This window comes from Oryza brachyantha, chromosome 8, assembly GCF_000231095.2.
Source record: "Oryza brachyantha chromosome 8, ObraRS2, whole genome shotgun sequence".
Lineage (NCBI taxonomy): Eukaryota > Viridiplantae > Streptophyta > Magnoliopsida > Poales > Poaceae > Oryza > Oryza brachyantha.
Window position 1 is genome coordinate 14,502,214 of NC_023170.2, and position 70,578 is coordinate 14,572,791.

At 41.0% G+C, this 70,578-nt stretch overlaps 9 protein-coding genes across 10 annotated transcripts in view; 6 read left to right on the plus strand and 3 right to left on the minus strand.

Moving 5' to 3' along the window:
• Positions 1-501: 501 nt before the first annotated feature.
• On the plus strand, positions 502-9,082 carry LOC102710229 (protein transport protein SEC23). Its single transcript, XM_006659432.3, has 14 exons — positions 502-644; positions 922-1,515; positions 1,606-1,821; positions 1,951-2,124; positions 2,973-3,134; positions 3,656-3,798; positions 4,289-4,364; positions 5,262-5,437; positions 5,527-5,608; positions 5,867-5,944; positions 6,856-7,017; positions 7,111-7,374; positions 7,943-8,047; positions 8,533-9,082. Exons 2-14 carry the CDS (start codon positions 1,006-1,008, stop codon positions 8,674-8,676), a joined length of 2,292 nt encoding a protein of 763 aa, XP_006659495.1. The 5' UTR covers positions 502-644; positions 922-1,005; the 3' UTR covers positions 8,677-9,082.
• Positions 9,083-10,171: 1,089 nt separating this feature from the next.
• LOC121055182 (probable carboxylesterase 13) lies at positions 10,172-11,415 on the minus strand. Its single transcript, XM_040527065.1, has one exon. It carries the CDS (start codon positions 11,329-11,331, stop codon positions 10,204-10,206), a length of 1,128 nt encoding a protein of 375 aa, XP_040382999.1. The 5' UTR covers positions 11,332-11,415; the 3' UTR covers positions 10,172-10,203.
• Positions 11,416-16,649: 5,234 nt separating this feature from the next.
• On the minus strand, positions 16,650-18,761 carry LOC121055121 (tuliposide A-converting enzyme 1, chloroplastic-like). Its single transcript, XM_040526559.1, has one exon. The coding sequence runs from the start codon at positions 18,668-18,670 to the stop codon at positions 17,669-17,671; it is 1,002 nt and encodes a 333-aa protein (XP_040382493.1). The 5' UTR covers positions 18,671-18,761; the 3' UTR covers positions 16,650-17,668.
• A 7,135-nt stretch (positions 18,762-25,896) lies between these two features.
• LOC102721762 (2-hydroxyisoflavanone dehydratase-like) lies at positions 25,897-27,279 on the plus strand. The gene has a single exon (XM_040527033.1). The coding sequence runs from the start codon at positions 26,000-26,002 to the stop codon at positions 26,993-26,995; it is 996 nt and encodes a 331-aa protein (XP_040382967.1). The 5' UTR covers positions 25,897-25,999; the 3' UTR covers positions 26,996-27,279.
• A 343-nt stretch (positions 27,280-27,622) lies between these two features.
• Positions 27,623-28,997, plus strand: LOC102722042 (probable carboxylesterase 2). Its single transcript, XM_040526870.1, has one exon. It carries the CDS (start codon positions 27,753-27,755, stop codon positions 28,737-28,739), a length of 987 nt encoding a protein of 328 aa, XP_040382804.1. The 5' UTR covers positions 27,623-27,752; the 3' UTR covers positions 28,740-28,997.
• Positions 28,998-35,583: 6,586 nt separating this feature from the next.
• LOC107304740 lies at positions 35,584-35,964 on the plus strand. Its single transcript, XM_040526593.1, has one exon. It carries the CDS (start codon positions 35,584-35,586, stop codon positions 35,962-35,964), a length of 381 nt encoding a protein of 126 aa, XP_040382527.1.
• Positions 35,965-52,619: 16,655 nt separating this feature from the next.
• Positions 52,620-57,339, plus strand: LOC102722325. The gene is made up of 10 exons (XM_006660148.3): positions 52,620-53,092; positions 53,644-53,772; positions 53,918-54,034; positions 54,144-54,521; positions 54,602-54,930; positions 55,081-55,180; positions 55,615-55,674; positions 55,832-55,915; positions 56,033-56,170; positions 57,028-57,339. The coding sequence occupies exons 1-10, from the start codon at positions 52,991-52,993 to the stop codon at positions 57,319-57,321; spliced, it is 1,731 nt and encodes a 576-aa protein (XP_006660211.2). The 5' UTR covers positions 52,620-52,990; the 3' UTR covers positions 57,322-57,339.
• A 5,288-nt stretch (positions 57,340-62,627) lies between these two features.
• On the plus strand, positions 62,628-67,628 carry LOC102710517 (uncharacterized oxidoreductase YoxD). Of its 2 annotated transcripts, none has more exons than XM_015840303.2 (5): positions 62,628-62,991; positions 63,081-63,361; positions 63,482-63,575; positions 63,706-63,817; positions 64,467-64,656. In XM_015840303.2, the coding sequence occupies exons 1-5, from the start codon at positions 62,853-62,855 to the stop codon at positions 64,570-64,572; spliced, it is 732 nt and encodes a 243-aa protein (XP_015695789.1). In that variant the 5' UTR covers positions 62,628-62,852; the 3' UTR covers positions 64,573-64,656. The 2 variants fall into 2 exon arrangements, with proteins under 2 accessions (XP_015695789.1, XP_006659496.1); XM_006659433.3 differs by lacking the exon at positions 64,467-64,656 and adding an exon at positions 66,979-67,628 and having other exon boundaries at positions 62,640-62,991.
• An 848-nt stretch (positions 67,629-68,476) lies between these two features.
• The window catches only part of LOC102722606 (phosphoglycerate mutase-like protein 4), a 4,829-nt gene continuing 2,727 nt past the window's right edge, over positions 68,477-70,578 (minus strand). Inside the window, exons 5-6 of the mRNA XM_006660149.3 lie at positions 70,539-70,578; positions 68,477-68,824 (exon numbers count right to left, since the gene is read on the minus strand). The exon at positions 70,539-70,578 is cut by the window's right edge and continues 36 nt beyond it. Of these exons, the coding sequence (XP_006660212.1) occupies positions 68,598-68,824; positions 70,539-70,578 (267 nt within the window). The 3' untranslated portion in view covers positions 68,477-68,597. The remainder of the gene's footprint in view (positions 68,825-70,538) is intronic.

The following is a 70,578-nucleotide window of genomic DNA, read 5'->3' on the forward strand; positions in this document are numbered from 1 at the left end:
AGTGCCTTGGTAAATAAAAGATTTATTGCATTTTGGATTATCTTAATATATTCATATTCTTTTAATATTCTTTAATGAACGTTCTATCCATATTCTTTAACAAAAAAATTATGGGGTGGTGTACGATGAAAGAGATAATAGCTAAAATACTATTGTTAATATTTCTCTCGTAAATTTTTGTCAACACGGCATTGGTTAACGTCATGCATGGCGAGTTAAATATGAAACTAATATTCGGTGAAATCACATCTCAGCACAAATCTATTGGTATAATTTTTATACAATAATAAACTTTTAATTTTATAATTAATTGTTGTTAAATATCTTTAAAGTTCAACTTATATCCAAAATAAAAAAATATAAAAGGCTAGTACTATCTATCATAATGTTAATTTCCCCTTATTTTTCATCATTATAATCACACTGAACTTTCCAACCACCCGAAAAGACCAAACTGCCCCCCAGTTCTACTGAACGTAACCAGATCACCCTAGTATCTTTCTCTTCTCCCGTACGCGGCAGGGACAGCCGGCCGGCGAGCTCTCCCTTGCGGCGGCGCAGGACGGGCGCCTCCTCCCCTCTCCTCCCGCCGCCCGCGCCCGATCTCCAGCGAGCGGGGGCGCTGCCGTCCTTCATCCTCACCAGTGAGCATCCATCCATATCATCGGTCTCTATCCACGCACTTTATTCTCTCCTGGAATCTGCATCAGTGAACCCTAGACAGGTCCTCTTCTGGATCTGGCTTAATTTTCCTTAATAATAACCTTAGGGGAGACTAATAGCAGTTTTTTTTTTTTGCCAAAAAGTTTTGAGGGGTTTGGGGGTTCAACTGAAGCCCCATGTTGCGCAATAGATCCGCCCCCTGGTTTTTTGCTGAAGAAGAACGCTGCTAATCTGTTAATGGTTGTTGCATATTTGCAGGGCACGCACCTGATACAATTGCCGAACAGCGGGTGTACTGAAGACAGTAAATTTAGAGGCTCAGGGTAACCTGGTTTCAGAGAAATGGCTGAGTTCCTGGAGCTCGAGGCCCAGGATGGGATAAGGATGCCCTGGAATGTTATTCCGGGAACTAAGCAGGATGCTGCTAACTGTGTTGTTCCTGTTTCCGCCATATATACTCCTCTCAAACCAAATCCTGTGATCCCGGTTCTTCCTTACGGCCCCCTCCGTTGCCGCATGTGCCGTTCGATCCTCAACCCATTCTGCGTTGTTGACTATGTTGCAAAGATTTGGGTCTGTCCATTCTGTTTTCAGCGCAACCATTTCCCCCAACACTACTCGTCTATTTCGGAAAGCAATCTCCCCGCGGAACTGTTTCCACAATATACCACTGTTGAGTTCATGTCCACTACCGAAACAGGTCCTGTAGTACCACCGGTCTTCCTCTTTGTGGTCGATACCTGCATGATTGAGGAGGAAATTGGCTATTTGAAGTCTGCTTTAGCGCAAGCAATTGAGCTCTTGCCAGACCAATCTCTTGTTGGATTCATTACTTTTGGGACATATGTGCAGGTTATAATATTATCAGCATCCTTTCATTAATGATTTACTGCTTAATGTACTGGTACTAATTGATATATGAATGTATTTTATTCCATGTAGGTGCATGAGTTGGGTTTTGGTTTGTTGCCGAAATCATATGTCTTCAAGGGGATGAAAGAAGTTACAAAGGACCAAATTCTTGAGCAAATGTGCTTCTTTGCAGGGAAAACAAAACCCACAACAGGTGTTATTGCTGGCTCAAGGGATGGCCTTTCAGCAGAGAGCATTGCTAGGTTCCTGTTACCTGCTTCTGACTGCGAGTTTGTGTTGAATTCAGTAAGAACTCCAGTTACATAGTTACATAGAAGCATGATAACCTGTCCAGGATAAAGCTTTAGATCTTATAATACACTAGCATTTCTTTTCGCCATTGCAATTATTGATATTTGTTCCCCTTTGTTGTAGATTATAGAAGAACTGCAAAAGGATCCTTGGCCAGTTTCAGCTGATCAGCGTGCATCGAGATGTACTGGAACTGCATTAAGTGTTGCAGCTAGTCTATTGGGAGTTTGTGTCCCAGGATCAGGTGCTAGAATTATGGCGTTCATTGGCGGTCCATCTACAGAGGGGCCTGGTTCTGTAAGTCAAAGTTCTCTAATGAATTTGTATCATCTTTTCATGTTTAAGGACAGACCAATGGCCTTGTAGTGAAACTGAGGATACTCATTCATACCCACCCAGTTTCAATCTCTAGGATCACCATCTTGTGTCTTATTTAGTTGGAGCAATCGTGCATGCATGCATGTTCAGCTGAAAAGCATATGATTGTGCTCTGTGGGGCACTGGAACCAACCACCTGTTATAGGCAAGGTTTCATTGGGATAAAAACTGCGAGGATAGCCAGGTGGCATTGGATTGATTGGGATGAGAGGAGACTCTAGATTAGGGTGGGGAATTGGAGGGAAATTAGACTAATCCTGATTCATTGCTTAATGGAAATGGATACATTCCCATCCTTATATAGATGGCAATACTTAACCCCTAAGAAAGGACCTAATGTAATCCTATCTTTGACTCTAACCAACAGTACAGGAACCTGTGCTACAGTACCCCCGAGGGTACTGCTTGCGTGCCTTGCACTGGGTTGGTCATGGGCCTCGGCCTCTAGGTCCAATGGCCATAACACCAACTACTTGATTTGAGTTCCTATTTAAATTATCTCATAACATTTCATTTTTTACCAGGTGTCATTTTATCTCTCTTTTGTTTGTGCTCATTGTAAGTCATGGCCTCTGATTGAGTAATACACTGTCAGGGAATAATAATATACAAATTTGTGCACATAATGCTCCATCCTGTATATTGATTATCACTAATAGTTTTCTTGTCTCAAATGTCCTGACTCTTGCTTTTTTTGTATGAAACTACATCAGATGTTCTTATACATTTTCTTCAATATGCCTGATGATGTTCTTTGTATATTTCAGATTGTATCTAAGGCCTTGTCAGAGCCAATTCGTTCACATAAAGACCTTGATAAAGGTTCTGCTCCACTTTATAACAAAGCCGTTAAGTTCTACGAGGAGATCTCTAAGCAGCTTGTACATCAAGGCCATGTGCTTGATTTATTTGCATGTGCACTTGACCAGGTTTACTACTTTTCTCACTGTTTATCCACCCTTTCACTGTAAAGGATCACACATTAACCTATTGAATGAAGTATTGTTTTATTTAGTCATTTTAGTCTCTGTTAACTTGTTAACACAGGAGTTGAACAACTTTTACTATCTTATTGTTCATGGACGGTTGCCACATAAGTACTTTTGCTATACTAAATTACGTAAACAAAAAACACTTTTTCATGCATCTTATTTATTTAATCTCCCCACAGCTTTGTAAGATGCTTGTTCTCGGTGCATTGGAATTTAGGAGCTATGAGCTATGTTCATGATGGCTGATTAGGGATCATCTTATACAAACTGTCTAACAATTTTGTGCGCACTGTCAAATAAATAAAAGCAGAAATATTAATACACAACCTACTGGTGTTAACCAGTTAGCATATCATGATACATCACAACGATGCTGATTTAGTTGAATTGTTCCTATGTGTTTGCATGGTTGTTTGGTTTGAATTAACAGTTTATTGTCATACATTCTCTTTTGCCAGGTTGGTGTTGCTGAGATGAAGGTTGCAGTAGAGCGGACTGGGGGGATAGTTGTGCTTGCAGAAAGTTTTGGCCATTCTGTTTTTAAAGAGTCGCTTCAACGCATTTTTCAGTCAAGCGACAATGATCTTGGCTTATCATTCAAGTAAATATTTCTTAGCCCACTTGGTTCAGCTGGATTTTCAGTTTTTCACCTGCTTACATTTTTTGGTTTACCAACCCCCCCCCCCCCCCCCCCCCCCCCCCCCAACCCCCCAAAAAAAAGGGTGAGGTACCCTGAGTCCATTCTGTTTTTCTTTTTATGTGCAAGTGAAACACCTCTCTCACTCACTGAATCACTTGTGATGCATGCGTACCAGAGAAGCTACAGATCATTTTGATTTCTCTAGTGCAAGTTATGGTTTATTTTGCACTCAGATGAATTTACTTGCTGAGTTTATTTGAGACAAATAAATCCTTGTGCGCTGCTAATTATTGTTCAATTCATAGCCAAACCATCAAAATCTGTTCGTCATATGTGAAAACGGGGTTTCAATGACAGAGAATTATTGTGACATACTGACATCTAATAAACTGCAGCAGCATAACTTTGTTTTTTGAGTTTTCTGATTCCTGTATGTGAACTATTTTTGCAGTGGTATATTTGAAATTAACTGCTCAAAGGATGTCAAAATTCAAGGCATTATTGGACCTTGCACTTCCCTGGAGAAGGTACACTATGTACTTAGTTACATGACTTAAACAATTTAGAATGATGACTGTAGATTTTGAGTAAATTACACGATCGGTCTAAACTTGTCCGAGATGTCAGCTTGGTCTATGAACTTGGAAAACACGTATCTAGGTCCATAATCCTGATTTAATATTTTAATGTACTATTTGAGGTCCAAAGTGCAGCCGGCTGGGCTGGAGCATTGATGTGGCCATTCACCTTGACGAGACCTTTCCCTCTGCAAATCAATGTAGTGATAGGAGTATAGGACAGCAATTGTGAACGTGCACACACATCCCGAAGACGACTGCAGCAGGGATGCACCATGCTGGTGTCCCACGGCCGCAGCACACTGCCATCAAATCTACCATCGCTGTTACCAGCGAGTTTGGTGTGTTCATGCTGATTGGCTTCTTCAGTGCCATCTACTCTCTTGGCCTGGTCACCTACGTTGTTGCTGTGCCAGCTGGCCTTTTCATCCCCGTGATCCTCTATGGCGTGTTGTTCGGCCGGCTGCTCCAGCGCACTCACTGGCCTCGATATGGGCCTCTTCATCAACATATGCTGCTGCGCACGGGCCACAATGATTTCCCAGTGAGGATAAGCTGTTCGCACCAGCGTTGGAGCTATGTGGCCCTGTGGCGCAAACTGATTGGTTTTACTGTAGTAGAGGGCGCTACATGAAACCATTCCGCCATGGTGGATAGCTGCATCAGCTCTCCTGCCCTGTCCGCTGCACTTTGGACCTCACATGGTACAATAAACCAAGCTTATGGACTAAGATACGTGATTTGCAAGTTCATGGACCTAGATGACATCTCGTGACAAGTTTAAGGATCGACAATATTTTACTCTTATATTTTTGTTGGTACTTTCTCATGTTATTGTTTGTGCAGAAAAGTCCTCTATCCTCGGATACAGTTGTAGGACAGGGAAGCACGAGCGCCTGGAAGATGTGTGGTCTAGATAGGAAAACATCAATATGTTTAGTGTTTGATATTGCAAAAAAAGATGGGCCCGATGCAATTAATCAACCAACAAGCAATCAGTTCTACTTCCAATTCTTAACATAGTATGTAATCTGCCTTTCCCCTCAATTTTTTTATACATCTGTGAATCTTAGGGGTGAATATCGATCTCACTTGGAGGTACCATTTGCAGTTATCAGCATCATGAGGGGCAGATGAGATTACGAGCTACTACAATTTCCAGAAGATGGGTAGCTGGTTCTGGTGGTGTGCAGGTGAAATTCACTTCAGGAATCGTTTTTCTTTAGTTTCCACTTGTCTGTACCCATTTTTGGAACTAGTTGAGCTAATATGTTTAGTTATTCCTTTTATTACCCGTCTACTTGTTTGACAAAATTGCTTTCCATGTCATAATTTAGCCACAGTCCTTAAACAATTAGTCCATCTCAATGTGTTAAGTGCTAGCTGATGTTTCCTCTTTTTTATGCGAAAAGGAACGTAGTAGTTTGCTTATTGGATTGCATGTGTTGTAGGATCTAATAGATGGTTTTGATCAAGAGGCAGCTGCTGCAGTCATGGCACGATTGGTCTCATTCAAGATGGAAGCTGAGGTACTCCCTTATGTTATTTTAATTTTTTTAACACCTCATTGATGCACAGATGACATACCCTTTTGCTGTTTCTGGAGATGGAATATTGTACCAGAAAATATGTGAATGGTGGCAATGTGACTTTGTATCTTTTTTTTTGTACTATATATGTAGACTACAACCTCTGTTTTTCTTTTCGAGACTTTTAGAATATGGGTGGTCCAATTGATCTATTTCTTCACTTTTGTTATCATATCACCATTTTCCCTTGAATTGCTTGAAGCTTTTACAGAATCCTAGGCAGTACTGTCTTTTGGAAAAAGGCTCTCGATGAGTGAGCCTAAGTTGTCTAGTGCTGATTTTATTGGTCATGGCTCAGAGGCAGTTCCTCTGACGTACTTCTCACTGTAACATGGTCACTGACACATTGGCCCTTTTGCCTGCTAGGCCCACATGTCAGTGACCACGTCAGAGGGAAGTTATGTCAAAGGATGAAGGATCTCAATCCCACGGCTCATGGGCATCTGTTGCAAGAACAGTCCTAGAAATTCTCACATTAAATTAGAGGAACAAAAACCATCGTCTTATCCATATATTACTGGTACACTACAAGCCAATTATAGTTCTTGTGATTTCTTCTGAAAATTGCCCACATAATTAGAAACACATGGTCTGAAAAGGAAATGGCTTTCGCTAAACTCAGGATGGAACCATGTATTCACAAGCTCTAGAGCACTAATTGGTAGTAATAGAACTGTGTAGAAACCAAGCTTGTTTTGGCTCCAGAGTGCTGCTTAATTTGTATCAGTAATAAAAGAACTGCTGCAATTATTTTGTGCTTATGTTTTCTTGCATAAGCCACATCCTAGATTGATCATGTTACTAAAGTCCTATATGGATCTTTTATAGCATGATCTTGATGTTCCTTTCAGGCTGATTTTGACCCAATAAGATGGCTTGATCGAGCATTAATTAGTTTATGCTCAAAATTTGGAGACTATCAGAAGGAAACACCCTCATCTTTCAGTTTATCTCCACGTCTCTCACTATTTCCGCAGTTTATGTTTAATTTGAGACGTTCTCAGTTTGTTCAGGTAATCTATTTTATTATGTTTATTCAGTCATTCTGAGCAAAAGATTAAGTGGAGGCTATATCTCTGTTCTCTAATAATATGCTTTCCATTCAGGTCTTTAATAATAGTCCAGATGAAACTGCATATTTTAGGATGATGTTAAATAGAGAGGATGTAACGAATGCAGTTGTGATGATCCAGCCTTCGCTTATATCATATTCATTTCAATCAGGCCCAGAGCCAGTTCTGTTGGATGTAACTGCAATTGCTGCTGACAGGATCCTTCTATTGGATTCTTATTTTACCATCGTCATATTCCATGGAATAACCATTGCACAGTGGCGAAAGGCTGGTTACCAAGATCATGAAGGGCACGAGGTAATGTTGTCAGCTAAACAACCATAACACTAGATACAATTCCAGTCAACTCCATGTGTAACTTTTCTCTAAGCTCGTAAGTAAATTATCTAGTTTGATATGAATTATATAGGTTTGGTTTTGCATTAAAAGGATAAAATGGTCGCTGCTCATGTTTTTTTGTGTTTGATTGCCTTCATGAGTGAGACTGTTAGGCCAAAACAAGAAGAGAAAAAACATTTGAGGTGCATATCTTATGCTATGTTATCGTACTCTTTAAAATGAGTTTGGGGTGATGGTAGGTTGGGTTTCATCCAACCCCCCTCCAGATTTTTTTTCTGGTTGCAAAGTATGTAGGCATGTGTGTGTCATTTTTAGATTTTTGTAGAAAAGGTATTTTATCTTTGGATATGAGTATACGTAAGTGATAAATCAGTCTCATAAAATCTCGTATACAAGTTTTTCATATATGGACAATTACTTATTTACTGCATTTTATAGTTTGGAAATTGCCGCAAAATATGGAAATTATGCTAGTATACAGCATAACTACAGTTACACCTAACTCTTAATCTTGTATGATGTTTAGGCATTTGCTCAGTTGTTGCAAGCTCCACAGGAGGAAGCAGATTCGATAATCAAGGAGCGGTTTCCTGTTCCTCGTTTGGTTGTGTGTGATCAATATGGCTCTCAGGTTAATTTTTCACTTGAGTTATCCATACAGTCTGCATCTGAAATTTTAGGAGAATACAACGTCATAATTTTCCTCCGTACAGGATAAGAATTCAAGTCATCCTTGTTTTAATCCTGAACTGGATATCCCAAATTTTAGATCAGAAAATTTGCAAGAAGTCTCCCAGCAATCAAGTGCTTCCACTCCTAAACAAATGACATGTTTTGGACATCACATGATCGTTTGATGCACACTTTTGACAACGACTTTCCTAATACTGCAATAGTGAGCTATAGAAAAATAAAATTGATATGGACTTGCCTTCAATTGAAAATGTTTACATAATCTCCGTTGCAAATCTAACTAGTTTTGCACAATAGAAATGTTATATTGTAAATGCATATGCATCTATATAGGAACAACGGAAGGGGCAATTTCAGAGGATAGTCGGCAACAAAATCAATTAAACAACAGTCATAGAATTGATATAATTTATGAAATTGCAGGCTCGGTTTTTACTAGCAAAGCTTAATCCATCTGTCACATATAACTCTGATAATCCTGCGCCACCTGGAGGAGATGTCATATTCACGGATGATGTGAGCTTCCAAGTCTTCATGGATCACCTACAGCGGTTGGCAGTTCAGTAGAACACGGCTACGAAGCAATTTTGTATCAATATTCAAGTCTCTTCCATTGTACAGCAAGGAACAACTTTACCGTGTAATTATGCACTTTACAACATTGTAGTCTCGGATATGGCACTGTTGGCTCTACACCTGTACATCTCCGAATTTTTAATTTTTTTTGAACTTTTTTATTTTTAATTTTAAAACTAAGCCACTTCAAGAATCAAGATCTATTTCCAAATCTGCACCTTTTGGCTAATTGAAGATCGCAGACGTTTCAACATTGAAGTGGTTTTAGTTTTAAAATAAAAAATAAAAAAGTTCATTTTTTTTAAAAAAAATTCTACATTTCCATGGTTATAGGATGCACCGATGCAAGGATTCTGCCTGTCATAAATTATGAAGGAACATTGATGATTGTGTAAAATGTGTTCCATATCTTCTAGATTGGTCAACTATTAAACCGCAGAGCCCTGCTATACTTATGACCTGCGTACGACTAAGGTGGTGTTTGGTTCTTTAGTTCTAGGACTAAAAATTAGTCTATGAACTAAACTCTTTAGTTCTTACTGTGTTTAGTTAGAGGGACTAAAGACTGAAAGTATATCATATATAGAAATTTTTTTATAGAAATTTTTGTTAGGGGGCTAGGGCTGGACAGAAAGCTCGTGGCTCGTTAGTTCGCTCGACTTGTGACAAACTCGGCTCAGCTCGTTTTATTTTTCTAATGAGCCGAGCTAGCATTTTTAGCTCGTTAGAGATAACGAGCCAGCTCGAGCTAGCTTGTGAGCTGCTTGCGAGCCTAACGAGTTAGCCCAAAGACACAGGATTCACTGGCATTCATTGATTTCATCCTGGAATGCATGTGTTCAGTACTTCATAGGTTTACCATATGATTTATTGGTTCAAACTTTAATATTTAAATACAATTTTATATGATTTGCATGTTTGAAATGAAAATTTGCTTGTATAACCTATTGAAAAATTATTTAGGTTAACTTTTTTATGCATGACTCATGAGCCTAACGAGCTAGCTCGAGCTTTATAACGAGCCGAGCTGAGCTGGATTTTTAGCTCATTACGATAACGAGCCGAGCTGAGCCAAGTCAGCTCGTTATCTTAACGAGCTAGACCGAGTCGAGTCGAGCTAGCTCATTATCCAGCCCTATAGGGGACAGGTGTAAAAGGAAATTTTAGTCCCAATAAGTATCTATGGAAGGAACTAATAGACTAATATAATTTTAGTTCATTTTAGTCCCTCCTGTTTAGGTTTTTAGGGACTAAAGGAGACTAAAGTGGATGAACTAATGAATTAGTCATCTAAAATACTGTGACCATTGATTAGACAAATGGGGTAAGCGAATGTCTCTGTAGTCATTGGATGGTTGAGTCGTACGCATAGCAATTTCCTAAACCCAATTGGTTAGACCATGAATAATAAACATTATTATTATTATTATTATTATTATTATTATTATTATTATTATTATTATTATTATTATTATTATTATTGTCACTGCTCGTCCTGAATTGTGTAAACCTATGCTGCTAACCAGTAGAAGCATCCATTCTTGAAGCTGTGGTCCGTTGATCTCCATTGATGAACGCGACCACTGCCTCCATCTCCTTCGCCGCCTTCTCGCCGTCGGGCTCCAGGAGGAAGTAGACGTGCCTCTCGCCGGGCGTCTCGTAGAGCGCAGCCTCGCCGGCGCAGCCGCTCGCCCTGATCGCCTCGACGTAGGCGCGGCCCCTCGCGCTCAGCGCGTCGAGCGCCGCCACCGTCACCAGCACGCGCGCGCGCCGGAGCCGCCACCACTCCTCGCGCGGCATGGCCACTGGGTCGATCACCGGGTCGTCCACCCCGTACCGCCCCGCGCACACGAAGCCCCACGTCCGCTCCTGCCACCGCCGCGCCGCCGGGTCACGCGTCTCCGACGGCACCGGCCGCTTCCCCCAGAAGTACGGGTCGAGCAGCACCATGCCCCGGACGGTCGCGCCGCCGTGCAGCCCCTCCCTGCCGGCGCGCATCGCCGTGTTGTGCGCGATGTTGCCGCCGGCGCTGTCCCCGACCAGGAAGAGCCTCGTCACGTCGGCGTGGCGCGACAGCCAGGGCTCCGGCCCGGACGACCGCGCGTTCTCGAGCACCCACCGGAGCGCCGCCCAGGCATCGTCGTAGGCCCTCGGGAGCGGGTGCTCCGGCGCGAGGCGGTACTCCACGGACACGGCGAGCACCCCGGCCTTCGACGCCAGCGCGTTGAGGTACCTCTGGTACGTCGGCGAGAAGGCCGACTCCGTGACGAACGCGCCGCCGTGGTAGTACACCACCAGCGGCAGCTTGCCGCTCCGCCCCCGCTCCCCCGCCGTCAAGTTCGCGACGTTCGGCATGTAGAGACGGACGGCGAGGCCGGCGTCGGCGTCGATGACCACGTCCCTGGACGCCACGCCGGTGGCGGGATCCGTCGAGGCCGGGACGGTGTCCGTGCCCATGAACCGCACGACGCGGCCACTCTTGTAGAGCACCAGAAAGGGTAAGAACAAGAAGTCGACGTCTTCGGCATCGCCGGCGACGGCTAAGGTGGCCGGAGTGGGAGCCAGAGTCGGAGGAGCGCGCGGCGAGAGCAATGCTCCCGCTATGTTGAGCAGGAGCAGCAGCGCGGACGAGACGCTTGCAGCCATGAGCAAAGCTCAGCACCACACCATAGCAACTTGTACTAAAGTAGGCATGGTGACATTTCTCATTCCCGCTCCCGTCAAGAATAAAATATCATGGTACATAATTTAACGTATTCAAATATCACGAATCTGGGTAGAGTTTTATTTATAATCGTTGTGTAGAATATATCATATCATGTATTATGTTGTTTTATTTAAGAGCATTATATTTTTCAGGTTAGCTCATCGTAATTAACTACTCTAGTCGAACGAGCCAAAGCGGTTAACAAGAATCGAGCCCTCTCACCATTCGTCCAGGCCGCAACTTCTAAGATTCTGCCTTAGTTGGTCGAAACAAATGATACGTTGCTCTTTTTGCTTTTATTTATACTTACAAATTAAAATTTTAATTTATAACCTTAAATTTAAAATTAATTTTAGAGTTTTTTCACTTAATTTTACTTTTTAGTCTTGGTTTCTACTACTACGTTGCATAAAAAACAATAGACACGTCCTAATAATATAAATCTCTATGGACGTCACATTTAGTACTAGAATGATTTTCTATGGGGGTAAGAGGAGATTATTATGAATATATATATATATATATATAAATTTTATTTATAAATTATTTTTATGTTATAAATATGCTGTTGGCATAATCATCCCTCTTGGATTGAAGTCGCCACCCTGGAGTAGAACAGTACCGGACGGCAAAGCCAGAACGCAACACGACGAATTCAGGTATGAGGTATCTTCACGATCCGGGTTCCTTCCTTGGTCGTGGCAGTCGATCCTCCGAAAATTCCCACGAATTAGCTGTCGCCAATTTCATTGTACTTACGAGGTTCTTTTCTGCCTTTTTCATACGAACAGTGAAACACGGCATATTTATAAAAGAAATAAGTTGTAAATAAAAAAATATATATGAGTTTTTATTGATCTATATGTAAATATAAAAGAATAAACTATGATTAAAAAGTGCACAATCAATTTTAAATTCGACGTTGAAACTTTAAACTTTTTATAAGCATAAGGATAATACGAGGCGCTAATTTCTACTGCTAAAGAACACGAAGATTCGAGCAGACTCCACTGAGTGCAGCGACAGTTATAATTTTTTCTTTTGCTGATATGAGCCGTATAACAGAATCATCCTACGACGACTTGGGAGAATGGAGACATCGGTATAGGACAAATTAAGCACGGAGACAACTAACCCGAGAACGCTGTGTTGGCACCATTACGATTGACATGCATGGTCGAGAGAGAGGACGAAGGCTGTGGTTCCCATGGCTAGCTCCTTGCTCACGTTTTGTTTTGATGAAATGTTTGTGTTTTGTCGATTGGTGACGGTCATTGTTTCACTTATAGATGCTTTCGGAGATTAAGATTTCAATAAACAGCTAGTGAGAAACTAGCAGTCATTTTCTAACCTCAACTTTCAGTTTGTTTTTTTTTTGGCTTATACAAAAATCCATATAGGAATCTAAACTACTAGGGTCAATTCCCTGTGCCCATGTAAGTTCCTTCAATCCCTTCTACGTCCCTGAGATTTGTTTGATCTCTTATATACCCCTGAGTTTTTATTTAAATTCCTTACATGCTCATTCCGTTAGTTGATCATTGGTTTGACCGTTAATTATTGTACAATTGACTCTATCGTCCTTGATATATTGCTAAAAGCTAGAAATGATTGATTTATAAATTATTTGGGTTGTGAATAATAATAAGAGATAAATTACTAAATATTTTTATAAATAAAACATAATTTCATTAACAATTAAAAATGTTTATTATAAACAAATCAAGCTCCCCATCAAATTTGAAAATTACTTTTTAATGAATATGCAATGAAAAAAGATTTATTTTAAAAAAAACAAAGGAGATGTAATTATTTCATCAAAAAATATAAAAAACTTATTTAAAATTAATGTGTGGATTTAATAATATTTTTAAAATTATATTTTTGAAAAATAAGTTTTATTTTTTAAGTTTGGCATTAGTTCATTATATCCCTTTTATTTTAGTATAATTTACTTTTTGCATATGAAAATTCATCAAGGTAACAAATATGTATAAGAGGGGTAATATAGTCATTTGAAGAATATTTAATGGTCAACTAACGGAAATGGTATAGAGGGAATCAAAATAAAAACTCAGGGGTATACAAGGGATGAGATAAAATTCAGATGTATAGAGGGGATTGAGCAAATTTTTCAGAGGCACGTAAGAAATTTTCTCAAACTATTAAGGAGGGCTCAACAATAAAATTATAGAATAAGCTGTAGCCAGTAAAAGCTCCATCAAACACAAAACTTAAGAGAAAGCCTATTCAGGCTTGGCCTCACCATGCATCAGACCCGAGTCTAGATATTGAAGTCCTAACTTTATGAAAAACACTGCAAAGCCCGGCCCGGTTTGAGAAAGTGTGAAGTCAGGCTAGGCCTAGGTTTTGTTTTTTATGAATTTGTCGGGCTCTAGCAAGGCTCATGCTTGGGGGTTTTGTATGGGCTTTTCCATGTCTAACCCTAGGCTTTCTCGGGCTAGGCTAGACTTCTTAAGATTTTTTCATAAATTTTAAGTTTTTTTAGGCTTCAGTACGTAGACCTAAATCTAAACCGGTGCAATGCACAGTTAGGCCAAGCAAGACTAGGGTTTTTTCGCGCCGGGCTTCGACAGCCTACCTAAGCGTGAGGAGGCCTCAACGGCCACAGGCGAAAAGGTTCCCCCCGTCCTCTGTAGCGTTACGACCCATGTTAATTGCATCGTCGGCTCAGCCAAGGTGGAAGGAGCCGAGAGATGACCAACCCGTTGCGGCGTGCGTGAATCTACCAGACTACGGGGATGATGGCCGGCCGGATCGTCGCCGGCGAACTCGGAAATTCGCTTGGGCGGTGGATGCATCGATCCCTGTTGGTGGTGGGATCTGATTCCAGAATCCAGATGGTCACTAATCACTGTCGCTCGCTCACCGCCAAAACAACGGCATTGATTCATCGGCTAACGATAATCCCGGCATAGTACCGTTCATCTCAAAAGACACTAAGTGCATATGAGGGGTGAACTATACGATGATACAGTATATCTTCGTATATAACTATTGTATAAATTGATTATTTGTTACTCTTAACGATATGAAAAGACTTCGACGGTAGTAGTTAGTCCTATTAACCTTGCTATTAGGGGTACGTGTCACTTACTTCCTTCGGGTTCAAATTTTTTGACGTTTTCGACATTATTCACACATGCCAAGAAGTTCCCGGTCTTGTCCACAACAAATAGAGTCATGTATTAAAGTTAATCAATAACTTGCTCATTTTGAATGGGATGCATGCATCAGGGGAAAACCAGTCCAAGATAGCAAGGAACAGCTCAAAACGTCAACAATTAGCATCATTTGATTCCAAGGCTAAAATGTCTAGAATTTGGAGACGGGAGGGAGTAACGTTTATTTGCAGAATTAAAGTACAGATTGTTCAACACATAATTGTAATCTAGACACGAGCCAGTGCGAGTCCTTAATCCATTCTTTCTATAAAGTTCATACTCACTGGGTGTAGTTAATGTTAATTCTCTCTTTTCTCATAAAACCACATCACCTCACTTATTTTTTAAGTCTTAGGATGATACATCAAGGGTGTAAATTACATATTTTTCTCCAAAAAACACACCATACAACCTAATCATTTATACCTTATGAATAATTGATAAATGTATAAAAATATATAAGCACATGAAAAAAATCATATAAAAAAATTTAGAACTCATATTTACTATATTATTATACAATTCTCTCACAGCAACGCGTGGAGTATCCATCTAGTTGTAATCCAGTGCGAGAGCTGATCCAGTGCGAGAGCTGAGGCAGCAGATATGTGTGTCTGTGTATATATATATACACCCACATATACATATACATATATAATCTAATATATATACATACTCTCTCAAAGAAACGGCGACAAAAACACAAAATCAATTTTAAAGTTAAGTTTTAGAACTTAAATTTTATCCGCGACATATACCTAGTAGGATAAATGAAAAGACCCTAGGCATACGCATTAAGTTACATGTAAAGTGCTTTCCAGTTACTACTCGATCGTGGAGTGGCATTTTGCAATTTACAACGTGTTCCACGATTCTGCTCCATCCATCAGGCGGCTTGAGACCGACCGAAAGGATGCAGTACGTGTAGTGCATCACTATGGCAGTTGTGAGTTACTATCAACGACGATGATACCTCTACGGTGGCATTGAGAGTGCGACATTCACGACAGCCACAGCCGGCACGTTCATCGAGTGCGGCAAAACGGATTAAACAACCACTGTAGAGTAGCTCGCAAATGCGTGCACCATATTTAAAAGCAGCTAAGACCTGTGGGTGAATGTTTGGTTTTTGAAAATGGTATATTTGGAAATGAAAGATAATTTATGAATAAAATTTATATATACATATTTTTTGATGAATTAAAAGCTAAGGCCGTAAAATATACTACGGTGAAAAGAATCCCTAAAATCAACTCCGAATTTAAATTTAAATTTTAGTTTATAAGCATAAACATAAGTGAAAAGATGGGGTGATAATTGATAGCATTTTTTCACAACTTTGCTCATCTTCTACGACAAGCATCATGAAACCGGTTTCTAAGGGATGACTGTTTGGTTTTTTAATGAAACATCCAAATAATATATTTATAAACAAAAAATAATGTGTAAATATAACTTTTATATACATATTTTTGGTGATATAAAAAACAGAGCTGGAAAATTAACTATGGTAAAAAATCTAAAAATTAACTTTAAATTTAATGTTTAAAATTTAAATTTGAGCTTATAAATACAAGCATAACCGAAAAAAGATAGAGGTGTGACTTAAACGAATCAGCTCGAACGTAACATTGAATCAATTGCGCACTAACTTATTCACAGGATAAAAATTATCGATCGCTGTGTATGTCTACGAGACAATGACCTGCGAAAGTTAAAAAAAAGGCTGAATCTTGATCAAAGGATAGTTGCATTGATAATACCAGCACTTCGACAGTGCGCGCAACTTTAGACGGACCAAGCTCGAAGTCCACGCAGCACTACCCGTCAGTGGCTCGATCAGTGCCGTCCTAGCAGAGGCCACAGCACAGCGCGTAGCGACCATTGCATCTTCACCGCCGCCGCCGCGAGGGCAGAGTCCAAGCCAAGTCGAAAAATGTTAAAGGGACATCTCCATTGCATAACATGGTAAATTAAGGTGGATTGAAATAATAAGAGATTTTAGAATTAATTTTTATAAGGGTTGTCTGATCATGACGAACAGGGCTAACTCCGTCCGTGCATGAGGATTGTGGTGAGGGCAACATGATCAAGCGTGCAAAATCAACAATAAACCAGATCAAGCGTGCGGCAGACCAGCGACAATAGTGAGGCTCTTCTTCGTTTATTTTCCCTTTTTTCCGAAATCTAGACCACCGTGGAGACATATGAACTTTAGACTTAGGAGTAATGAAGTTAACTACATGGCCTAGGTGGGTCTCATTGGGCCAGATGGTTGTTATGTTTAATTGGTGATCTAATGTTGGTTCGTTTTGGCTTACTCACGAGGACCAACTCGAGCTTACGCGCTATATCAAACAAGCTATTATCCTAGCTCAGCTTGTTAGAAAGTTCAAACAAATTAAGCCAAGCGGAACCAAACACAAGCTAAACGAGCTATCAAGCCACGAGTTTTTTGTTCAATCTTGATCGAGATAAAGGTGGCTACGAAAAGAGGCAGGAGCGGATCCAGCCTAGTGAGAGAGGGGGGCTAGTTATCTTGTTTCTCCTTTACCTCCCCACTCTTAATCTTTTTTCTAATTTTCTTCCCTTCCCTCTTATATTTCAAGAAAATGCAGTTGATAGGGGAGGCTTAAGCGCTCAACACTCACGCTGGATCCGTCCCTAAAAGGGGAGCACACTTCACAAGACGGTCGTTGTTCCGCGCGCTGCGGAGTAATAGCCGGTCCGTCATGCTGGTGTACCCCCTTGGTACCACCAGCCTTCACTGCGCCAGGTCACTACGTACATCGAGCTCGCGCCAACGGTCCCCTTCTTGTACATTTTTACACTTTTCCGTTCCCAACTTTCACGGAGGTACTAGGTAGTAACCAAGTGTACATATGCGGTCACAAAAGAAGCCTCGGTCTGCTTCCAAGGCGAAAGATCGAAAAGAAAAATGGCAATAACACCTTACACACTCACTATACGCTATATGTGGTTACTATCACAAGTATGGCTTTACTTGGTATGTAGCTGAGCTGCAGATGGATCAGAATTCTGAGAGCTTTTTGATGATGGATCGATCAGAGATCCAGAGTTCTGCTTGCTGCTAGGTGGCGCGGTTAATGAATGCGGCAAGCGTGGCCATATGCATTGCTGCCTTGGGCGAGTCGAGGTTGTTGAGGAAGTAGCAGTGGCCCTCGCCGGGCGTGACGTAGAGCTGCGCCTGCCCCGGCCAGCCGCTGCCACGGAGGGCCTCCACGTAGGCGCGCTGCCACGGCCCGAGGCGGTCGAGGTCGGACACCGTCATCAGCACGCGGGCGCTGCCGAGCCGCCGCCACGCCGCCGCCGGCAGCGCCATGGGGTTCACGTACGGGTGCTCCGTCCCGTACCGCCCGGCGCAGATGAAGCCCCACGCCCGCTGCCCCACCGGGTCGACGTCCTTCCCCAGGAAGTACGGGTCCAGCAGCGCCACGCCGTGGATCCTCGCGCCGCCGTGCTGCCCGGCGCGCATCGCGAGGTTGTGCGCGATGTTGCCGCCGGCGCTGTCCCCGGCGACGAACAGGCGCGACGCGTCCCCGCGCCTCGCGAGCCACGAGTCCGCGCCGCGCTGCATGTCGGCGACCACCCACCTGAGCACCGCCCACGCGTCGTCGTAGGCGGCCGGGAGCGGGTGCTCCGGCGCCAGGCGGTAGTTCACCGACACCGCGATGACCCCGGCCCTGGCCGCGAGCTCGTTGAGGTAGTTGTGGTACACGGGATCGAACGCCGACTCGACGACGAACGCGCCGCCATGGAAGTAGATGACCACCGGGAGCCTCCCGGCGGGCCGGTGCCTCGTCGGCCGGTAGAGCCGCACCGCCAGGCCGTCGCTGCTGTCGACGACGACGTCCTTGGACGCCACCCCGGTGCGCGCGTCCACGGACGGCGCCACCACCGTCGTCCCCATCAGCCTCTGCACCCTGCCGCTCTTGTACTGGATCAGGAACGGCGTGAAGTCGAACTTCACCTCCATGTTCGGGTCGGCCGTCGCCCTGCTCCGCAATGCCGAAGCGAGGGACGAGCAGCATGTCGCCACGACGAGCACCGCGAGCAGCGCCCTCGACGCCATGGCCGGCCGGCAGCACACGGAGCTGATGTTGCGCGTCGCGTGTTCTTCGCCGCGATGAGCTCGAGGTGGGCAAGCGTTTATATGGCGCGGGTAGCGTGCGGCATCTTTTAACCGCTTCCACGAGGAGCGAACCGGATGGATATGGTATGCGTGGTAGGGACGAAACACTGTATCATTTATGTATTACTTTAACAAAAAAAAAACGATCGAAAGTTTTCTATACTTACGAATTCAGCTATTTAGCGGTTAGTTTAACAGAACGCTGATAGAAATTTAAAAATACAAATTATTCATAAAGATACCATTTTATTATTTTAACGGAACCTTATTAAAAATTTTCATACCATTTACTACACCATCCTATAAATAGTATATATTACGGAAGGAAATTTGGTAGGACTTTGGTCTTTTACTGATCTGAAAGACTTCCTCTCCTATTGTGACATCTGTCCGACGTGAATCTCAAAACACTTACTCTAGCACCAGGAGTTCTCTTGCCCTTCCGATCTCTTTTTTTCTCTTCGTGCTCAGCACAATAGGACCAGATCTGACGCCAGCTGAACAGTGACCTCTATGAAGTATAAATCTGATCACGGTTGGCATATGAATAACCTCGGTGCCGACTGTTGTGCGTGCTTGATGCCACTCACAATAGGTATGTTTTTGCGCATAAAATTAATTTATATTTGGTTTGGAACCAAGCATTAATCTTTTATTAACCATACTGTCTATTTTCTAAAGGTCATTTTTGTTTACCTTCCTTCAGAATATATTTCGAGGTAACATATTTACTAAAAGTATTAATTTTTTTAGGTATTATATTTTGGTATCTAAAGGTACTGAAATTTTACCGTAAAAATTTGGTAAGTCTCGCTAGTTTTTCAATGATCGTAAAATTTCTCATTTTCTAAAAATATTGTAAATGTATCTTATTTATTTTTTAGCTTTTAGCATAACATGAATATATATTTATTTTGGAAAATATTAAATTTTATTAGCTATTATGGATCAAGAATCTGTACTCCATCTTAAAAATCATGGGTCCGCCACTGCCGGCCGGCCAGACGCCAAGCTACGAACTCGACGCTCCCCGTCAGGCGGCTGTGCATGAGCTCGGTGCGGAAGATTGGGATTTAATGCTTTGAGATTCGTGCAAGACAGGAAGTCTTTCCGATCAGTAAAGGACCGAAGTCCTACCAAATTTATATATTACTGTTCATTTGCAACCTTTCGTTTATTTTATTTAAAAAAATTTATGATCAGAGCTTTTATTATTATTAGTTGATAAAATATAAATAATATTTTATATGTGATATTTTTCAAAAATTTTAATAATTTCTAAAATAAAATGAATGATAAAATGTTGGATATAGAAATCAACCAATACAGTTATAAATTATAAATTGTGACGAGTTTAGTACACACATAATACGGTGACACGGGGCTATGTGTCCCGCCCACACTAGCGAAACGGCCAACCCGGGTTGGGTCAATTCGAAAGCACGAGGCGGTGGGCGTTTCATCACTAGTGGAGATGGCACTCGCTCGATCATTAGTGGCACGTAACCATCCGGACCCGTAGTGCTTAAGTGCGTGGAGCTATCTCCTTGTCGCCGGCCAGCCCGATCGAGCACAGTAATTAAGTTAAGGACATGTAATCGATTGCCTACAAGGCTGGCTAAACCACAACAACGGCCACGGAGATTATAGCCTTGTCGATACATAATGCAGCCATACTACATACATACATACATACATACATCCCCCTCCATCACGGGGGAGAATAGCGGCATCATATCTGTGGTACCGATTGTTGGTTTTATTCAATTAAAAGCTAAACGACATATATTTATAAATAAAAATTTATGAGCAAAAAAATTACATATGTGTTTATAGTAATCCAAAAGGCAAGACTAAAAAACCATGATAAGAAAAAAAAACTTAAAACCTACTTATAAATCTAAGATTAAAAATTTAAATTTTAGTTAATAAGAGAAAAGATAGAGCTGCTAATGTTGGTAGGATTATTTTTGGTGGTAGCATTTTGTGTGCTCGTGCATGCGTTCGTACGGCTGCTCATCTGGCTCGAGCAGACGCACGCGGGCGCCAGTTCTAGATCCAGCGTTGGTAGCATAGCAACGTTGGTCTCATTTAAGACGCCCCGGGGCCTTGTGACTCTGGCCGGGCCACTTCTTCCTCATCCTACCTGTAGTTTCTTGTATCCGCTCGTCGCGCGAGAGGAGCGTTTGTTGCGTTGCGTTGCAGGGCCGGCCGTTTTGCCTTGTGGTGGTGCGCAAGCGCAAACCTTATTGCGCCATCAATGGCGGAGGACGTCCTGCAGTAATTAACTGCTACACAACCTGCACAGTGTCGGTTTCGCCACACTGACATTTATACTGCTAAACCGAAAGTAGCCGAGGAATGGCACTTGTCCGTTACCGGGCTTAAGCAGGGCCTGTGTGGCAGTACAGTGAACCTGCTGGGGTACGGTACGTGAGCTGCTGCTACCACGGCCCGTTCTTTCTTCCTTCTGTCTAACTTAAATTCTCTTATTTTTTTCACATATATTTTTGAAGCTGTTAAACGGTATATTTTATTATAAATTTTATAAAAATATCATATTAATCTATTTTTTAAATTTTTTTTACTATTAATAATTAATTAATCATACACTAATATGTTACTGTATTTTCGCACCATCAACTAACCTACAACCGAACACAGCCTACGACTGTTTCCTTGTTACATGAAGACGAGACGAAATATAAAAGGGTCATCTGTTTTTTATAATTATTTTGTAGTATAGATAAAGAAAGACAAAGTTAAAAATATGCTTCAGAAACGTGAGACGTTCAGTTTCTACCTAATTTTCTTTGAAAACACATATACTTAGCCGTTCGACCAATATGAACCGAAAATATAAGAAATCCTAATAATATGGAAAAAAGAACATAACCGCCTTTTCCTCTTTTTATAGGTTTTTAGCTTACCATACGTGGCTTTTATAGCTTTTTAGCGTACCATAGGTGCCGTTGGAAACGGTAAATGGTGATGTTCCACTGGGAGCAGAGAAGGGCAGCAGAAGGCAAATGTTCAGTACACTGCAGAACCTCTACTTTCGAATGATGTATTATAAACGAAAAATAATTTACCAATACAAATTATATATATGTATTCTTAGCGTTTTAAAACTCAATGCTGAAAAATAAATTTTGATAAAAAAAATCCAAAGTTAACTCTAAATTTAATGTTGAAAATTTAAATTTCAGCTTATATGTATAATCAGAAGAAAAAAGACGCGTCATCACACTTTAGGATGAGCTCAAGTGCCCAACGGAAATCAAACATCCCAACCGTATGGTGCCCGATTCGGATCGCTGTGGATTATGATGCGATGAGCCAAACTTTCTGCTCTCGCGTTCAAAGGGATGGGAACGGGATCTTCTTGGTGTGATCGCCTATTTTCTTCATCGGGAAACTGAATCCTCAACAAGTAGTCCAACATGGCCGAATTTCTGTTACTCCGTGTTATCGTACATTACTCTACTTTCGTGGGTGTTGATTTGGTACACTACTTTTATTTTTCTCCGAATTCTGTCCTCTGTCGACAAGGACCTGATCAGAGAATGAACGTACGGTCGAACGCATTGAGACCGTCTATGAGTTTTGTGATCGCTAGGAGAGTTTAAGTTTTCTGAAATACAGCCATGATGACGAATTGCACATAATTCAAAGAAGATTTATTAAAAAAACAAAGTTTAAAGAACAAAAACTGAACAAAAATTATAGTGGCTTGAGACTCAAAGAGGGAAATGCATGCTTCTGTTGAGTTGCACAGTATTCGATTGAGGTTGAATGAATTTTGAACGGTTTTACACGAGAAAATGTTGCTGTTGAGATTTCACCAACTGCATTTGGTTTGATCGGAAACTTGGTTGATTTTTATTGGAAATTTAGGAAATCAAAAATAAATATAAATATTAAGAAAAATATCATTAATAAAGGAAAACTGTGGAATATTACAGTAAAATGTTGAAAAGGAAAATATCGTTCTGTTGAGGTCCCAAACTACATATAAATTGAATTTTTACAATTTTCATGCCACCAGTAATACTCCCTCAATTTTATATTATAAGTTAGTTTCGGTTTGTACCAAGTCAAATCTTTTCAAGTTTGACTAGTATATTTATAGAATTATGTGCTAACATTTACAGTCAAATTAGTTTTATTAAATTCATAATTAAATAAGTTTATACTTTTAGTTTGAGTTACAAATGTTACTATATTTTTAAATAAACTTCTTCAAACTTTAAGAGATTTGACTTCGAACAATCCCAGAGTGACTTATAATATCAAATTAATAGAGTACTACTTATACAATTTTTCAATGTTTCATATTTCTCAAATTTAAAAGAGTAACTTTCGGTAAACTGTACTACCTCCGTTTCATAATATAAGTTGTTTGACTTTTTTGGTTGTAACGTTTGATCATTCATCTTATTCAAAAATTTAGTACAGATATAAAAAATGACAAGTCGTAATTAAAGTTCTTTTTATAATAAAGTAAGTCACAAGCAAATTAAATGATATTTTCATAATATTTTGAATAAGACAAATGGTTAAACATTGCAAGAAAAAAAATCAAACACCTTACATAATGAAATGGAGGGAGTAATTATTTAATCAAAACTATCGCTATCGTACAAATTTAGCTAGGTATCTTTTTAAAGCTACAACAATAACAAACAATAGTATACAATTTAAAGACCGTAACTTTACCTCCTCTATGCATACGCCAGAATGGCTGATAGGTGTGCCTAAACTTTTCAAAAAAAAAAAGTTGTAGCCAGATAAAATCACGCACCATCACAATTCTTCAAAATACCCAACTAAAGTTACATAAACTGATTCTTTTACAAAAACAAAACATTTTCATTCGCATGAAATTCGATCAATTTAAAATTGTCCAAAATCATTCACAACCCCCAGCAAAATCCCATTTCAACGTTCGAATTTGGTGAAATCCAGATCGATCCAGTGGTTGCCTGGTTGGGATGCCCGTCTACAGTAGCAACAAGACTCGGCACGTGAGACAACGATGTGCTACAGAACTTCCGTAGACTTCTGTAGCACCATACCTGAACTAATTTCTACAGTAGTACCGTAGACTACTGTATAGTAGTACCAAACTCGGGCCACTGGGGCACGGTCTGTGTCCCTTTCTTCGCTGATAATTAATCATCGAGGCAGGCACTGAAACTAATGGAAAAACCATCATTGACGAGAGTCACGTGTAAACGTGATAATGAGACTAACTATTTTATCTATAAAATTTAATAGCAGGATTTAAAACGAATTTAAAATAGAATTGTATAGGATTTTAAGCTATTTTTTTAAGTATTACATATAGTTATAAAAAAACCCACGAACGTTAGTCCATTCCCACCCATATTCACGTGACATTGTTACCCGGCAAGGGTGCGCGGGCTTCCGGTGGCTGTGGCCATCGGCCTTGATAGAATAGTGGTATGCTAATTGATTGGTCCAAAGGTTTTCGGTGTTGAATCGCGCTCGCCGCTAAATAGTTAAATTGATAAATATTTTTTCCGCTTCATATTATAAGACTTTGTGTTCATATCTAGATTTATTTATGTGTTAATGAATCTAGACACGTATACAAAACATTTATATTGATACATGGATGACTTTAAACAAATCAAGGAAATCTTATAATATAACAGATAGAGTACAGTAGATTCTTGACAGATTGATAGGTTAATCTCTAAGAAAATTTACTGGAGAAAAATAAGAGGAATTAATTTCACGCCATAACTGTTATGAAATAAATCCCCTACAAATCCTATAGTATTAACCGGACAAGGTCTTAGGCCAGAAAATCCTGCGTGGGAAATTTCCACGGCCAAATTTCCGGAGCATGAGCAGGGAAACTCTAGGCCTAATCCTTGTGGAATCCCATTGGGACATTTAGAAAATTAAGATGAAATAATTCCACACCATAATTGCTGTAAAATAAATAACTTCCCTTCAAATCCTCACTGTTAACTGAACAAGACCTTAGGGTGATGGGCCGTGAGGTATAGGGATGAAAACGGGACGGGAAAATTCCGTCCCGACCGGCACCGTATATCGATTTTCCCGCCCGAATACCGTTTTGACAGGAAAAACAGGAAACCGAAAAAAAGGAAAAGCCGGCGAAAACGGTAGCGAAAACGGTTGAGGTGTTTTCCCGACCATTTTCACGGTTCCCGTTGATAATTCCCATGGACATTCCCGTTTTGAACTCTACTATGATCTTATATTCTTATGAGTATGTGTTGATCAACTAATTTATATGATGTTGTATGTTCTCATCAATTGTTTTATGTATTATGCTAGTATCATATCCACACTAATTTTGTTGTGTCGAATATTTGAAGTGGTTATATGGTTTGTTATTCCCGTTTTGAAATATCGATTCCCGATCGTTATCGTCATGTTCCCGATCGAAATGAATCGTTTTCGAAATACCGTGTAACCGATTTTATTTTTCCGACCGACGGTCCCGCTCCCGTTTCCGAGGCAAAAATATAGGAACAGATGTAGTTAGATACTTTTCCGGACCGTTTTCATCCCCAGAGAGGTAGAAGCGCATGGCAGGTTCCCGGCCCATTGGATACCGTCCGTACCTGAGGACTGCGGTGAGGCAGCGTGGGCCGAGCGGGCCGGGCCGGTCAGGATTCAATTCCAAGGACCAAACCTTGAACCCCAAAGGCCGAACGTTTGAGAAGCCTGACCGTTCGAAAGCCCATGACCAATTATGGACCCGAATTTCTCGGCTCGGCACAATAAACACGAATTTTCTGAATTTTGAATTTTATTTATTAAATAATTTACAAATTTAATTTTGTATTTTAAAAATAAAAAAACTAACCTCCTGCCGCGCTCTAAGAGAGAGAAAATGTGATGTGGCAAACGGCCACTCGGCTGCAGGCGACACAGGGAATTTTCTATTAGTTTATTTCCTATTTACCTACTAGGAGCAAATGGACCAACCACACAAATCTATTTTTGAATGTTTTTAATAAAAAATACAAAACCAAAAAAAAATATCATCACTCTACGGTGGCCTTCTCCCGCAGCGTATTCTACTCCAAAGAAAACGTTATCCTGCCGTGTCACAACTCCAAACTTCCCGAGCAAACAAGGCCAAGTCAAATACCCCGCGCTGCCGCGCACTTGACACGCTGCGCCGCTGACTCGTGAAGTGAAGTGCACCATTGGACATTGCCCTCCGACGTCGCCGCCTCGCCGGCCGGCTGTGTCGTGCAGATGGGAGAACCTGGCGACGACGAGGTCACGTTCGAGTTCGTGCCGCTGATCCGGCAGTACAGGAGCGGCCGCGTCGAGCGCCTCTTCCCGGAGAACCGCGTCCCGCCCTCCGTCGACGCCGCCACGGGCGTCGCCTCCCGCGACGTCACCGTCGACCCGGCCACCGGCCTGTGGGCGCGCCTCTATCTCCCTGACCTCGACGGCGGCAGCGGCGGCGGCGCGGGGAACCAGCAGCAGCAGCTGCTGCTGCCCGTCGTCTTGTACCTCCACGGCGGTGGGCTCGTCGTCGGCTCGGCCGCGGAAGCGCTCGAGCACGGCTTCGCCAACCGTCTCTGCGCGCGGGCCCGCGTCATCGTGGTGTCCGTCGACTACCGCCTCGCGCCCGAGCACCCCGTCCCCGCCTGCTACGACGACGCGTGGTCCGCGCTGCGGTGGGCCGCCGCCGGCGCCGGCGCAGCGGACGCCGACCCGTGGCTCCGGGACCACGGCGACAGGGACCGCGTCTTCGTGGCCGGGTACAGCGCCGGCGGCAACATCGCCCACAACGTCACCATGCGCGCCGGCGCCGAGGAGCTCCCCGGCGGCGCGCGTGTCAAGGGGATGGCGCTGCTGCACCCGTACTTCGTGGCGGGCAAGAAGGCCGACGGCGAGGTGAAGAACGCGTGGTTGAGGGCCAAGCTGGAGGAGACGTGGTCATTCGCGTGCGGCGGCCGGACCACGGGACCGGACGACCCGCGGATCAACCCGGTGGCCGACGGCGCGCCGAGCCTGCGGCAGCTTGGCTGCGACCGGGTCCTGGTCTGCCTCGCCGCCGACGAGCTGGAGCTCCGGGGCAAGGCGTACTACGACGGGTTGCTGGAGAGCGGGTGGGCAGAGGACGCCGCCGAGCTGCTGGTCTCCGGCGAGGATCACGAGTACTTCCAGCGACAGCCCGACAGCGCCAAGGCGGCTATTCTCATGGACAAGCTTGTGGCGTTTTTTGGCGGGAACAAATAGAGAACCGCACGCCGGCGCCGGCGCCGGCACCGCCTGAAACCTTGACGAAATTGCTTCCTGCAACGCAATGTTGACACGGCCATAACGCTGATGAATGCTGGATTTTTGTTTTGTTTTTGCTTTTGTTTTTGCATCCTGATCTGTTTGATTCCACAGAAATAACAAGAAATGCAGACAAAATGTGTTGTGTTGTGCATGTTCACTCTTCAGTAATCAATCAGTGGTGTGGTCTGGACTTTCGTACCATGGAGTTGAATAAAATGGAACAAGTTGTTCTTGTTTGACTTTGTGAGCTTTCATTGCTAATGGAATCTTGCACATGATCTGGGTCTATCCTATTTGCTGCATTTTCTCAAGAAACATGTAAACCTGCTACTACTACGTGCTAACCATGTGGATCAAGCTTCGGATTGAAGCAAAGGTTGAGGCAAAATAATAATAATAAAAAAGAATGGAAGAAGTCATCCTTATGAGATTTTTCTTTGCCACCTCAGTTTCCTCCCCTTGTTTGACCGAATTAAACCCAAACCGATAAAATTTCTGGGCAAATTGATCACTTCCAAGATGCAAAAATCATTTTAAAATTAGCTTTTAGTAGAACAGCACCAACTGCGACTTGGCAACTACTGGTAGATAAGATTTGATTTGATATATTCATATATACGCTTAAGGCGAAACCCAAAGTCTAAGACGCGCCCCTCCCACACCAGCTCTGCAACCACCGCCAGCGTTTGCCCGCCCAGATCTCCACCGCGCGATGGCCGCCGCCGCGCCACCGGCGGCCTCGGCCGACGACGAGATCGTGTACGAGTCGATGCCCTGCATCCGCATCTACAAGAACCGCGTGGAGCGCTACTTCGGGTCGGAGTTCGTCGCCGCCTCCACCGACGCCGCCACCGGCGTCGCGTCGCACGACCGCGTCATCTCCCCCAACGTCTCCGCGCGCCTCTACCTCCCGCGCCTCGACGGGCCCACCGCCGCGGCGGGGGCGAAGCTCCCCGTGCTCGTCTACTACCACGGCGGCGGGTTCTGCCTCGGCTCCGCCTTCAACCCGACCTTCCACGCCTACTTCAACGCCTTCGCCGCGCTCGCCGGCGCCGTCGTGGTGTCCGTCGAGTACCGCCTCGCGCCGGAGCACCCCGTCCCCGCGGCCTACGCCGACTCGTGGGAGGCGCTCGCCTGGGTCGCCGGCCACGCCGCGGGGGGCGACGGCGGCGACGAGCCGTGGCTCGTTGACCACGCCGACTTCTCCCGCCTCTACCTCGGCGGCGAGAGCGCCGGCTCCAACATCGCGCACCACATGGCGATGCGGGTGGCCGAGGATGGGCTGCCCCACGGCGCCAAGATCCGCGGCCTCGTCATGATCCACCCCTACTTCCTCGGCACCAACAAGGTGGGCTCCGACGACCTGGACCCCGCGGTGCGGGAGAGCCTCGGCAGCCTGTGGCGCGTCATGTGCCCGACCACCACCGGTGAGGACGACCCGCTCATCAACCCGCTCGTCGACGGCGCGCCGGACCTCGCCGCGCTGGCGTGCGACCGCGTGCTCGTGTGCATCGGCGAGCGCGACGTGCTCCGCGACCGCGGCCGCGCGTACTACGACCGGCTCACGGCGAGCGGGTGGCGCGGCGAGGCGGAGATATGGCAGGCGCCGGGCAAAGGGCACACCTTCCACCTCCTCGAGCCACACTGCGACGAGGCCATCGAGCAGGACAAGGTCATCAGCGGCTTCCTCAACCGCTAGGGCTCGCCGGCCGGCGATGACACCGCCACCATATCGGAGATTAGCATCGGTTTATACCCGCAAATAACTGCAGCTACGTCGCCGACGGCGACGGCAGCTGCCGCCGCACCATACTTACTGCTGCATTTTTACGTTTTGGATTCAGAATTGTGTTGCGTCTGTTGCAATTGGGTGGTATGGATGGATCGTATCGCCATTGTTGTAGCTGTGGGTGTTGTATCAGAAAACTTGGGAGATAATACAGTGATACATTTCATACTGATGAAATTATACTACCTTGTTGACACTTTGATTCATTCTCTTTGGTACTTTTGTGAAGCATTGCTGTTAAATCTTGCATCAAAAATCAAACTTGCTTACTCATTCTTCCAAAAGAACAACTGCTCAGTTCCAAAATTCCCCTGATCAAATGTTTGTCAACTAGGAAGGTTCACATGGAGTGATACCTTCCATCAATTACTTTTCTTTCATCATGGTTTGATGATAATTGTAAACAGTTCTTTGAAATTATTATATACTCCCTTCCGTTTTTAATAGACAACATAGTTAACTTTTTTCCTTAAGTTTAACCATTCGTCTTGCTCATAAAACGTGTGTAATTATCATTTATCTTGGAGTGAGTTGCAGAATATGGCACCTATTATTAGCTAAGTTTCATTTTGGACCACTCTTAAACTCATATTTTCACTTTGGACTAGGGAAATTTGTCCATTTTACGGTTTGGACCATCCAAGTCTCACATTTAGCCACATCTAGTCTCCAATTTGACAAATATGTATATGTAGAGTGCATATAGATAAGAGAGTTTGGATTGTACCGTAGCTGATGTGTCTGATGTTATTGATATGTAATGAAGAGGTTGTTTGGGATGGTTCAAGTTATAACAATGTCAAATTTATATGATCCAAAATATAAAGGTAGATTTAAGAGTGGCCCAAAGTAAAATATAGGCAATAAAATATGGTCTAAAATACAACTTACTCTTTATTTTGCTATGATTTAATTTATTAAATTTATTTTAAGCATAACATGTAGTTTTGCATATCTGCATGAAATTTTAAATAAGATGAATAATCAAAATCATATAAGTGTTGTCTATTAAAAACCAAAGGGTGTATTCGGTGTACATATGAATTCTTTGCCTTTTATGAATTGGTTGTTTACTCTTAGCAAAATGAGAGAAGGGGGTTCATGCATTTTTCAACTAGGACGACGCACATGGAGTGGTGCTCCCCTTCACCAATTTCTTATTTTATTAGCAGCATTCGATAATAAGCATATTTTTGAAATTGCTTATACTTTTGAACGCATGAATTATTTGCCTTTTATGAAGCATTGTCATCAATGCAAATACCTTACATCAAAGACTTGCTTTACTCATAAAAAGTTTCTCTGCTTATGCATTCATGAAACTAGGCTGACTCACATGGAGATGCCCTCTATCAGTATGATTTCATATTCATCCTTTGATAATAAGTAATTCTTTGAATTTTATTTATACTTGATGGACATATGAGTTCATTCCCTTTCATGAAGCATTATTGTAAATGCAGTATCATGCATCAAAGAATTGCTTGTTTAATTACCCTTACATTTTTCTTTTGCTCATCTGTTCATACATTTGTCAACTAGGGGGCCTCACATGTAGAGATGCCCTCTATCAAGCTCTCCTCATATATGCCCTCTGATTATAAGCAATTCTTTGAAATTATACTTGTCGGGCACATGAATTATTTGCCTTTTAGGAAACATTGTTGCAAACTTAGGCCTTGTTTAGTTCCAAAAATTTTTCCCAAAAACATCACATCGAATCTTTGGACATCTAAATAAAGCATTAAATATAGATGAACCAAAAAACTAATTGCACAGTTATATGAGAAATCGTGACACGAATTTTTTGAGACTAATTAGTCCATGATTAGCCATAAGTACTACAGTAACCAATATGTGCTAATGACGGCATAATTAGGCTCAAACGATTCGTCTTGTGGTTTCCAGACGAGCTGTGAAATTCGTTTTTTCATTCGTATCCGAAAACCCCTTCCGACATCCGGTCAAACGTCCGATGTGATATTCCTGCCAAAATTTTTTGCCATCTAAACATCCCCTTAGTACCTTGCATCAAAGAATTGCTTGTTTACTCTGACAGATAACAATTGCTCAGTTCAGATGCATACATTTGTCAACTAGTCCGGCTAACATGGAGAGATGCCCTCTATCAGTTTCTTTTCTTATTGTTACCCTTTGACAATCTCTTTTGGGTTCCATGTTGCCCCATGCTAGGCTTTGTCATATTAGTCCTTTTTAAGAAAAAGAGGGGAAGTCAATGACTGAGAAAATTGTTGTATTTTTATTTTCAGTTTCATTTTATAAAATGAACTGTTTCCTTTTCAGTTCCAGAGATGCTAGTACAAGACTTGATAGCTAGTATAAAATTCTCTTCACTTACTGCATTTCTTTTCTCTTCATGGGCTCCATTTGATATCAGACGCCATCCTGTTCTCAGATTTGGCCCACTTGATGTGTTACTGTCCCACCCAATCTTGAGTTTTTACCAAGTGATTCTTGCAGCACAATGTCACCTAGGAGAAACTGCAACCTTGCTGGTAATCTACTACTGGGATGGACAATGTTCAGTTCAGAAGAGTTATTTCAACAAAGAATTAAAATAGTCTTTCAGACAAAAAAAGGAAGCAATTCTAGATGTTGTGACCTACTGGAACCTTTATTTTCTGCAATATTCAGGGACATGTGCCCTTTCAGAAAAAAAATAGTTAGGGATATTTGTGGGCACAGGCTGAATCTGTAAATTTCATTAAAAGCAATTGCTCTGTTAAACTCCCATTCGTCAGAACACTGAATGATTCTTACCTCAATGTAGAAAAGCTAAAGATTGATTCCAGTGATTTGTAAAGCCTTCCTCAGTGAGCCCAGCAATGGAGATCGATCCTACACTTTCTCCCGACAAGAAACGGACACATCTAAATATGTCACCAAACAAATTTGCAGCAAATGATCACCACTGAGAGTAGGTGTACTTGTTGAATTTAAAAACACCATTGTTCTTTCATTCAGCAAAAATTTGTATTTTAAAATTCAGGAGACAAAGGCAATTGGCCAAGGAATCAAAGTGTCTTTCTTGATGGGAAGAAACATATGTATCCATCAGGTAGAGGAGCTTACAGAAGGTACTGCCGTTGATAGCCAATGACCCTTCAATGGAGTCTTTAACAAAGATTTTTATGGTAGATTTGTGCAATGATTAAAAGATGATATACTGAACCATGTAGGGCTAATTTCCTTGGCCAGTCAAAAAAATGATTATTTTGATGGACGGAGCAGAATGCAAGTGAAGCTTGGATAGAAATTAACCATTTTTACATAAGGATTAACCCAAAGGGACCACCTATGGCACAACCAAGGAGATATATTCCTTCATTGTACCGTACACAACTCTTTCTGTTTTCTGCGAAGATGTGAATCATGTTATTCTCGAATGCATTGCAATTTTAACGAGTATTTTCTGTCAAATTGCCAAAAAAAAAATAGCACTAGCTCAGTAATCTATAGTATCTACACAAGAATCATTGTTACCACTGGGTTCATGGATCATATATAAATTAAAAAGAACAGAGTATCTACCGTATTATTAAATCAAGGGAGTCACCTCGTACATTAGGGTTAGAAATTTACTGGGTTACTTAAAAAAAAGATCTATGCACATGATAAGGCTAAATTATAACGGTATAGACTAGTTCAACCATGTTAAAGCATTGCTGTCACCACGTAGGAAATGCAATTTTATTTTCAAAAATACAAGAGTAGCATATAAACACAATTGTAATTTCAGTTAAATTATAATCTATGAGTGGACCTTAAATTGCCTAAGGTCTTGTTGTTTTCCTCAATAGATTTTGGATTTTTCGTTGTCAAGCTTAAGAGCATATCCAAGAGAATGCTAATAATTTGTTTTCCAAAAAATTACATTGGATCCATCTTAAAAAAATATTAGGCATAAAAATTATACACTCCTCCAACAAAAATCTAAAAAAAATGAATAACTTGTATTAGGAATACATATTTTTTGCCCCCAATTTAACACACAAGTAAGCTAATTTTAGGCATGTGTAAATATTAGAAATGTATTTGGTAACCTGTTGGAGATATATTTTCTAGCTCAATTATCAAAATTCAATTTTAGGGATCAATTTTAGATATCTCGTTAAGATGCTCTAACAACTACATATTCAGTGCGTTCGTGTACAAGTTAATTATACAAAAGTTTTCATACAATATTTTAATGCAAATTTTATTTTATAGTAATTAATTCAATAATTTAGATCTCAAATTAAAAATTAATTTGATGACTGAAGCAAATAATGCAAAAATTGAGAAATGACATGTAGCCTAATGGTTACAAAGGCCTTAGTAGCACCTGTGGTCCTGGGTTCGACTCCTCGTTGGAGCGAATTTTCCAAGACTCTAACAAGTTTGTGCTTTCAGTGGGTGACGACGTGTCCATCGACATCGAGACACCCGTGATGACTTCGTGGTTCTCTAGGATTTACCGGCCCGTCTTTGGAGGTGTTCATAGGGGGTGCGTGCGACGACGTGCCCATCGACATCGAGACGCCCGTGATGACTTTGTGGTTCTCTAGGACTTACCGGCCCGTCTTTGGAGGTGTTCATAGGGGGGTTTGCGTGCGTGCGTTGTGAGCGTCTGCGTTTAACCATGTTCTAATTAAAAACATAATGCAAAAATTCAAAATCTTGATGACTGTTAAATGGGGCCTAAGTGACCTCTAATGCTTATCTAGAATTTCGTAGAGCACCTTGCAAGCATGGGACCCGCTTTCTTATTGAGACGCCATTATGGCCGGACGATGATTTAAAACCAATCAGTGAGTAATACTCCTTCAACTTACCCATCCTAGGTATACTTGAACAACATCTTTACCGCCTTTAAAAGCTGTATAGATGATACCTATTTTCTAGCGTAAAAAATTGATACTTTAGGTATTGTATAACTAGATATTAAAAAGTAACACTATGAAAAATGAAGTAACTGAGATTTTTCTTAAGCACCGTAAAATTTCTCAAACTTAAAATTGTTTATTTATGATATACACACAATATTACTATGTTTTTTATTATATGATGGATTATGCTAATCTTTTATGGCATATTAACTTTTAAATATTTTAAGTTTTATTTAAATTTATATGATAAACGATAATATCCATCACTATGCACCAAAAATATGAAACAGCTATGAGATACATGACATAAAGAACATTTTATATAACCATTCATGGTTATACAACGATTATAAAATGTTCATCTAAACAGCCTTTTGAAAAATCAACACGATGTAGCAAAACACAACAATAACAAAATAAGCCATAAAAGGCCCTTCATGGTTCTGGAATAACTTTGACTGTTCTAAAAAGGTAAAGATCTAAACGCTCTAAGATGAAAGATACATTCATGTACTTAAGTATTATCAGAGGTACTTATGTAGAAAGATAAAATGGTAATTTTACAAAAGGCAAAAAAATCATAAATTTGGAAAAGGTACTACGCCGGTATGGTTGAAGTGAAGCAAAATATGTGATTTACGTGATTTTCTCTAGTTTAAATTTTATTTCTAAGTACATCGTGATTAATTTACATGGTGTTTTGCAGAATTGCAGATTTTAAACCTTTAATAGAAAGAACGAGTGCCACGACGGTCTACTGTTCCCAGATCTCTTCATGTCTCCTCGACTATTGCCCCTACCTCCTTCTGACCCAACACCGATCTTGCTTCTCAACGACAGTGATGAAAGAAGATTTGCGTATGAAGAACGATCACCCTTTGCCTTTTTTTTGACTCAACGCCGATCTACTTCCTCGATGTCAACGAAGAATAAACCCTAGGATGGAAGATTTACATACGAAGAAAAAAAAATCAAGATCAACGATATATAACTTTTAGGCAAACAATATTTTTTTCAATGGAGAATTTATTTGAGACTAAACACTATTGCTACTAAATTAGCTTTGTAATTACATCACTACCATCGACTAAACAAATTTTTTCCATACCTTGCCCCTCATTAGACCAATGATTGACATTGCACCACCCATCCATACCTCTACATGCTGCGCAAACACAGTAAAATCTCTCATATTTGAAACGTTTCAATAACTAATTTCTTTGTTTTCACAGTGTACGTATAACTTGATGTTTCACTCACTTACGGTCGATGAACTGCAACATTTTTGATCATCCAATATTGTAAATTCTTTTAATTAAATCAGACATTCGATTTGTAGTCTCTACAAATAGCTCACTTGCAGTAATATCTAAAACCGTAAAGAGAAAAAGAAAAACCCCACTTGGTCTTTGCAGATAAGAAGAGGCGGCCCAGACGCATCTGATAGCAGTTTAGACGTGCTGATGAACAGAGATTGTTTCTGACCACACCATTACACCTAACCACTGTACCACAAACACACCCAATTAGTCAATTACCCATGGTACCATGTGAAGAAAATGGGGTTCTGATTGGGCACTCCCGCTTCGAACACTGCGGCACATAAACCACAGCACCTAGCTAGCCGCCCTTATCGATCTCCTCTCTATAAATAGTGCCGCGCACCGAGGGTACACTTCACAGCAACCCAGGGAACCTTCAGATCGAAGCACCAGGAGTTAGAGACTGAGACTTCAGTTTCCCAGCTAGTGATCCCAGTAGCTAAGCTTGCTAGCTACCTAGCTATATAGCTAGATAGCAAGCTCGATCTCTCTCCCTTAATTAGCCTCATAATCTTGCTCTTAATCTTAAGTTAGCATTCTCACATGGCTGGAACCAAGCTGGTGGTGTTCTGCACTTGCATTCTGCTGTTCATCGTCATCGCCATGTCAGGCCAGGCTGAAGCCAGGCGGTTGGCGGCGACGGAGACGGCGACAACCAGGGGCGGCAATGAGCCATGCAACGAGGAGGACGCCGCCGCCGCCGTCGTCGTGGAAGGTGACGGCGGGAGCTCGGGCTTCTTCAGAGCAGTGCAAGAAACGGCTTCTGCGTCGACGCCTGATGCTGCAGCTGCAGCTGCAGGGCGAGGCAGCGCCGCCGCCGCCGCCGAAGGACGAAGCGGCATGCCAATGGCGACGACGGACTCCCGGCCTACCGCTCCGGGGAACAGCCCTGGCATAGGCAACAAAGGGAAGATCAACAACTAGCTGGTTGCTCGCATCGTTTCGGTTTCACCGATTCTTCTCTGCTTAAAGCATTTGATCAAACTAGCTGGTGTGATTATTGCGTGTCGATCGCCGATCAGCTAGCTGCCACTACGTATGCACTGCACGTCACCCCCAGCAGGTGCATGCTGCTCAGTTTCTCTGCACTGAATTTGCTTCTAGTTTTCTTTCTCGTCGTCGTTTTGATTTCTGCTCCAAGCATCGAACTAAGCTCGATGTTTTGTGAACATCTGTACGTCAGTATGTACTGTGTTGGCTGTTTGTACTGTTAAAAACAATGTTGATTCAATAAAGTTGTGGGCGGCTAGCTGCAGCTTTATGCCACCGCATATATATCGGTATATGCTTATAGTTTTAATTTTGGGATTACATTTGACAGGCCATGCGAAAAGATCATCTTTAACCAGTTTTAACTGTTAGAGAACCAGGGTTAGTGAATATGATTACTGCGATGAATCTTTACTAATTCGATGATATATACACGTACGCTTGAAATCCAAGCAGACAAAAGTTGCAGAGCCATTCTTCCGACATATACCATTATATATACCATGCAAATTAATATGTTCATATATAGTACTATGATGTATATATGTGGAGAGTTCTTGGCAAAGTGGGGTTTGGAGACGAGAGAAAATGGGAAGACCAACCAATGACGTCGCGTCGAACACTCTGCTTTCCCGTTCTCTTTATCGTACTGTACTCAAGAAAGCTAAAACATTACTAAATCCGTTTTATAACGTAAGACTTTCAAGCCTTTTATAGATTTATATGGATGCTAATGAATCTAAACATATATATATATATATATTATATATTATATATACATTTATCAATTGATAAATTTAGATAAGACTATAAAGATTTACGATATGAAACGGAGGTAGTACTGAATATAACAGGATGTACGTTGATATCCCTACAGATAACTTATTTGTATTGCCCCATTTTGTTCAGTTCAAGCAAGAAATAAAGTAGTTCCCTGATTCTGCAGTTCTGTACACAACAAAAAAATTAAGGTTTCATGTGGGTCCTACAGGGAGAAAAAAGAAGAAATTAAGGACGGTGCATTTCCTTTAAATATTTGAGGGAATATATAACAGTTGGCTACGTGCCCATTCAAAAGATGTCACGTTGCTTAAATTATTCTGCATTCATGCACGGTTGTCTAAATTAAAAAAATAATTTGCCAAAAATTCCATCCATATCCATCAACTGACTTCGTTAACCGTAGGACATGACGTGTTGATAGTCAGGTTGATAGCGTCATGCTCCTATTTTGCGTCACCTGCAGATAGTGGGAGTGATCAGTGATGGGCTTGGGTTCACCGTGTTAGGATCAGCATTGGACCTAACCTAGTTTGACCGACGTTAAGCTAGAGTAGCATGCACGATAAAATTATATTCAACCTTATAAGTTTTTCGTCTTGTGCATTTTGGTATGGTCTTGGTTGTCCGAGGAGCATCTATGTTATAAGGAGAGAAATAAATGGAGTTATCTATAGTAATATTATCGATAACATAAGTACAATGGAACGGCAAATTTGCTATGAGGGCAACTACGTGACTGAATTCCATCAGGGGACATGACATTTAATGGTGATGATGTCATTCGTGCCTCCTGCATGAGTTCACACTTTATCCTACCATAAGCCACACGCTCACCATACCTGAGAGAACCACCACTCAGTGGTGGGGCATAGAGATGGCGCTAACAAGAGGCCAGGAGACAATAATATTATTACGATAGCAACATGGGATACAACGTTGGAGCCAAGGAGAAAAGAGGAGGCGCTAGCAACAAATGACTCATCGCTTGGTCAAGCGGTTCCAACAGATGAAGCTGGCTAGAATTCCATCAAAAGAAACATGTATGTATTCAATCTAATCTATGAACATAGATTCAACAAACAAGATTGATCGAATTAAACTGAGACAGAATTACGTAAACCGAACCTATATCAGTAAACTCAATTGAACACAAACATAAACCCTAATTGAGGATAAACTATCACCTAAACTAGAACATAGATCAAAATAATAGCAAACCTCAGGTAAACAGTCGAATGAACTAGATAGAAGATCAGACTGAATCGAGACAGTCCTATCTAATCGATTCAACGGGTTGACAATTACAAACTCACATTGTCAAGTACTAACCTCCCGCCAAAACCTCCCGCCAAGAGCTCGCTCCTATCAAAATATGTGGCGATGCGCCGAATGTTGTATTGATCAGATGATTGTTGATTATTTTACAAGCTATGGGATGTGGTATTTATACCCATATCTATTATCTAACTTATTACACATGGTTTCTATTATCTAAAACAAACTCTATTATTTACATATATATCTTCTTCGTGGACTCTATTTACTCTCCGAATTAATTTCCGCTTTTTCGCATCCAATCGGACTACTTTTCTAATCCGTCTCGTTTTCCTATAGGCTTATCCAATTTCGCTTACAACCAATTAGTCCGATTGTTTCATTTCAGTCCGATTCGGTTATATCTTCCCAATTTTGTCTCTAATGGCCAAATCCAAATTTCGGTTTTAACAGATCCCCATCCTCAACGTTGGCTGTCCATACTCATAGTTAATGCTAGCCTTAGAGCCATCCTCACTGTCGGCTGCCGGTACCCCCATGCTCATCGTCTGGCACAACAACACATCAACTATTCACCTCACTCCACACCAGGATAATGGGGCCTAGTCAGATTTAAGGACTCGCTAGGGTCAAAAACGGGGAAAGATTTTACCTTGTTATATATTTTAGGGCTGGGAAAGAAAGTTGGGGGTTAGGAAAGGGGTTGTTCTTGTCCAACCTAGCCCTGAACCGGCTCATTACCAACCTTAAATGAGAATGATAATCCACGAGAGTGGTATTTGGGGATGAGTTCTTTATGAGGATGACAAATAATAAAATTTGCCTTGGAGATGCAGAAGATGGTCAGTAGTATGGTAAGGAGTAGAGTTCAAAAGCCAGTGGCCTGGCCAGGGAGCTGCAGGAGCACGTGCCAGCGTGGGTTTTGATTTTGCTCGGACGCATGTTCTCTCAGCAATTTTATTGTCTCTTAATTATTAATTATGGTATGGATGCTTAACTCCCTATAAAAGCAATAGGTAACATATATCAAAATCCATATTATTGGATTTACATGGTATCGAAGTCATAAAGCCGTGAGAGAGAAAGAGTGAGTTTGTTCTTAAATTTTAATTGGTGATTGTCTCTCGTATTTTTTTACGGAGCTAGATTAATTTCGAAGTGTAAACTAGATCTTATTACTTATATACATCCGAAAGCTTCTATCTCTATATATACATTTTGATTTTAAAACAGAACACGATTTAAGTATAGCTCTCATGTTCAATTTCCACAAATATAATCGTAATTCCCACATATATATAATAGACTTCCAAAGAACATAAGTTTAATACAGCCTGCCAGCGTCTATTTCTATAAATGTATTGTATTTTATATACAACTACACGGTTAAAACCTATACATTCCACTCCACGGTATAGAAAAAACTTTCTCAAATTTAGCTAGTAAGTTCTTGGAGGCAATAATCAGCTAAAGAGAAAAATCATGGTATGTGCCGATCAGATAGACATGTGTTAGTCCACGGGTAATTCACAACTAAAATTTATTTTTAATTAATATCTTAAAAATAAACTTAATCATTTATTAAAACCAATGCTGGCTAAGAATTATCCCCGCGGCCATGGTAACGGGTTGGGTTTGATGCGGGTAGAGCAATTATCCGTCCGCTAACTTGAAGGCTACAGGTAGAATTCTCTACCCGTATCCATGTATCCGTGCCTGCAGTTAAAATCTGATACCCGTACTCATTGGGTTATCCGCGGGTGAAGAAAAATACTTATACCCGTACCTGTATCGATTCGGGTTGGATACAGACACTACCCACGGATAAAAATCGTACCCGAATCGGAATTGCCATCCCTACGCCGGTGCACATGGGCGATCTGCATCAGTCTGCGAACATGCACATGTACAAGTAATGCGTGCACGCACGCACCTCGATCTGACACGATCGGTCTACCGATGATCCTGATTCTCGATAAGATTCGGTGCACAACCAAAGAAAAACGATCCATCCATAGTTCCATACACCCATGACCAAGAGATCCTATCCCAGCTGCATGCGATCGAGCACGGACGGCGCCATGCCCGCACTGCTCTCTGCTCTGCTCGCCGGCCGCCCTTTTCCGCCATGCGCGCGGGGCGCCCACACCACGCGGCCGGCGGGCGGGCGGCACCACCGCTCCACCACTGAAAGAAAGATGGAGAGATCCCTGCCGAATCCGCTGTATTCCCCCCAGGATATTCTCTGTTGCGCCGGGGGTCCTGCGGCCGTCCTTCCTCCCTCGCCGTCTCCCCGATCGATCGGATCGGCCAGCGCCACACGACGCGTTCGGTGGGTAGCCAGCGCCCAGCGCCGCCGGCGCCGCCCACTTGCATGGGTTGTCCTCTCCTCCTCGATCGGCCATCGCATCGCATCGCATCGGCATAATTGAGCGCACAAGTGTCAAACAAAGTGTCGAGGCAGGCCGGCCGGCCTGACGGCCTCCATGATAGAGCGCACGCACGCAGCTAAGCTAGTGGTAAGACGAGGTCACTCGCGGCAGCCACCGGGTGCTGCAGCTGCAGCGTGCCGATGCATGCTCCTATGGTGGAGTGTGGATGTGTACTGGGCCGCCTTATCCCGACCTGCAGAACCTAGCTGTGTGTCGGCGGCGTCTGGTCTGACTGATGATGGAACCAGTGGCGGAGCCGTCGGTCAAACCTTGGCCTTCCGTCTTTTCCCTTTCTGCTTAGGTTTATTTTAACATCTTTTTTATTCTGTTTATGTTTATTAAGTCAAAATTTAAATTTTTATTTTAAATTTAGAGTTGATTTTAAGGTTTTTTTTTACTTTGGCTTTTAGACCAATGATTTTACTTTTATTTATAAATTATTTTTTGTTTATAAATATGTCTTTTAGATTTTTCACGATGACCATCTCGTCGGAAACATCAAAAGGCTTTCATTTTTTTCTTGTAGTTTTGTGACATATATATGAAGTTATCAACGGTGTACTTTAGTCTTCTGGGTCAAGTTTAGATAAACATGTGGGGTCATTTCAGTAATGGGGTCGGGGAATATTTAATACAGTCAAGATAAATCTAACTATGTTTAGAGTTTGTTATAAAAATATTTTAATCACACGACAACATTAAAATTCTATTGAGCGTTGTTGAATGGGTCATAGTGGCAGCCGTTGGGTGATAGCTCCACCACCACGTTATTTGTTCCTACCAGTAGTATATCCGTGTATTCTAATATGTCTAAGGTAGACTCAAATAAAAAATAAACAGTTCATACGACCAATTATGTGCTGAACAGACTCACGGAAAAAAATATTTTTTTAAGAAATCATTTGATTTTTTCTGGTCTTTTTGAAGAGATGGTTTATGTGTGATATAGGATGTGGAGGAGGATGTATGACTCAAATTTTAAGCAGTAGAGATATAGGTCGTACAAAACTCTATTATTTAGTGGGCATAGCTTCAAACATAATATCCAAATTTACCAAATAGAGATGGTTTGACTAGCCCCTACTTTGTAGGCATACTAATTCGTACCCTGCTAACAGTCAATCCAAAAGAAATATTTTTGAGTATGGGATGGGGATAACCCTGGTTGACCTCCACCTTCACCCAATATTGTTATCAGATAGTGGTTTTATTTAGTTAAGAGTGTAAATGCAGGTGATGGATAATTTTTAAGTAACTCGCTACTGCTACAGATAGCTATTTAGCTATACGTGGGTGACATGATTTTAAATCATACACACATGACCCTATCAACCACATAAACTCTAATAAAAACAAAGCCAACTATTTCTAAGGAAAAATATGGGAATGTGATATAAACATAACATATTAATTTTTAATTAGATATGAATAACTTTCTTCAAGAAACAATGTAACCGTGGTTCTTTTTGACTAGTTGAATTATTATTATTTTTGAAAGGGGACTAGTTAGATTATATGCCAACAAAGATTTACACGTAAAAAATATACTTTAGGTCATGCCCAACGCTCCACCGTGGGTAGTGGTTTTAAGCCTCCATATCGAAGGTGTGCCACAATAACAGGTCATAGAACCTGAGGTTAACCTCAGCCTAAAGCCACGCCTTAAGGCCACACGTTGGGTGATGTCGGTGTCCCACAATGCGGTTTTCAGTTGAGCTCAGTGGAGGAGACATGAACAGAGAAATAATGGAGGAAGAGCGAGACAGGGCTATGAGACAACGACCCAAGTAGATCCACCATCGACAAACTCCTCTATGTCAATGCCAGCGCCGCCGACCTCCTCCGCAGCCACCCACCGTTGGGCTCCTCACGTAGCCAACGCGGCCTACCTCTTTTGTGATTATTGCGGTCGAAATCAGAGATAGATGAGTGAAACTGATGAGTGGATCCTCCAGATATTAAGGGTACATATATAGCTCTTTTTGGTTATCACATGGCCTAAAATTTGAAAGTTTTAATATTTAGTAATATTAATTAAGTAGGCTGATATATAAATAAACATAGCTGAATCATATAAAATCTTTACGATAATCTTTATTGTGGGTAGTGTAACCTTTGTGTGGTCTTATCCTACATGACATCCGAGACCATTAGCTGAGACCTCTCTCCACGTTGCTGGTGCCTTCATAAACTGAGGGTAGCGTAAACAGAAGCGCCGCCGGCCGTGCAAAGAGTGCCCGAAATGGCATAAAATTCCAAAGCATGCTGTCGGAGGACCTCTTATTTTTCCCCAATTCCTCTCTCCAGTTTTGTACTAGCACTAATATATATACAATTCTTACATTAGTCATCGGTGTCATCTTTTTCAAGCATCGGCTTTTGTGTCAAAAGTTGAGCAAAGGTTCTTCTCGACTGGGTGATCGAACGGCTGAACGCAGACACTGGCCAAGAAATGAGAAAAACCAAAGTGACAAAAGTCCCTCGACTTTAGGAGCCGACCAGTAAATATATATGAAAATGTGATTGACTTTGTTCTGTTCATCTAGCCATTGCAGCAAAGGCAGATGATGCATGCTCTAGCTAGATTACCTGGGCCTGAACTAGCCACCTGGGATAACGTCCTGGCCCAAGTTGTGTTTTTTTTTCGAATGAGAATTAGCCCAGCTGTGCAGTTTGAAGACAAAAATTGCGAACTGCTAGTATCTATCTGTTTGCCTAAGATCATGGAGTGTGTTGGGCTGACAAATACACGAGGTCCTCTGTATGTGTGGAGTGGACAGCAAAAGATGAGCAGAAAAAAGTTCATTTTTCCTCCCTCCACTATGGCTCAAGTCCCCTTGGCTATCAAAAGTTGCTCATTTTGCTTGCTTCAGTGGTTTTAACCGAGATTTTATCCTACGTGGTGCTTGCCTGGCAACATGCTGCCTTGGTCTACACATGTTCATATGGTGGTTATGTGGCAATTAGCTCTATGACTTAAAAAGTATAATAGTCCGTTGTCCTTCTCTCTACTTAAGGAAACCGCCGACTCCCAAAATAAGTGGAAACAAGCAGTAGGTTACCTTACGAGCTTAATATAGGGTGTTAATGCATGACCATGTTACTGGTAGTAGGAAAAAACTATGGAGCTCACGTGCCAGTCACATAAAAAAGAAAATTACAAACCAAACGGTGTTAGCACTCCCTCCTTTCTTTCCTCTCTCCTCCACCTCAACTCCTCTCTTCTCCTCTATCTCTGGATGGCCTGCAGGAGATAGGTCATGCTGGTGTTGTACTGATGTGGGAGGGCTGACAAAGAGCAAATCGACGATAGAAATAGGTCCAACTATATTTTTTGTTCTCTATAATGTCATGTAGATGTCTCATCTGATAAGAGTTAAAACGAGGCCAACATGCACAACTTAGAATGAAACCACCATTCTAACAGCTCAAGGTGGCAAAATAAACCAATTTTGGTAGTTGAGGGAGCCTATGTATTTGCAGTTGATAGGGCAAAATCATACTCGGACTATAGTTGAGTGAGGAAAAAAATATTTCTTTTCCAAGACAAGATCAAAGATGCAATAAGTTATACCTTCATCAAAACAAAAGAATCAAACCCTTTCTTTCACCGGACTTTTGCCATGAATTATTCGATCTACCTAATTTTTTTCTTCTATCGCATTGTTTAAATGAGGTGATTGTTTAGATTTTTATGGAAAAAGCCAAATGGCATATTTGCAAACGAAAAATAATTTATGAATAAAACTTTTATATACTTAGGGATCTAAAAGTCAAGTCTGAAAATAAACTTTGGTGAAAAAATCATAAAACCAACTCTAAATTTAATATTAAAAATTTAAATTTTGGCTTATAAGTATAAGCAGAAGTGAAAAGAAGGGACAGTATACTCCCTCGTCCCATTAAAGTTTGTAAATAGGACAAGGACTTAAGCCAAAGATAGTTATTTTGGTTGTCCCATGATGTATTAGTGACTGGACGTAGTATTCCTATAAACAAGTAGATGTCCACTTTACTTTATTTGAAATTTATCGCTTTAGAATGCTACCATGTAAATTCATGTAAAATTTCTGCGTTCCAAAGAAATTTTTACTGTGTTCAAGGTACCAAATAGTACTGTAGTAAATTACAAGCAAATGTGCGGCCAATCGCACCATCGGGTTTCTTGAGCAAGAGGTACTGTTGCCCCATCTACCTCAATGGCTTAAAGTCAACCACAAAATAAACCGCGACAAGTGAATGAATCCAGACCAGAGCAAAGCCAACTTTGAATTCTGATATCATTATCCTGGATTCTGATAATACTATCTCCATCCCGAAATAAAATAATTTTTAGTTTTTAATAGTATTTTATGTGTGACTAATATTTTAAAGCTTTTATATAATTTTTTTAAATAAGACGAATGGTCAAACGTTGACCACGGAAAAACGAAAAATAAAATTATTATAAGACGAAAGTAGTAGGGCCATGCCAAGCTGCAAAATCGCAATGAACATCACATCAAGTTTTTGGATACATATTTGAAGTATTAAACGTAGTCTAATTACAAAACAAATTTCATATTCCGGCTGGAAACCGCGAGACGAATTTTTTGAGTCTAATTAATCCGTTATTAGCATATGTCGGTTACTGTAGCACCTATGGCTAATCACTTTCTAATAAGGCTCAAAAGATTCGTCTCAAAGATTCATCTTAAGATTTCTTCCGTAACTATGCAATTAGTTTTTTGATTTATCTATGTTTAATGCTTTATTTAGATGTCCAAAAATTTGATGTGATGTTTTTAGAAAAAAATTTTAGTAACGAGTTGGAGAGACAACGCGAGCTTTACGGTACAAAATTTCACCAGCCACTCCAGGATGTCAGTCAGTCAGTCAGTCAGGCAGAGGCAAAAGCAGGCAGTAAGCTGCTACCTTTTGGCACATGACTGAACTGAATCCATTTGCTTGGCGTCCCGGCTGTAGCCTGCAGCCTGTAGTGGCCACTGTCCACTGTCCATACTTTCTGGCTTTCTGCCATGGAAGCATGCATGAGCAAGGTAAAAAAAGGTGTTTAGTGGACCATGGCTAAAGAACAATCTACCATGAGGTTGACAGTTTAGCGTGTGTTCATCAAGCTACTGAAGCTAATGTTCCCCTAGCCCTTGCAGCATTGCCTCGGCAATTCACATCATGCAGGCTTTCACTGTTTCATGTCTATGGAAATGGCTCGGCTCATTCTGGGGCCAAAGCTCCAAGCTCGCTCTGTAAATTGTGGCATCAGTTACTGAAATTTTGGTCAGTTTCCTGCTATTTGTAGGTTCCCATTTTAGTAGATTATCATACTTTTGTCTTTGCAGTGTATAGTCTGAACTCTGAACTAGTAGAACCTTTGTTTTTTCAATGTCGAGCTACAATTGTGGTCCTTTGAGTTAGCCAAGAGATGTTCTTGGAGAAAGAAGGCTTCCGGTTCTAAATTTCCAAACAAAAGAGTTCCAACATGGAGAGAACACTATTATGTCCTCCGTAGCTTGTGTAATTTGCTTATTTGAATCTGTAGCTCTTTTTTTAAAAGCCAATTAGATGGATTTCTTGTGCAAATTGCACGGAGCTTGATTGAAATTTATTGAATTTTAAGAAACATTTTTTATATATCAACAATAAACGGTTTGCTCAGTTATTTGGATCTGCCACAATTGCTGGTTATATTTTAGATAAATTTTATGTTTTCTTGTCAAAAAGTGATCGATTCTATGAATTGCCATCGTGGAATATTATGGAAAGCCATTGTAAAAGTGTTTGCTTTCACATTTTGTCATTGTGGTCAGCCTTTGGTTAAATTGCACTTCATTAGCCCTATAAAAGAGTTTTACGCTCATCCTTTCTTTTGTACCTCGAGGTACTGGTGTCTCGTGGTACCAAATCGTTTCTGATCATTGGATTCAACAGTGCGCATTCTACTTAGCTAAATCCAATGGTGAGAAACGATTTGGTACCTCGAGGTACAAAAGGAAGGATGGGAGTAAAACTCGCTATAAAAAGGTCTATTTTATCCTTAGAAGGGGCTTTTAACTTTTTATCACTCTTCATCAGAGGTGTTTAATCCCTCTCACAACATATGTCAGAGGAGAGTAACAAATTTGTTATCACTCACCTGTAGGATTAGCAAAATGTTAAATTTTTCGTGGAATTGGACACAGTATCAACCTAGTGAATGCTTCGTATATTGTACGATCTGTAGGAAAGTATTATAGGGAATGCCACTCATCCATTTTCTCCTTCTAGTAATCCACTATCATAGCCACCATAATTTAAATTGATCAAATTTGATCCAATAGAAATATAGTCATTAAAATATGTAATCAAAATGCGAAGACTCTGTATGAGAGTGAATATTATGAAGAGATCCTCCATATCAAATCTCATGGAGATACTCAGTTTCTATTTATGAGAACTCTGTTACTGGAAAAAACTCTTCTCACTGTAATTGAGAAAATGTCTCTATGTATTAAAATTTAGGTAAAATTCTGATTACACCCCTGAACTGTTGGGTGAGTACTAATTACTCCGTAACCCAAAAAGCGGTCATTTTTCATCCGCAACTAGCAATAGAACCCCTCTCAAATACCTTTGAGACCGGTTTTGGCTTAGATTGATGCATGTGCTCGTACATGTGGCTATCCAAAAATTGGCCAAGTGTATTAATCTAAACCAAAACTAGTCCCAAAGCTAGTCGAGTGGGTTATCCATCTAGTGTTGCCAGCTGAGGGTGAAAAATATCCATTTTTTTGATTCATGGGTGTAATTTATACTCACCCAATAGTTTAAGGGTATAATTTGGATTTCTTCTTAAAATTTATGCTCAAAATTTTAGTAGCTTGATTTTAATGTAACAAATTTTACACTAGAAAACATGATACCTTCCAATATCTTCGTAAGAATGACGCCCCATCTTTTTGTTTACGTTTATATCTTATATGGCAAAATTTAAATTTTTAAACTTAAATTTGAATTTAATTTTGGATACCTTGGTGTTTAGATGGGCCATCTTGTTTACGCTTTATAATTAAAATATATTCCTAAACTTTTTAGGATCAAAACCATTTTATGATGGCCCATTAACTCCATATTTTACAAGAATGCAGGAGTTGGAGCTCTCCTAGACAAGCCTAACTACAGACACATTCTAGTTTCGAACTTATGACTTGTGCATCTTTGTCTACAATTGTCACCTCTTTTTCCATGAACAGCTTCACTTCTCTAACGAAGACGAACAACAATAATGCATATCTACCTAGGAACAAGCCTACAAATTCAGCAATAATTTGTTGAGCATGGAACATCCTAGCCTTTATCTAACAGTCACATTGTCTCCCGAAATGAACTCTATTGCCGCAATTATCATAGGAAAAGTAGCAATTTTTTCTTTAAAGAAGCGTATGTATGATTTAGCCAGGTGGCACGGTTAGGCACAATAATTTATACTCGATATGTTTAGGGATATAGGCCCCTTTGTTACCATCTCCAAATAACCCAGATTTTCTTGTTTTTTTATAAAAACGTATCTCGAACGGCTAAACAGTGTATTTTTTTTATAAAAAAATTCTATAGCAGAGTTGCTTCAAAAATTCAATTAATCTATTTCTCTAATTTTTTATAATTAATAATTAATTAAACAGGTGTTAATCTATTATCGCGTTTTCCATATCGGTTAACAACCGGCCACCCGAACGCGGCCATGGAACATTTTAGAAGGGGGCAATTAAAGCATCTTATTTCTTACTATTACTTTTTATGATTATATTATTTGGATTGCTAATATAAGAATGATATAACTACGTTTGTGGTGAAAAAAAAACACTATTATGAATGAAATGCCATTGTCTTATATCGTATAAAAAAATGCTCCTAGCGTTCTTTAGAGTGTAACTAGGTTACCAAAAACATGCCGTTTTGGTATGCGTTCTTTAAAGTGCAACCTTTTTAAGAAACTAAATTTTATACTGAAAAATCAGTTACTTTTTCAAACATATAAAAAAGCTCTAAAATATAACATTGTAAAAGTACCTTTTGAGACAAAACGAGACAGTTCACCAGATTATTACCGCATATTGTATATGTTTCTTTTTGAAAAAAAAAACTTTCCTTTTACATTGTTTAAACCACTTGTTCTAAATTATTTGCTAAATTTACTTGTCAAAATATTTAATTTATCCATTTAATAAGTAGAAAATCCAATTAATAATGGGTTTCAAAAAGTCCCTTAAAACTATATTTGGGACGTGCTCTAAGGTAGTAGTGCTAGCTAGTCTAAAACGAAAAAACCATTAGTATATGATTAATTGTGCATTAACTTTTATAAACTTAAAAAATGGATTAATCTGATTTTTAAACAACTTTCATATAATTTTTTTTAAAAAATATACCGTTTATTAGTTCGAGAAGCGTATAAAAAAATTGAAAAAAATTCTCTCCAGTGGCCCTTGTGAACGCACCCTTGATGCTCAAACTTTTACCCCTATATTTCCTCTTTTGCTTATGGTTATAAACTAAAATTTAAATTTTCAACTTTAAATTTGGAGTAGATTTTAAGATTTTTTCATCGTATTTTATTCTTCAATCTTTTGGATCGCTATGAAAGTTTTGTTAATAAATTATTTTTCGTTCGGTCGCCTCTATTTGAAAAGCTTGCCTTGAAATACGACAAAAACGACGTGTTTGGTGACGAGAGAGAAAGAGTAGTAAGTCAAAGTTACCTGTTGAAAACTGCGCTACATGCCTGAACATGGTAGCTCTGTTGTGGTGCTGTACAATAATCTCTATTGAACTAATACCACTAACCCTATACTAACCCTTTCCTTTGTTTGATGTTTAACTGCATGTAAACGACAACATCTGCTTCCAGTTCACTGATGATTCAATATAATACTCACCAGTGTATGTTACTACACAAATTGAGCAGCAAAGCAAAAGCAAATCCACGTGAGTACAACCAAGCCGTTTGAAAAACGGGCGCCCTGTACCGTCCAATCAGTATGCAACCACACGTTTAGAAATGCCATTAGGCAGGCACGACAGGAAGCAGTCTTAAGCAGCTTTTAATTACTATATAGGATTAACCAAAGAAGGGCTTTTGCTGGGGAAGTAGTGGTACTATAAAATATTGTGATGCATCTTCCCATTAAGATTTGCAAAACAAGAGTAACAAGTCAGGTTGGTTAAGCCAATGCATTCATGTGGGTGTCTTGCTCTAATTAGGTGTAAAACTGCTGGTCCAGTGTCACTGTTAGCTGAACTAGCTCATGCTTTTGAGCTTTGGATTCCAGGGGTTAGGAGAGGGATGTTTGTTGTCTTCTTCCTGGCTTCTGAATCTCTCAAGTTTCATCCACATTCTGACGTTCACACCGGCATAACAGAGCCACCATTGCTGCTCTGTCTTGGACGGTCATAAGATTGAATGAATCTGTTTAAACTAATGGAGCAGCGGCTCTCTATTTAATCACTGTTTAAACTAATGGCCATCACTTAAAGGCAATAAGTAGGATATGGGCACTCTGTCTCCGGATAGAAAAGCAACCTGAATACCTACCTGATCGCTCATGTGCGATTGCAACCCTGTCATTTCAGTGACGCACCAGCTTGAGAACTGAGATTGCATTGTATGTGAATTTGAATTCGAATTCGAGTTCGAGTGTTCATAACACGTTTCAACCCGACAGTTACGAGAGGCATAGGTACGGGCGATCGATGATGGATCGTGTAGAGGAGATCTGCTTCATGAAGATCGCAATCGCGTAGCTGTTGCCCACACTGGAAATATTGGTAGGATTACGAGCCACTGACGATGTGGGCCACGTCACATGGAAACAGTGTCAGTTCGTAACGAGATTTTGCCGAAACGAACTGGGCAATTTGGCCATGGGGGTTAACGAGGAGCGGTGTTACTTGCCAGCTCCGCGAACTCCATGTGCTTGGCTGGCAAAAGCTCTTTGTACATCATTACCATCTCTTTCACTCCCCCCCCCTCTCTCTAATCTGCCCTAAACTATTAAAAAATAGATTAGCAATATTAAAATTTATTATGTGTGAATGATATTCTAATAGATTTATCATGACAAACTCTTTTGTATAGTTATATTTCTACTTGAATGCTACTTTATATAATCCTACCGCTGAGCTCCCTATTTATTGATGAATCTAACCAGATTAGGCAAGTCTCAATGCATGGTTTCGGAGCTATCATGCATATTAAATAGGGTATTGCATCAGTAAAATTGCTGACTTTGCAGGGTTATTAAATAAGAGAGTTTCATGAGATGAGAGAGTCTTGATAACTATGCCATGAAACTATGCATTAAGATTGATCTTAGAAAGTCTTATGATAGAAAAGAAATAAAGTGGTACCTAACGACAAAAGATGCATAAGTTTTTTTTGAAAGGAACAATAACTACGGCTGATTAAGTTTGAAAACTAAAAGGATAGATCTACGGTTGATTACCTTTACCTACTACTCCAGCACAGTTCTGCCATTTCTGCCGTAGGACGGATAAATACGGATGGATTTTGCAGCAAAATTAAAACCCTGCACACTTTCCACCAATCTCCCGTGTTCCTGCTCGCTTGTAATTTTGCTGGGCGACGTGATGCCCAGTTGCACTTGCACACACACTTCGCCACGACCCGTGTCTTTTTTTTCGCAAAGTCTCTGACCCCTCTCTGTGCTGTGTATTGCATCAACAGAAACTGCAAAAAGATAAACCTCCTCACTCACATGGCAGAGCCGGCCATTGCGTGTGCGATGCATCATGGAAGCAGTACTCATCTAAACCGACCATTGGATTAGCACTGGTAAACTTATGGAAAAAGCTGATATTTTTTAAAAGATGAAAGCTTTTTAGGAGTATAGATCGACCTGGCGTCTTGCGAGACTGAGACTCGGGCGTTTGCTCTGATCTAGAGTTAAGCTTTTTTGTTAGCAGCTGCAGCGACCAAATTTGCAGGCAGCAAAATGAGTACTGCGTTTCTGTTATGCTGTGAAACACAGTGCTGATTAGACGGTTGGGGGTGATTGTTTTGGATTTTTCCGCGAAAATTGGAGAGATATATTTACAAACAAAAAATAATTTATAAATAAAACTTTATATACGTATGCTTAGCGATTTAAAGGTTAATACTGAAAATAAACTTCGATAAAAACAGTAATCAACTTTAAATTTAATGTTAAAATTTAAATTTTGTCATGTAAATATAAACAGAAGCGAAAAGATATATCTCCTTAGAACTATTTTGTAGGAGTAAAACATTACTGTGCCACGGAGATTTAATGAGCTTGGTATTTCTTTCACCCACCTGTACCGCGAGGTGTGCAATCTGTGGAAGGTGGAAAGCGCTGCGTTAAACCGCGCGAGTTTAAATTCAAAATTTTTGGATTCAAATTCATCATGGTTTTTGCTGTTTTTGTGATTCCGTACAGTTTTGACGGTTTGCGCGGTAAGGAGAACTGACCATCACTAGCCGGCGGGTCTAACGTACGAACATCCACGTGTCCTTTAACCCGCATAAACAATTTTATTTTGTAGTTTATGATTATACGTATAATATTTTATTTTTATCATACAAATTTTATGTATAAAAATTATACATAGAAACAAATTTATAACGTTTAAAATATATAGAAAAATAAAATGTATCATCAGAAAAGTATACAACAAGATTATATATTAAAAAGTTATATCTATACATTAAAAATATATAAAAGTTATATATACAAAGTTGATACGTATAATATTCGCACGGGTCAGTGGACCGTGGACGCGCGAAAGTTCGTCCGCCTTCAGCCAGAGCTCGTTCCTATTCGGATTGGATCATATGCAGTTACACTAGTGACTACAAGATAAAAACTGCATGTGATCCTGACCATCTATTTTTTTTATGGATGGTTCAGATTTAAAGCTACAGTACATGATGTACAGTACAAGTCTTCGTCTTCACTCTTCAGCCAGGAGCTCATGATTGACCGCGTGGCCCCGTGCCATCCCGGCCACCGCTGACCCTGCGTCGGCCACCCCCACCACCGCGCGGCCCCCGCTCCCCTCCCCTCGCAGCGAGCCAGCCACCGCCCCACCTCGTCGCGTCGCAAGTCGGCACGGCAAGAAAAAGGGCAAAAGAAAGAAAAAAAAAAAACCAAGAACAATGGTTTCCCCTGGCCTCACCTGGCGTGATCCATCGCGGCCGCGAATAAAACGGAGCAGGTCCCGCCGAAGTGACACCGCCACGCGGAAAAAGAAAGGGACGAGACGAATCGATCGAACCGGATCGCCAGTTCGCCACGCCACCCCGGCCGCGGCGGAGCTCTCCGGCGAGTGAAGCCATTAGCGTCCTCCCTCCCTTCATCGATCTGCCCGTGGATCTCGGCGCCGGCACGGCGTCAGTAGTGCGACCGTGGCCAGTCATTCATCGTGCCTTGCTGGCTCTGCTTGGTGATCGATCGATGCACACGGCGCCGGAGATGGGCGGAGGCCGGACGCGAAGGAGGAGGCCACCGGCGGCGGCGGCGCAGCAGCACGGCGCGAGGGCTCCGAGGGGCGAGAGAGTATGTGCCCCTTTCTTGGGCTCCGGCCACGGAAAGTTTGCGCCTTTCGTTGAGCTGAGCGCCCGAATGATGATGGCATTCCTCGCGTTTTTGGGTGGTTTCCAAGACCGTGTTTTTTTTGCTTTCCTCTCCTCGGATCGCAAAGCTGGCGCCTTTCGCCTCCCATGGAGATGGGCGTATGAATTCTTTTCGTTTCGAGTCTTTCTCCTTGCCCTTTCGGTGTCTTCGAGATACGAGTTTCTGCACTCCTTTTTTTTCTCTCTTCTTTTATTTTGTGTTCTTGGAGGGAGCGGTTGATTGCTACGGCTTCAAAGCTCAAAGCTTTTTGTTTGTGTACACCGTACTCTGTTGCTTTAGCGTGCTCAATTCTGATGGTTTTCGTTCTAACCTTTTGAAATGGGCTCCGTGGGATCCATTCCCCTGGAGAGCGATTCAAATTCGGTATCTTGATGATTGCTCTCCCGCTCCTGCAGTTGCGCTTTGTATTTAAATTTCCTGTCGCTTGTTGCATCTGAACAAGTCCATTTTGTTTCTTCCCCGCCGTGATCAAGGTGATGGCGAGACCCAGCTGGGAGATGCCGGCGACGAATTCGGCGTCGTCCAATGCAGCCGCAGCGGCCCAGGTGATCACGAACAGGAGCCAGTCCAGGAGAGACAGGAAAATTGCGCTGCAGCAAGACGTACATCATCTTACATTCTTACCCACTTCGTCGAAATATTCAGTCTTTGGTCTAGCGTTTCTTTCAGAAGATTCAGTTGGTATACAATCTAATCTTTTTTTCTTGCTGCGTTCGAACGCTATGCTGTTTGGGTTTTGCGTCGCAGGTGGAGAAGCTGAGGAAGAAGCTGCGGCACGAGGAGAACGTCCACCGAGCCCTGGAGCGCGCGTTCACGAGGCCGCTCGGCGCTCTCCCTCGCCTTCCACCTTACCTGCCTTCTCAGGTAAGGTCGAGCTCCGGCCGCCGCCGCCGCCATGGCTGCAGCTCCAGGTTGTGAAAACGGATTCCATTTCAATCGCCCTGATCATTTGTTTCTTGCCGAATTGTGCAAGACGCTGGAGCTCCTCGCCGAAGTCGCGGTCTTGGAGGAGGAGGTCGTCCGGCTCGAAGAGAAGGTCGTCAACTTCAGGCAAGGCCTCTACGAGGAGGCTGTCATCATCTCCATGGCGAAGAGCGCGTACCTTTCCGACGTCGACCGGTGCACGCCGTCACGCCATGGCCAAGTTTCCGACCAAGCTGCTAGTGATAGCTGGTCATCTCTGAAGCGAGTCACCAATGTCAAGCAGACGCCAAGAAGACCTCGTCCTTCTCTGAACCAAGATGATCGTCCTGGGAAGGAGAACCAATCGTGTACCACAAACTATTTCAGAGATTTCAGCCGCTCGCCAAAATGCAGTGTGGCAGTAGAGGAGAAATGTGCTGGTTTTCAGGTACTAAATTTTAACACACATATGTATTTTTTTTGTGTGTGATTAACTTTGTTTTGCCTGCTAATGTTCTTTCATTTCAGACAGTTAGTACAGTGAAAGATCACAAAGGTACTGAGGACAGCACTGTCATTGATTCAGAAAACATCTCGACAGAAGCAAACAAAGTGTCTGAAGAGCTATTGACGTGCCTGCTGAACATCTTCTCACAGATGAGGTCCTCCACTGACCAGGACGAGGACCGATCATCGTCTCCGTCGGTTTCAGGCGCCTGCGCCGGCGACCCTTACGGCGTCATGGAGTTGGGTGGCAGGGACATTGGCCCCTACAAGCAATTCAGAGCTGTTGATGCCAATTCATTCGATCAGAACGTTTTTTACAGCAGCAACACATTTCTTGGCAGGAGATTGAAGTGAGTTCCCACTGATCTGGGTAACTACTGCTACTGCTATCCTAATCTTACATTGCAAACTAGATTTCTTGTGTGTGATGAGTTTGGTTTCTGTTTGACCTATCATGTTCATGGAATGATCCTGTCTAGTGTCTACCTGGCAAAAATCAGGGCCTTGCTCCGGAAGCTCTCCTCAGTTGACCTAGTGGGCCTTTCCCATCAGCAGAAGCTGGCTTTCTGGATCAACACCTACAATTCCTGCATGATGAATGTAAGCTGCCCCTCATAATTGATGCCTGCCTTTTGCTTCTCCCCTCAGCATGATTGACAACTTTAATTAGCTCCATTTTACATTGATGTGAAATTTCCATCGGTTGTAAATTTGTTTAGGTTTGCTTAAATACATCCACCTAGATAGTTCTGGCCATGTGTAATATTGTGTGCCTTGTTTAATTGAACAAGAAAGCATACACGGCATGTCTGTGGACTGCATGTTGTCCTGTTATTAAACATTTAAACCTCAGTATCAAAATGCTTACTACTTCCTTATGCAAAGCCATAAATAAATTGACCATCTTGGCTCCATTATCCTTTGACCCACAGCCGGTCTACACTTGTACAGCCTGACAGAATACATTAATCAGATCAAGTGACATGTCTCCTGATCAAAACACTAATGCAGGCTTGTTTATTCTGCAACTCCAGGCATTTCTTGAGCATGGAGCACCTACCACCCCACATATGCTGGTGGCAATGATGCCCAAGGTTCCATCTGCATCCACATTTACTTCTGCTTTTCTAGATTCATTACGTAGAGCATATGCATCTGCAACCTCGAGCAAAAGATAAAAAAGAGTGACATGGAGAAAAAACCAATCTCTGACAAGAATGAGTTGGCGGGTTTTCTTTCCTCCTGCTCCAGGCGACAATCAACGTGGGTGGGCGCGTGCTGAGCGCCATGACGATCGAGCACTTCATCCTAAGGCTGCCCTACAATGCAAAGCATGTAAGATGGCAGCACATCGATCGACATCATTGCCGTGTGCCTGAAAACCTGTTCGATCGATTTGGTGGTACGAAGATCGCAGTGATGTTGAGATCCTTGTGTGTGGTCTATGGACAGGTGAACCCCAAGCGGGTGAAAGCCGGCGATGGCACGGTGGCGGCGGCGGCGGCGGTGGCGCGAGGAGTGTTTGGGCTCGACTGGCCTGAGCCGTCGGTGACGTTCGCGCTGTCCTGCGGGAGCTGGTCTTCGCCGGCGGTAAGTTTCTTTCTCCGGCGTGCCGGTGAATTGCTCTTCTCTCTCGGAATGCAGTCTGCATGTGCTAGCTTCAGACTGAAAAAGGAACAAAAGTTAACGTGTATGAATGGTATTAGTACTATGGTGTATCTTTTCAACTGCTACATCATGAATTTGCCCGGAAGCACTGTGTGGCAACGAACGACCTGCGATTATAGAAAGCGGCAAAGACAAAAAAAGTTGAGCAAGCTGCACTTTACTAACTCAACTGATTACTGAATAATCCCCCATCCATTTTAAATTACTTGTCGTTCTACCTTTGTCCTAAATCAGATATTTCTATCTTTGACTACCAATTTCTTGCAATTCTTATAGTTTGACAGCATGCGGATTATAGTATGAAAGTATTCGCATGCTAAAACTAAAAAATTAGAGCAATTTTACCATTCTTAAGTAGATATCAGGAGGTATTACTGTTTTCTATATAAAATTTAGTATCTCTTGACACTTTAGATACTAGAAGTACCAAATTTTATATAGAAAATATATAGTGGTATCTCCTGAAGAATGAAAAAAATGCTCCTGTGAAACTATACAAATTTCTAGGTACATACAAATGGTTGCCTTGGGACAAAACTAAAACAACAAGTGACGGGGGCATTATCTGTTACGGCACAAACATTACTTTTTTGGTGCAATCAAGTTATCTGTAGTCTGGAGAAGAGTCCTGAATACAGAGACTCTTTGCTTCATCTGCTACTGTCAAATGTGCGAGAGAAATCAGGCAGTGCAAAGCTGCAACTGCCTGCTTCCTGCAGAATTATCTCTGAACTTACTGCAGGGTAAGTTTTTTCATGAACAGTATTTCCTCTATGCAGGTGAGGGTCTACACGGCTCGTCGCGTGGATGAAGAGCTGGAGGCAGCCAAGAGGGACTACCTGCAGGCCGCCGTCGGCGTCTCGACGGCGAGCAGGCTGTCGATCCCGAAGCTTCTGCACTGGTACCTTCTGGACTTCGCCAAGGACGTGAGCTCACTCGTGGACTGGGTGTGCCTGCAGCTGCCCGGCGAGCTGCAGCGGCACGCCGTCGAGGCCAGTCGCCGGAGCCCGTCGCCGCGGCCTGTTCAGGTCGCGCCGTACGAGTTCAGGTTCAGGTATCTGCTGGCCGCGTAGTAAGGCCAAGCACCATGTATGGGAGAAGGGTAGAGCACATTCTGTGTGTTGTGTAGCACACGTTTGCAGCCAATTGCTGGATTTTTTTTTTTTGCACTTCTAAAGGAAATTTTACTGATAAGTGAAGAGTTGAGGGGAAAATAGATTCTAATTTCTCGAGAGGATGACTCCTTGTTTTTGCATGTCATTGAAATAGTTATAAACAATTAAAAAAATAGTAAGATAGATTGATATGTGAAATTTCACTTCACAAGCATACGTTTCCAAATTAAATCTCTATAAATGCCAAATGGTAACAAAGACAACAAATTGAACTTCAATAACCATATATATATATTCCGAGTCATATTACTATTTTGTTAAAACTTATAGAAGTTAAATTTGATCAACATGTTTGTGAAGTCATATACCACACATTAATATGTTTTGTTCATTTTTTATAACCATTTTGATGATATTAGATGACATGTAAGAAACAAAATAATATCCTCTCAAGAGTTTAAAACGGTTTCCCGAGTCAAGAGTTATATATATGAAGTTCCCTCCCTCTTAAGAATCGGTGTTTTCCTACCTAAAGTGACCTTAGAGCAGAATTTCCTAACTATAGTGACCCTTGCAGCATAAAGAAAATACGATTAAAAAACCTCAAAATTAACTATAAATTTAAGTTTTAAAATTTAAAATTTAGCCTACAAGCATAAGCAAAAATATGAGGCGGAAAACTTGAAAGGAAACACTGTTGTGATTTTGATTAGTTTAAAGGTGATTTTCCAAGCTAAAACATGAAATTCTATCGGTTAGAGAGTGAGTTCACCATGTGTGTTATGGTTCAAATCTAAATCTGTAGCTAGTTCATGAATGATACTCTCTCCGTTAAAATGCTTTTATTTTTTTACTTATCACACACACATCAATATAAAAGCAAAAGGACTATAATACTATCCACTTTATCAAATACCAATATAATTATTTCATACTTTATCTATTCTCGATGCATACATTCCTTTGTTTTATAAACTCCAATACAATAATTACTCAGAAATAAACGTATTTTTAGAACAAGTTAGAATTGGAAAAATAATCTTATTTTGGGAGCAATGAAGTATGATTCCATATATATATATGCGCAAATTTACCATTGTTGAGAAGGTACCAAGAGGTAGATACTAAAAGGTACTAAATTTTACATAGAAAATAGTAATATCTAATGGTACCTTTTTAAGGATAGAAAAAATGCTCTACGTATTCAGAGTACAGTGTTTGGCAGATTTAAAACTGTACTATCCACCAGCTAGCAACCAACTGCATTGCTAGAAACTAATCAAACAGAGACAGAAAAAACGAGTTTGTTCTATACATTGTACATATCCCTCTTCTGGTCCTCACTGGCCATTATTGATTGTGGCTACATCAATACCAGATTCAGTATCTTGTTGATCCCTGGCTACATCCCAAAACTGGGAATTTGGTTCTGTCCAAGTGGGCCTGGCCTGCACAGCTGCACATCACTGGTCCACTAAACGCTAGTGGCCTGCCTGTTAATGGGCCTTCTTCAAACTTAATACTGAGCCCCTACCTAAATAATCATTCAATATGCTCTTTAAAAACAGGTAGTTCATCCAATAATTCTGCCATTGTTTTCTACATGACCATTTAATCAAAAGGCTATATATTCTTTTAGAAAAGGGTATGTTTTGTGCCATGCTCTACCATTTTATTCTCTTTTTTTCTTCCGTGTTATGTTTTCTACCTTTAATTAGTATTAACTATTATAAATTTAAAAATCATTTCTTTTTAAGAAATTTATATGCATCGTTTAATAATTTTTAAAGCATGCTCGTGAAACCGAGCTAATACGTACCTCACCCAAATAAGCTACTGGCTCCGTCTATAAATATATGACATCGTTGACTTTTTTATACACGTTTAATCATTCATCTTATTTATTTTTTTTTTAAAATATGTAAAGCCATATATATGCATCAAAATATATTTAACAATAAACGAAATGATATAAAAATAATTAATAATTATATATATATATATATTTGAACAAGATGAATAGTCAAACGTGTATAAAAAAATCAACTGTGTGGACAGAGGGATTAAATCAAACACTGCCTAAAGGTCCACCTGTCGAGTCGTTGACAGAATTCACAAAAAAGAAGACAGACAAGAAAAAAGAGAAAAGAAAATGTAAAAGTGGACAAGTTGACGTGGCGCATCGGTCCAGCCGGGACAGCCAGATTTTGGAACGGCAGCGTTGGAGATGGCTCCACCAGCAGCTTGGCACTGCCAAGTGGCCAAAAGGCCCAAAACTAGATAACTCAAGTCCATATCGTTGGTACGCAGTGTGCCAATACGAGGCACTCATGTGTGACTGAATTCCTGTACTGCCTGTGCCTATTTGGAGTATGGAATTCAGCTCGATGCCGCAGCACTGTACTGATATATATTCCAACCGCATGTCAGTGATTAGTACCGGAGAGATCTGAACTTATTTGCATCTCTATAACTTACGTGTTTTAAGTGGTTGTTTGGATCCAGAGATTTTTTTTTCCCTTATTATATCGGATGTTTGGACTAATTTGGAGTATTGAATATAAACTGATAACAAAACTAATTACATAAATAAAGACTATTTCAGTAGACAAATTTTTTTAAGCCTAATTAATCTATGATTAGCAAATGTTTACTGTAGCATCACATTCGCTAATCATGGACTAATTAGCTCAATAGATTCGTCTCACGAAATAGTCCAGAGTATGAGGTAAGTTTTATTAGTAGTCTATATTTAATACTTCTAATTAATATCCAAACATTCGATATGACAGAGACTTAAAAAAAACCGGAGGGAACCAAACACCCCCTAAGATAAGACGGCATGTTAGCAAGCCTGGTCTTAAACCTAAGACCAACACACAGAGTAAAATTTATTGTTGTTTCTACGTTGCAGAGCAGCAAATAAAATGCTTTGGATCCACCATTTCTTATTTATTGAATTAATCCTGCATTATCTGCGGCAAGCATCATTCCCAATCCTCACATTCGTTGTCAAGATGATCGTTATGTACCATGTGCATAGCAATTACTTTATCTAATTTGATAATTCTTATCATTTTAGACAATGACATAGTATTTTAAATCAATTTTTAAATATGATTTTTTATTAAATAATAAATAAATGGTTATTTTTATTAAAGTACTATTTATGACTTATATATACACACATGTTGCCCTAGGGTTTTAAACTAAATAATTTAAAATTATTAATATTTTAAATTTTAAAAGTTTGAACATATTTTTGTGCAAAATGATAAGAACTATGGAACTGCAGGGAGTAACAAACAACAGTTTATAAAGAGGAAATACATACTCTTTTTGTCTCAAAATAAAATTAAAATCTAGTATTATGTTATACACAACTCACGGTGCTACGAATATGGATATGTTGTGTCTAATTCAGTATTTTTATTTGAAGACGGAGGAAATATATAATACAATGATTTTCTGGTGCCAAAGAAATTGCTAGTGATGTAGAGGCAGGAATGTAATTGATATTTCTTTTTTAAAAAGAACTCCCTTGAAAAGATGTCCGCTCGTGTATCTTCTTTTTCCAAATCAAATACAAATAGTTATAAAAAGCAAAAAAAACTAGACAATGTAGAGTGTTGTAACATATTTAACTCCCCAAAAAAATCACGTTAAAATCAAAGTAGAAACTGAAGGGGGGGGGGGGGGGGGAGATAAATTTGGCATGAACAATAACACTACCATTCATATGGTATATATATATATCAATGTGTAGGTTGAGTTTGTAGCTAATATATATTTTGTGGGATAGCATATTTGTGTTGTATGGTATTGTCAATTTTTTAAAATATTTTCGTAACTACTTAGATGGTTTTCTTACTCATGATGGTACATAGCTTGGTAGGATCAAAATAGTTTCCCCCTCAAGGAGTCCATACAGGCAAGACGTTCACCCAATCTACTGATAATTTGTTCCCAAAAATAATATAATTTTTTCAACACCCTAAGAGATTTCAGTTTGGAGGAATTTTGGAGGAATAAAATTGTTTCGTGCAAAATAACATGTAAAATTCATGAGTCCCAAATGAGGCCTAAATGGAAATATCATATGACCATTCCCAGTGGAAGGTATATGTTTCTAAGGGTACCACGAAAGCAATAAAACGTTTAATTGACGATTGAAATAACATATAAAAGGCATTATTTCATTTTGTTATTTCATATGTAATATATGCAATAGACAAGTTGCATTTGAAATAGCATAAACAGAGTTTTATTCAAATAAAACTCATTCCCTCTATTTGTTAACTCGTTGCCAAATCATCAAAAGTGCTAACATGCCATTGTATTTAATGAGAATAAAACTTCCACTGAAAATAAGGTAATTATAAAAAAAATACTTGAATATTAGAGAAAGACCTAATATCAATTAAATATATGGAAGTGGGGCTTCGAACCCAGACCGGCTATCCCACCACCTTGTGGAGCTATCCAGAAGTCCCACCACCTTGTGGAGCTATCCACTGAAAATAAGGTAATTAAGAGGTTGTTTGGATCCAGAGACTTTTTTAAGTCCTTGTCATATCGGATATTTGGACGTTAATTATGAGTATTAAATTAGACTGATAACATAACTAATTGCATAAATAAAGGCTATTTCATTAGACAAAATTTTTTAAGTGTAATCAATCCACGATTAGCAAATGTTTACCATAGCATCATATTCGCTAATCATGGACTAATTATGCTCAATAGATTCGTCTCGCGAAATAGTCCAGAGTATGGGGTGAGTTTTATTAATAGTCTATATTTAATACTTCTAATTAGTGTCTGAACATTCGATGTGACAGATACTTAAAAACAAGTTAGAGGGATCCAAATAGGGTCCAAGGTCCCCCGGAACTGAAAGATTAAAATTACTAGCTCTGTCCCATAATAATCTTATTTTTTGTTTTTTCGTGTCCAACGTTTGACGATTCGTCCTATTAAAAAGTTTTTGCGATAATATTTTTATTATTACTAGATGATAAAATATGAGTAGTACTTTATACGTGACTAATTTTTATAAGTTTTTTAATAAATTTTTCAAATAAGTCAAATGGTCAAACGTTGGACAAAGGAAAACGAAAAATAAGTTTATTATATGACCAAGGTAAGTACAGATAGATGGTGTCGGAGGAGATGATCGATGGATCCGGCAGGAAGGACCATACACTGCAGCTAGCCGTCCTGTGACTCCTGTCATCTTGAGCTGTAACATTACGCCGCACTGTCGAGGTGTCCCTGTAGGCAGGTCACGGCAGATTCTGCCCAGCTTGATCCCTTCGTCTCCATCGGAGACGTCGCTTGCCTCGTCACGGCCGGTTTTCGTATTAAAAACCAACGGCGCCGCGGCGCGAGGACCGCCGAAACCACACAAAGTGATCCGATCGATCAGCTCGCCGCCGGTTTTCGCGCGCTTTTGCTTCGCTTTGCTTGCTGCTGCTGTGTCTAGCCATATGCTGAGGTCAGTGTCCGGGTCCAACTCGTCGAGGGGCATCGCCGCCGTGGTCGGCGTCGGCCCCAGGCTCGGCTCCGCCGTGGCTCGCAAGTTCGCCTCCGAGGGTTACACCGTCGCCATCCTCTCCCGCGACCTCGGCACGCGCTCTCTCTCTCGCTGTCGCTCTCTTTCTTCTTCCTCCGGCCGCCCGCCTCCTGACGTTCTTGCGCGCGCCGTGGGGTTGCAGAGAAGCTGTCGCAGCTGGCGGAGGAGATCGCGCAGGAGGCGAAGGCGCAGGTGTTCGCGCTGCGGGTGGACTGCGCCGACGCGCGGTCCGTGCGCGAGGCGTTCGAGGGCGTGCTCTCCCTCGGCCCCGTCGAGGTGCTCGTCTACAACGCCTGCGAGCCGCCGGCCGACGGCGACGGCGACGCCTCCCCGCGCCCCACGCCCTTCCTCGCCATCTCCCCCGACGCCTTCCACCGCGCCCTCGCCGTCTCCGCCGCCGGCGCCTTCTACTGCGCGCATCAGGTACACCCGTCCGCGCGTCGTCTCTCCTAATTCTTAACCAATCGATTCGATCACCTCCCATCTCGATCACATCGTCAATTCGGAATGATCGATCGATCCATCGATCACGCACATGTGCAGGTCATCCCGGGTATGGTCGAGCGGGGCAGGGGCACCGTCATCTTCACCGGCTCGTCGGCGTCGGTCACCGGCTTCGCCGGCTACTCCGATCTAAGTAAAGTTTCACATGCTCAAACCCCCCCCCCCCCCCCAAAAAAAAGCCTTTTTTTCTGTCGTTGCAATTAGAGATCAATCGAATTATTACTGCATCGGTTCATGTCCGCGCGCGACTCAAATGCACGCAGGCTGCGGCAAGTTCGCGCTGAGAGGGTTGTCCCAGTCGCTGGCCAGGGAGTTCCAGCCGGCCGGCGTCCACATTGCTCACATGATCATCGACGGCGCCATCGGCGATCCGAGGTCAGTGAGCTTAACACAACCCTTAATTCAATCACTACCTAATTCATCATCAACCTAGCTATTTAATTCTTCCTCCTCCTCTCTCTCTCTCTTTCTCTCCAAGATTACATCTTTAGGCTCGCTGGATGAATTAACGCATAACTCTAAGTCTCTAACCCAATTTCGAGCAGTCAAATTGCGATTAATTAGTTCGCGTAGCGAGCTAAAGGCAAGTGGGAGTTTGGAATATTGTCCCTCTTGAGCTATGACAAGAAGAAGATATGGCGCGTAAAGATAAAAGATTATCTGATTTATATAATAGTTATCTTATAATATAAAAAGTATAATTAATCGCTACAAATTTAAAAATTTGTTTTAAAAGTATAAGATGATCAAATTGTTATTAAAAACTAGCTTTTATAAAAAGTTTGTACCGTTTAGTATCTTGAAAAACATACTCGTGAAAATTAAGAAATAGTCAACTCTAAAAGAACGCAGCGGATATACCAAAGTTTTTGGGAGATCTCTTGGTCCTCATCGCTACCTTCCGAAGATCGGTGGTCCTGTAGTGTCCCAAATGAGTAGATCAGATCAGATCAGCTCATAGGGCATTTTCAGGAAAGGGGGTCCGAAGAGAAAGCAAAAAAATTAATTTGCGTCCCTCTCACAGATATGCAGGAATACATTCCGTAATGATGGCACGGATATATACGACTTTGGTCATACTGGCCACCCAAAACCATGCTCGAGCTGCTTCTTTCAGCATCATTCCTTGAACCTAGAAAGAAGATATTCTTTCCGTTTCGCAACATAAGACTCCCTCTACTTTGCAATGTAAAACTTTCCAGTAGTGTCTAGATTTATATGGATGGTAATGAATCTAGACACATATATAAATTATATACATTCATCAGTAAATGAATTTAGACAAAATTAAAAATTCTTACGGTATGAAACGGGGTAGTAGTTCAGCCGATTGGTCAATGGGGTATTTTAGATAGTATGAAAATAATTTGTCTGGGAGGGGAGGGGTGGTTTGCCGGTTTGCCGATTTTAAATATTTTATAACATTAGTTTGAAAAGGTGTGTGTGTGTATATATATATATATATATTACTTGGCATAAATATGCATGCCAATATGCCCTCCTCGGGAATATGCAAAGTGATGGTAAGCTTAGGACCAAAGAAACCCCTTCGTACGATGTATATAATACACGAGCAATTTTATTATTTATTGAGAGGTATTATAGTTTTTATTATAAATCTATTGTACCTAGAGGTACTAAAATTATAAAAAAAAATTGGTATCTTTAAATACTTTATCAAGAATCGTAAAATTTCTTATAATATATATGATTGTGCATGTATTCTATTATAATATTTTAAATAGTTCTATTGTTACGAAGTGTTGGAAAAGAGCAAACGTATTTGCTCTGTAAATCTAGAAATTATTGTATTTAAAATGAAAAAAATGATTTGCATCATCAAATCATCAAATCATAATGGGTCTAAAAACAACATTGCACTATTTGATTATGACGGATCTATATGGGATGATTTTTAGGTCGACCCACGTATGTATAAATAGGGCCTCATCTTTTGACTTGTGTTTATAAGCTAAAATTTAATTTTTTTAAGTTGATTTAAAAATTAGTTTAAAGTTGATTTAAGTGTTTTAATCGTAGTTTAATTTTTTGATATTGACTTAATTTTAAATTGCTAAAGATACATCAGATTTTTTATGTATAAATTATTTTTTTCATTGATGATAACTCGTTACGGCTTATAAGCAGCTATAGGTCAAACGATGGGATTGTGCTTTCATGACTCATAAGACAGACAACTTTTGATTCTCATTAGCATTTACTATTATAGGAAGCGGTCTCGCGATGTGCTGAGAGGGAGGGAGAGAAGATTGATGAGTATTAAGGATATTGTTTATTATATACTCCGTCCATATTTTTATGTATGACACTGTTAACTTTTAAAATTACGTTTGACCATTTGTCTTATTCTAAATTTATATCCAAATATATAAAATTATAATGCATACTTAAAGTTCTTATAATAATAAATCATATTATAACAAAATAATTAATAATTATATAATTTTTTTGAATAAGACGGCGTCATATAAACCTAAATGTAGGGAGTACTAAACCTAAATGGCGTCATAAAAAAATATGGAGGGAGTACTAAACCTAAATGTATCTATTAGAAGCACGGTTAGACATGTTAGTTCTCTAAGACCGCGTTCGGCTAGACTGATAAGTTAACTTGTCTCTTTCGTTTTCTGCACGTACGTTTCCAAAACTACTGAACGATGTATTTTTTTAAAAAAATATAGAAAAATTGTTTAAAAAAAATATTAATATATTTTATATTTTTAATAATTAATCTATTATTACGTTTTTCACGCCGGAGATAAGTTAACTTAGGCCGCGTTCGTTTGCCCCTAGTAAGTTAACTTACCCCTCGCTTTCCATGCGCACGCTTCCCGAACTGCTAAATGGTATATTTTTTATAAAAATTTTCTATAGGAAAGTTGTTTTAAAAATCATATTATTCTATTATATATATATATATATATTAATAATTAATATTTAATTAATCATATACTAATCTATTGCAACGTTTTCCGTGCTAAGACAAGCTTAACTTACCCTCCCTCAAAACGAACCCTCCCTCAAAACGAACGTAGCCTTACTTCCAATACCGAATGCGGCCTAAGTCCTAAAGTCCGATGATCTCATTACCAATCCATCCCCGTCGCCGACAACGACGAGCTTCCACGATTTGGTGACAAGTCCCGTTGATTCTTCCATGGTCTCTTGGTGACACCATTTGGAACCATCACAGTGCTGAGCTGTAAAAAAAGCAGCAATGCCGAGCTCCTTAAATTGGTACAGTCTGGTCGGAGACACCGTCACACCTGGCCAAACCACCGCCTACCACCTCGCGTCGATCAACCAGTCAGTGTATATGCTTCTGAGGATTTGTTGTCCAAGCGGCGCGCCGCCCGACGCCGGCCCCCCGGCGAGAGCGCGCCACGCGGCAACGTCGGAGATCTCCACTTCATCGGCGCATCGATCGCGGCTTTTTACGCTTGTGGGTGAATCGCGCGTGCAGGTGCAGCGATGGACTGATGGAAGCTCTTATCAATTTGTTGTTTGTTTGTCAGGTCGGCGAGGGGGAGGTGCGCCGGCGAGACGACGGCGGCGGCCGCGGCGGCGGACCCGGACGCGGTGGCGCAGAGCTACTGGCACGTGCACGCCCAGGACAAGAGCGCGTGGACGCAGGAGATGGACATACGGTCGCCGTCGCTGATGTAGCAGGGAGGTGGAGCTCCTCCGCCGCCGCCGCCGCCGCTGCCGGCGGCGGAATCTCTACTAGTGTCACCAAACGGGAAAGACTCATCTCCCCGGTCGTCTCGTCGTTGCGCGGCTGCGGACCGGGCATCGTGTCCCCGTTCCGCGCCGCATGTTTTGCGGCGCCGGCGCGCCCTAGTTTTTAGTGTGTGTGTGTGATGCATCGTTCCGTCTCATCGGCAGCAGCTCGATCGGGGGAGTTGCCGGCGAGAGCGACGGCACAGCTTTCGCTGCTTCTTTTCCCACCCCATCTCGTCCGTCGCCGACGACGGCGACACAGTTGATGTGGTTTTTCTGTACGGTCTATCTCTAAAAATACACACGTCCCGTTTTATGCGTGCCACTGCCAGGTTGATGATGCCTCTGCTTCTGGTCGAATGAATGGACTACATAAAACAAGCATGTGCCTTTTGGATTACCTGCACTTGATTGCATGAACAGTGATGGACCCTAGATAAGTACTCAATCCGTTCCAAAATATAAATACATCTAGATTTTTTTTTACAGAGATTAAGTCTAAAAACTTAAAAACACTTCAATGCCTCTTAATTAATATGTATTAAGTAAATACAGAGGATAGGTATTGTTTGATAGAATTTAAAATTTTAGCGTTAAATTTAGAGTTAATTTTATAATTTTTTATTTATTTTTTAGTCTTTGTTATTCAACAACTAAAAACACATATATAAAAGTTTTAGAGCCTCTTCGGTTTGAAGGATTTTTAGAGAAAAAATAGAGGAATTGAACTGTTTTCTCTAAAATTCCTGTAAAATTTATTTCTATGATCCGAAGAAACCCTTATTTATAAGTTATTAAAAAGAACATATAGATACCCCTTCATCGTGGAAAAGAGAGGGAATAGGTAGGTAGTGTATAGCAATCGAAAATTCGAGACGCCCTTTCGCTGGAAAAGCATGGCAGGGCCCCCTCCGGGGTGTCAACAGTGATATAAAGCATTAATCGGTTAGCCCAGGTACAGGGGGAATCATGTGGACTTTTATGTGAAAATGAAAGGCCAATCCACCGGTTGGTTGTTTCAGCAGCTTGAAACGATCATTATTGTCCAAGCAAATAGTATGGACGTCTAGTCGAGTTTCTATTCCAGTGCAAAGACACTGCACCGGTAGATTCCAAGTTGCAATGGAAGAAGATAGCATTGCACTGGCCTCGAACAGTAAATGGATGAGGAAAAGAGATAAGATCATAAGACCTACAGGCAATCATGCATGACTCGTTACTGCTTCCATACTGCAATCGGGGGCCATCGAAAAGGGCCGTGTGATGTTGGAAACATAGATGAACCAAAGGACAGAGATGAACCAGAGAGATCTGGTTATTGCTAATAGAGCTGTTCCATCACAGCAAACAGACGCATGCCGACAATAGTGTGTCTCTCCTTTTCTTGTATGATATGATACTCCTGAAGCTGGAGTTAGGCAGAATGCTTATCGCCACCAAATGCATTTTCCAGAACACTGGTATCCTTGAGGTGGCTGATGTCTCCCCACGCCTTGACAATGCAACGGCCAGAGGCACCAGATACAAGGATTACACTTACTGATGTGTTGTGTATCTTACCATGCAGAGGCTTCATTGGACTGGCATGCCTGTAGAGTTCCCTGATGGTTCCACCATGCGAGACTAAGATAACTCGCTCCCCTGTCAACGTAGTTACACAAGTTAAAAGAAACCCTCAGAAGCTCGTAGCAAAGCAAGCAACTCACACGCAGGTTTCAATAATTTGCAGTTACAATTACAGAGTTATGTTATGTAAATGATTTTTTGTTGTGTAAGCTGTAAACACTGAGGCAGCATATCCAGGGATGAAAATGGTTCGGAAACTTTCTGGACTCTGAACCAGTTTTTGGAAACATAAATCTTTGGTCAGATTTTATTTTTTGGGAAATTATCGGAACGGAAACGGATTTGGAATATTTTTCTCGAAACGGAAGTGGATACGGTAAGGGTAATATCCATCAAAAATAGAAACCGGTCGAAAACTTTCCCTGATTTTTCTCGAAATATCTACAGGCCCATATGCCATAAATCCACAATATCAGCCCAAATAACTCAGCCCACTTTAGCAAATTAACCTAAAGTCCTTAACTAGTCAAAACATATGCACAAACACTTTACTTTATAATGATTTATATAATGTGCACTTTACTTTGTAATATGATATGTGAAATTTGTAGTAATCTATAAGATGTGCACTTTTAATTTATAATAATATGTAAATTTGGTATTGAGACAATCATTAACAAAGTGATTTATGAACTTAGTTGTAATGATAAAAATGATGTGGTTAATTGCTAATGTTTGGATTTTTTGATCTACTATTTTAGAAAAAAAGTTGGAAGCTCAGTTTTAGGGTTTTATAATGCAATAAATTTTTGTTACTATACTAGAAACAACGCAAGGCATTGCCGTGCGCACCTAAATACTCCCTTTGATTTTTTAAATGACGCAATTAATTTTTAGATTTATGTTTGACCCTTTATTTTATTCAAACTTTTTGTCAAATATGCATAATTATAAATTATACTTACAGTTATCTTAGTAATAAATTAAATCATAACAAAATAATCAATAATTATATAGTTTTTTTAGTAAGACACATAGTCAATCATAGATTAAAAGTGAACAATGTTAATTAAAAAAATTGGAAGGAGTATAAAGGTTTATTAGGATTATTTGTTAGCCAATGATATTTCATGAAATATTATAGGCTAGTTAAGCTTAAATATTTGTTACTTGACACTCATTATTCGAGAAGAAGGTAAGTCGCAATGAATTAAAAAAAATCAAAGGACATGTAGTTTTGGGAAAGATTTTGTTTTGCGAGCGGCACGGCCTGGCACCTGGCGGCCTGCCGCCTTGCTGCTGGCTGCTGTGGACTGCAGTGTTGCGTGCCTTCAACCTTGTTGCCTTGTGCCTCCCTCTCATTGCTGGTACAGGGCCAAGCGTTGCCTTCTCATTTCCTGGGCAGTGGGCAGTGCCACGTGGCACGTTCCTAGCCAGAGAAACTGCATAGCTTATATAGAGATTTGCTTCGATTCGTATTCGCCCCATTTTCGTATTTGATAATATTCGATTCTGTATTCATATCCAAGGTTCCCGATTTCGATTCCGATTTCGAAAAAGATATGAAAACGAAAACAGTTGAGGTGGTTTCTATCCGTTTCCGAGTCGTTTTCATCCCTAAGCATATCCACCTTAGATCAATATGAAACAAGGATGCCTATAAGGCTACTCTTTAAGTGGGGTATTATATGTGCGGATTAAAGCATTTGTTTCATCATAATGTAACACAAAGACAATCCAATTACAAGATAAAACCCTAAACGATGAAAGCATGAAGCTCACTGTTTACCTTGATGTTTCTCAACTATGTTGGACAAACAAGAGACACA

Excerpts from the sequence above, each read along its gene's own strand:
- LOC102710229 (XM_006659432.3), top strand. The coding sequence starts at position 1,006 with ATGGCTGAGTTCCTGGAGCTCGAGGCCCAGGATGGGATAAGGATGCCC. Across the intron at positions 1,822-1,950 it reads GCGAGTTTGTGTTGAATTCA|ATTATAGAAGAACTGCAAAA; the intron begins GTAAGAACTCCA and ends CCTTTGTTGTAG. Across the intron at positions 3,135-3,655 it reads TTGCATGTGCACTTGACCAG|GTTGGTGTTGCTGAGATGAA; the intron begins GTTTACTACTTT and ends CTCTTTTGCCAG.
- LOC121055182 (XM_040527065.1), bottom strand. The coding sequence starts at position 11,331 with ATGGCTGCAAGCGTCTCGTCCGCGCTGCTGCTCCTGCTCAACATAGCG.
- LOC121055121 (XM_040526559.1), bottom strand. The coding sequence starts at position 18,670 with ATGGCGTCGAGGGCGCTGCTCGCGGTGCTCGTCGTGGCGACATGCTGC.
- LOC102721762 (XM_040527033.1), top strand. The coding sequence starts at position 26,000 with ATGGGAGAACCTGGCGACGACGAGGTCACGTTCGAGTTCGTGCCGCTG.
- LOC102722042 (XM_040526870.1), top strand. The coding sequence starts at position 27,753 with ATGGCCGCCGCCGCGCCACCGGCGGCCTCGGCCGACGACGAGATCGTG.
- LOC107304740 (XM_040526593.1), top strand. The coding sequence starts at position 35,584 with ATGGCTGGAACCAAGCTGGTGGTGTTCTGCACTTGCATTCTGCTGTTC.
- LOC102722325 (XM_006660148.3), top strand. The coding sequence starts at position 52,991 with ATGCACACGGCGCCGGAGATGGGCGGAGGCCGGACGCGAAGGAGGAGG. Across the intron at positions 54,035-54,143 it reads CACCTTACCTGCCTTCTCAG|ACGCTGGAGCTCCTCGCCGA; the intron begins GTAAGGTCGAGC and ends GAATTGTGCAAG. Across the intron at positions 55,181-55,614 it reads ACAATTCCTGCATGATGAAT|GCATTTCTTGAGCATGGAGC; the intron begins GTAAGCTGCCCC and ends CTGCAACTCCAG.
- LOC102710517 (XM_006659433.3), top strand. The coding sequence starts at position 62,853 with ATGCTGAGGTCAGTGTCCGGGTCCAACTCGTCGAGGGGCATCGCCGCC. Across the intron at positions 62,992-63,080 it reads CATCCTCTCCCGCGACCTCG|AGAAGCTGTCGCAGCTGGCG; the intron begins GCACGCGCTCTC and ends GTGGGGTTGCAG. Across the intron at positions 63,362-63,481 it reads CCTTCTACTGCGCGCATCAG|GTCATCCCGGGTATGGTCGA; the intron begins GTACACCCGTCC and ends GCACATGTGCAG.